The sequence below is a fragment of the Squalius cephalus genome, assembly GCF_949319135.1.
Source record: "Squalius cephalus genome assembly, chromosome: 23".
NCBI classification, from domain to species: Eukaryota; Metazoa; Chordata; class Actinopteri; order Cypriniformes; family Leuciscidae; genus Squalius; species Squalius cephalus.
This window is the reverse complement of record NC_137144.1, coordinates 17,374,059-17,446,147: the sequence shown is the minus strand read 5'-3', so window position 1 is coordinate 17,446,147 and position 72,089 is coordinate 17,374,059. Positions and strand designations below refer to the sequence as shown.

Here is a 72,089-nt window from a genome sequence, read left to right as displayed (position 1 = left end):
CATTTTTAAAGCAAAGTCAAAACCAGGAAACTATCAACAATATTAAAAAGCAAAATTAAAGCAGACAGCACAACTGTCATTATGATGGTTTTATTAGACATGATGAGAAGTAAGCCCACCCAAGCCTCAGCAATGGTGGATAAATGTACTTTATTCACATCTCATACATATATTTGCATATATTCATATAAAATACAGAATATAGTAGACTGTCACCCAGACAATGACTAGGCCACAATTCCTTGTTTACTTTTGGCACCCTGACTGGCTTCCTGACTAGCTGTGTTCTGCAGTCTTACAAATATGATGCAGGATCCAATTGCGGCAGTTGGGACGTGCCAAATCTGAAAAAAAAAAATGGTTCCCTTGTACGTTCCTCAGATCTCAGCATCACAAAACGGAGCAACAGTGTTTTCCGACACTTCGCCAACAGGGCAGTGGTGGGAATTTCACATATGGTTTATGGTTTGTGATTCAGGGGGTCTTAAGACTGGGCGGGATGCCATATGCACACAAAAAAATCATAAAACATGTAGGAATGTTCCCACTTTCGAAGTTGGTGCAGCATTTCTGTCACTATTACTTATCGACTCCTTATCAGGGCACCGACAAAGACGCCAAAGGAAGCGTCATCACCCTCTAGACAGACTGAGAACTCAAAGCATAAAAATGAATATTGCATGTTTATCATCTGTGACCTCACGCTGTAACATTACCAGCACTGCCCTGAACTACACTGAGACGATCTAAAGCAGTTTACAGAAAATCTCTGATGGAAAAAGTAAATCGTTTTCACTGACATGCCCCATCGAGAGCTTTAAAATGACTCAGATTGTCGGAATAACTGCATGAAAACTGTTAGAACACTACAATGAGAGACGTTTCCATCGCTGCCAATGTTAATACGAGTCTCTGTAAACATCCACCTTAACCGGTACAAGATATTATTTACCAAATGTCAACTTCACATTACATGCTTTATCTTAAAAACTGTCGTGCTCTAACTAAAAAAACAAAGACTGGGCAGACAACAGGTTATTCCCCACAACACAGGATATAGATCATTACAACCAGTTTGAGAAAGCAGGGTATAAAATCAAATCTGATCTCCACTGAGTTTCGTCTCAAAGTCATTAGCACTTGTCTATATGAGTTGTAGCTATCATAAATCAGTATGTACAGATTAAGCGCCAAGACGTCAGATGTCAACATGCATAAATTGATTTCGTACTCAGCAGAAGACCGAAGCCGGAACCGGATTGTGTTATGCTTTTCTTGGAAAGTCATCTGAAATGTCCTCAAGGATTTTTTTTTAATTATATATATATGACTAGTGCAATAACATTATTACATAATTTTTTTTCCGTAATAAATATATGGCTGGTTATCCAAAAATAATCTTTACAGGGAGAGCCATGCTATTAAAAGGCACAAAAATTTGAGTAGAAGCATACATGTACATTTTCTATTACGGTTACTTGTTTGTACTGTTAGCAAGATCTTCCGACAGCGTCAAAGGACCAATGAATTTCTGTATTCGAATAAGTTGTTTTTTTGGTGTTTGTGGTGTACCGTTTTGTTTGACGTAACGCTACTTGAGTTTGTTTTGATCTTAAGTCTGACTGATGCATTTTAATAAATTTGCTTCTGGAATGGCATAAAAATCTGATTTTTATTCTAAATCAAAATCTACAAGCTATAAAACTCTCATGACCATTGACAAAAGCGGAGTCGTCTATAAAATTAGCAGCCACCAGAATGACTTCAAAAACACTGCAACAGACTTTATAAAAAGCTGTAATGCGGAACTAAGTGCATTAATCGCGGGTGTACTGAAAAGACTTTAATATATGATATATAGCATTAAAAAGTCATTCACGTAACAGCATCTATCAGATGAGGAGCTATAATGGTACTTACAAGGTTGTAGCTAGTATGAACGTAGGGTTTACTGTACACAAGCGATTAAGGATTGCGAGATATTTTTTAAGGTAGAGATGATTGTGTATTGTTCATCTCATTGGATATTTGATGCCATGCAGATGTCATGTCATATTCAGAAAATAAATAAATTAAGTCCACACCACCAGTCTATAGTGATAATAAAAACAATTCACAAATTAGATGATACAATCTGAAAATGACTTTACTGATTCAAGCACTCAAAAAAACTGAAAAGGCGTCTATTTGGACGCCCAGACCAAAAGAAAGAGAGAGAACAAGGATTAAGAAAGAAAGAAGGAGATGGACCAGAGCAGCTGGAGGTAGTCGATTCTGCTTTAACTCCTTTTCGATAGCCATCTGCTCTCAAGCAATAATATGGCTGCCCTCCTTCTGAACTGCGGATCCTGCGCTCGAAAAAATGCGCTTGGCTATTTGACATCTCCGGGTGAATCCAATGCCGTGTTGCTTTCGTTCTGTTTTTCATCTAATTCCTCCTGCACAGTCTCCTTGCGGTCTCCGAGAGGAGAAGGAAGTGTTAAAGAGCATGAAGTGTGACTCTCAGAAGTTCTCAGAAGGAGCAACCGTATCTACCCCAATGGGTTCAGCAGTGGTTGATAAGAGGGCATCAGTTCTCAAAGAGCAGTTTCAGGCCTGTATGTGTCCTTCACAGCTAGAAGTTCAGTAAGAGAATCTTTCGGAGGTGGTGCTTGTTTGTTCCTGTGCCATCTGAAGCAGTGACTGTAAAATTTGATACATCAGTAACAGATTGTGTTAAAGTAGGTTAAGTTAATACTATTTTAAGAACTCATTAAATCATTATTCACCTGCGTTGTTTAAGATGGGGCTGGATTTACACTGCCATGATAATATTTAATCTGTTTCTGGAAAAAAAAAATCAGCACACAATTGAGTACAAAACTAAATTCCAAAAATGTTTGCCACTTAAGCCACACTTAAAGTGTATACGTGTAAGAATGTTTATATAAATGGATAAAACCACATATAGTGACATTTCATGTGATTTATATTTAGGCAGTGCCCAATCTGAAGTATAACTTAAGTATCCAAATATTTTAAGGGTCAATGAAAGAGTAAAAAACAGACTGTTGACTGTTGCAAACATTACTTTTCAGATATCTCCACATCTAATGGGGGTACACTGGCTTCCTCTCCTGAGAAAAGGGCAGGACCTTCTTCTGGACTCCGTTCAGTTTGGGGGGCGTTTCTTCTAGATTTAATCTGCATCACAAACGGACAAAAAACAATCCCAATCAGAACATGAAGTGAAAATGCTGTTATCTTGAAGGCTCAGCAGGGCAAGCCACCGCACGTACCTTCCACACCAACAAAACCACCACTGCGATGAATGGGATGGCGAGGAGCGACATGAGACTGCTCTCCACAACTTTCGAAAGGAATGCCCCTAGAGACAAATTAGACTGGTTTTATAATGGTTTACAAATATGCACTTCTTTAGACAGTGACAGATAGCAAGATGACCTTTGATCCTTACAGAGTACATCTGTCTGTTATTACTAATTGACCTGACCTACATAGCTGGACAATTTTCTTCAAATAAATGTTAAAGGAATGGATCAACCAAAATCAAATCAAAACTAAAATAAAGAATAAACAATAAAATAGAAATTCTGTCATGATTTACTCAACATCATCTTATTTGTGTCCTCGATAGATAAATGTCATTCCTTGTTTCCTCAATAGATAGTGTCTTCTTTAAACAAATGTTAAAGAAATAGATTACCTCAAATAAAATGAAAAATTAACTCAAATGTTTTAATGGTACACTATGGACTTTTTTTGTTAAAAATGAACAAAATTTAAATAATCTATAGTCTATACATCATTAATCCTTCTACCAAAACGTGTTTTTTACTATGCTAAGCCTATTATAAGTGTTTATACTTTAGACCTGGCTTCATGCAGAGCCGAACCAAAACAATGTTTTTCCGCAAAATGCATGCAGTTTTGGTTTTTTAACCGCTATAGAGAGCCAAAAGTTGCAAAGTGCACCTTTAATTTTTTTTATAAAATTTCTGTCATCATTTACTCAACTCCATGTTGTTCCTGGATTCCCCCACAAAACATAAAAACGGCCTTATTCCCTATTCAATTTTATCATTTGGAAAATAGACGTATGTCTTCTTGTGTCCCAGGGAAGACAGAAAGTCATGTAGGTTTGGAACAACACGAGGATAAGTAAATGTTTTTTTTCTTCATTTCTGGATCAACTATCCCTTGGAAGCGTACAATAGTGATGACTGAAGACATTTATGTGATATCTCACCTTTTTCGGGGTCATCAGGCAAACCGTTACGTTTCTCTAGAGAAAGCCAGAAACAGAGAAGCATTAAAAGTCTCAGATAGAAACCGTTCATTGTTAGATGCTTAAAAAGTCGGACACAATCTCCTTTTCTCTCCGCCCCATGAAAGATCTGATCTGTCCGCTTTTAGAAAGAAAGAGCTTGCGCTTGGGAAGATCTGAAGATTGCTCTGTAATCAACATGGTGACAATTGGACTTCGATTCTGTTCTCCCTTTCATGCCGTTCACTAGGGAGCATCTCTTGGTTTTGAAACTCAGCTGAGACTCTGTCATAATAGGGCTGACAAAAACATGTTGCCTTCTCTTGTTTTGTCCAGCGGCTTCGTTTGAAAAGGCATGGAACACACACACACATACACCCACGCACACACGCAACATGCACAAAATTGCAACCAAAGCTGCCACAAGAGATATGATTTAAAAGCGGGTGTTAACATCTAAAACCTCAGTTGCAAATGGGCGGTCTTCCACAAACAACATTCTGCAGTTTCTCAATAGCTTCATTAAAAAGTGACACAGACAACAATTATACAAAGGCCTTAAAGACTGGTTATAACATGCGCCTCACCATTTGTACTATGTTGCACTGACGTTGTCGACACCGTTGTAGTTGTCGTTACTGTTGTTTTTGTGGAAGTGGGACATGGCGGGGGCTCGCAATCCTCGGCCTCTCTCGACGAATTGGCAGTGTTGAAAAAGTCCTCCACATATTCAAAATACTTTGCCGTAAGCCACATCTCCTCTACATAATGACACTCGAATTCTAGCATTGAATCCTCCTAAAAGTACAGAAAAAAATAGTTGAAAAATTTTGTCGTTTTACTTCCAAAAAATAAATTAAAAAATTGGTTTTAAAGATAGTTTTAAATAGAAATAAAAAAAAATATTCACAAAATTATTCATTGGTTACCAAAATTTTTTAATTTTTGGTTGCATTTTATTTTACAGTACAAGTACTTGTACTGGGTAATATAACTACATGGATTATACACCTAATTAAGGTTAGGTTTAGGGGTTGGTTCAGGGTTAGTACCAAGTTATTGCCCAGTTATTTTAATTACTATAATAAGCACATAGTATGTACATGGGGAACAGAACTGTAAAATAAAGTGCTACCATTTTTTTTTTAGAAACTATTGCTGAAAAGACAAATATATCAAAATAATAAAACATACAAGAAATTTCACCGGTATACAAAATTGCTGAATGAAAAACAGTTGTTTATTGGTATCACTTGGTTAAGGTAACTTACCAAGCCATGTCCAATGTGATACCGCATCTCTTGCAGTATTTGGACAAAAGTGCCTATATTATCTTTATTGGAGGATATGTTCCCAAACTTCTGCGCCAGGCCTTTTAAGCTCACCTCCAAGTGAAATACATTTAGCTTCACCCAGCACATACCACTCTTGAAGAAAAAAATGAAAGACATTACTTCATTATCACCCTGCTCGCTTTTATTGCTGTGAATGATTCAATGAAGATTGAATAACAACAACTCACCACTTCTTTAGGTATATAACGTACTGTAATCTTGTAGTCTTTTGGAATATTCTGTTTCTAATGGGAGAGAAATAAATCATAAAAAGCCAATTCTAAGAGCCAAAGACAACACTGCACATGGTCATTTGATCATCAATAAAGATGCAAAACGGAAAATTTACTATTAAGTAACCACAATATAAACAAGGAATTACTGTAATTTGCTTTATAACCTTGGCTTAAGTATAGAAATGAAAACCACCAACATATGTCACATATTTACTTTAAAAGATCTACATTTTAATCTCTGGTCATCAACCTTTCAGCAAATGGCACGCCAGTGATTTGGCATCATAAATATTTTGCTAAAGGAAAGTGAATACCATTAAACAACTCACAAGTTGTAACATAGCGATAAACTCAATAATACTTTCAACAGGCCAATGATTTTTGATGTTTCTAAAGAGGCTGTCTGCAGAAAAGCATTTTTTTTTATGTATACGACTCCATTATCATACTTTGAACCATATGTCTGCAGCTTTCATTCCAACACACATGAAATAAATTTCAGCTCTTTTCCCTTGAGCATCGATAAATCAGCCTTTGCTGTTGTCTTTCAAAAAATAAGCTAAAAAAAAAAAAGAGAAGAAAAATAGGAAAAACACGGCACTGGAGAGATAAGAATGTCCAAGCTCTTACCAACAAAGAAATTTTCCTGATGTCATCTGTAATGGGATTTCCTATTTCACTGGAATAGGCAGCAACTGTAATGTACAGCAATAAATGGACACAGGTGCATATCCAAATCTGAAAAAACAAGAATTAAAAGATCAGTCTGAGACTAATAGATCATATCTGAAATCTTTTAATAATACAGATCTGTGTCCTAATTTATAATCTCATTGTTTAGAGGAGTGTTAGGCAAAACGGAAAATGTTTTCACTGCTATTTTAAGAATATCCGGGTCAGGTTCACTAGAATAAATGAGTGTTTTTGTCTAGCAAACTCTCCTTCCCTTCCGCCGCTATAAAGCTGGTTGTCCCATGGTGGCTTAGAGCTTAAAGCTTTTGCTCTACTCTTTCCAGACCATGCGATTTGAGCTTGTTGCATAACAAGAGGCAGATTTGCTCTTAAACCTGATTACAAGGGTGATCCCAGACAAACAATGCATGAGCCTTGTCAGGAGAAACGGGCCAGTAAAATAAAGAGTTTCAGCTTTGCTCTGAGAGGGAGCAGACAGTGGTGAAGAGCAGAATCATTCGAGGACAGGCTGTTCAGCTGCAAGATGCTTTGTAATGTATGTAATTGCACAATTACAAAATTGATGCTCTGCAATTACGTATTTTCGAAAATTAGTTTGGTTTTGGGATCACGTGACCTGAACAAATGCATTTCTCAGGAGGCATTTACATTTTAAAAAAGTTCAAAAACAGCTAGAGCACAATGCAGGGGTCTTGTGTAAAGTGGATGAATCAAAAATGACCTTATTTACTTTCTTAATTCATGTTTCTTGTCGTATTGTGAATGATTCATGCAATTCCAAAGTTAATTTTTACATTAACATGCAATAATTTTCCTCTGTAACAAAAACTTTCCTTTTTTACTGACATCACTAAGGCTGTGCAGGCTATTGAATAATGTTAACCAATTTAGCCAAATTAACATTCTATTAAGCTGTTGTTTTAGCGAAAAAACATTGTATTAGTCTTTTATTTAAGCAAGCAGTGTTTTTTTTTAGCAAACTATCATTCAATTTAGCTGTTGTTTTTAGAAAAGTAGCATTCTGTTTAGCCGTTGTTTTAACAAACTAGCTTCTATTTGTCTTTTCTTTTCTTTTTTAGCAAACTAGCATTCTATTTAGCCTTTGGTTTATCAAACTAACATTGTATTTAGCCATTGTTTTAGCAAACATTCGATTTGACTTTTTTTTTGTAGCAAACTAGCATTCCATTTAGCCATTGTTTTAACAAACTAGCATCCAATTTAGCCATTTTGTTTTAGCAAACTAGCAATTAGTCTTTTTTACTTTGCAAACTAGCATTCTATTTAGCCATTGTTTTAGCAAACTAACATTGTATTTAGCCATTGTTAACTTTAGACAAAGATTCTATTTGTCTTTTGTTAGCAAACTAGGATTCCATTTAGCTATTGTTTTAACAAACTAGCATTCTATTGGTCTTTTTATAGCAAAAAACTAGCATTCTATTTAATAGTTGTTTTTATCAAACTAACAATCTATTTAGCCATTGTTTTATCAAATGAACATTTCATTGTTTTCATTTTTTTAACAAACTAGCATTCCATTTAGCTTGTTTAATCAAGCTAACATTCTATTTAGCCTTTTTTAAGAAAACTAGCATTTTATTTAGTAATAGTTTTAGCAAACTAACATTTTAATTAGCTGTTGTTTTACGTAAACGTACGTAATGTATACTTTTCATTGTTCAAAATAAAATAAAATAAAATCCACCTCTACACTTTTTCTCATTAGATATCCTGATTCCTTCCTGATTGCGAATTAAAGTATATTAAATATAAGAAAATTTAGATAAACTAGTCTACCTCACTAACACTAGATAACAAGTTTAAACTATCTCCAATTCCATGCTACCAGTTTTTTCTTGAAGAGCATGTTTGGAAGGTCTCAGCTGTTGACATGAAAAGTAAATAAGTCCTACCTACAGCAATAAGGAAGAACCTTGTTTCATCACCGATTACATCATGGCATCAATGATTTCACATTAAATTGACATGCATTGATACTGTTAGGCAGGTCATAGACTTTTTAAGCAAATCTACAAATTTATAAGATGAAAATGATGCAATAATCGTAAGTTTCTATTCAAAGACAAAAATATATCTCCTTTCCAACTCTCCTTATACCTGGTTAAATAGAGCATGTTTATTTGCATCGAACTATAAATAAGACTAACCATATGTAAATGCTTAGGTCTTGCTTTGAATTATTGGACTGCAAACCAAGTAAACAAAGCTAGTACACAGCATCTGGAATTTAGTACGCACTCAAACAAGCAGTTTATCTGTAGCAAGTCTTTCAGACAGCATCATCGCAGACTGTAAAGGGCTCTTGCGTGTCGTGAACCAGATGAGGAGGATTTGTTGAAATTTGGTGACTGAAGCAACATATGGAAGCCCAGATGTTTTATTGGTTAAATCATCCAATATTTGACTTCCTCCAAGATTTTAAAGAGCCTTCATTGAAAGAACTACGATTTGAGCAAGTACTTTGGACACAACAACAAATCCTCGTCTGTCTCCCATTTAAATGCGAACCATTCAAACTCACTTGTGCTCAAATTCAACGCTGACTGTCATAAATCAATATAGTGTAAGCAAAGTGAACCACTGACAGGATCAACTGAACAACATGTCAAATATAACAGATAAAAATGATTCCAAGATTAAAAAAAATTAATTACAAAGAGCTCTGTGTATGAATTTTTTTTTTTTTTTAATCCAAAATAGGGGTATTCTACTCTATAAGTAGCTTATAGACAAAATAAAAAGTATTAGGCCTATTTCTCACAATGTGACTCTATTTATCCCAGTTGCAAATTCTCATAATTGTAATATTATATCTCACAATGTGACTTTGGATTGTGACTCTATATACTGCAATTGCAACTTTCCCCTTTATATCCAGCAACGTGACTTTATATCTCACAAATTAATTGCGACTTTGTTTCTTGTAATTGTGACTTTATTTCACAATGTGACTCTTTTGCAGCTTTTTTCTTTATAATTGCAAAAGTATACAACATGACTTTATATCTCAATTTAATATTTGTTTTTCATAATTGTAAAGTTACAATTGCAAGATGTAGTCACATTGTAAAATCGGACACTATATTGTAATTGCATTTTCCACCTCATAATAGATGCGTCATATCCTGCAATGTGACTGCAATGTGACTCACAAGTGCGCATTTCTTTTAAACTCTTGGTCTAAATCAACAGGCTTTTGATAGGATACAGTACAGACCCCTGAATGATAAACAAAGAAATCTTGAAAGTGTTAGCTACAACACATTAAATGAAAGAGGTGACTTTCACTTAGCTGGACAAAGGAGAACAATATCTCATTATGGCTGACCATGAGCTGATAGAAACACCAGGGCAGTGACAAAAAAGAGAGCAACAACTCAACCCTTCCTTTTGAACATCATGTTATAGTAACTCTTTCGGCTAGAGAATAAGATAATCACCAGAGTCATGCTGACCAGACACTTTGATCGCAAGGGTTTATTAACTTTGCAAGCTCCCCAGACGTACAAGCTCATTCTGAACAATGTACCATTCACTACATAATCTTATTAGTGAGAACAGAGCCCAGTGTAACACATGGTGCCCAGAAAAATGTCTAGTCACCATCTATCTTCCTTCTTTTCATCTTTTCACAGTCATTACTTATATATCTCATGGTGTACATCAGTCTAACACTTCAAATAAAAGCAGAATCCCAATGACTGATATCAGCTAGCTGCGTATTAGCAATGCCACAAATGCTAACAATTCATTCTACAAGGAAAAAGATGAAAGATTCTGAACATACAGTCTCTTAATTTTGATTAAAAAAGTGACCAGATGTGAGTCCGGAAGACAGATTTGTAAAACCATGTGATCAACTTACGCAGGCCAGAATAGCAAGAGGACAAACATCAGTGGCCGGAAAACTAGCATAATCGTTTCAGCCTCTGTTGAATAGTCAGCGACCAGTATCCACTCAAAAACTACTCAAATCAAATTTGCTTCAACAAATTGCACTCAGACTGCCTGTGTCCATTCAGGTGCACTTTACAAACCTCTGGCTAACCGAATAAACACTAGCTAAAGATGCTATCACATGTCCCAAAGAATATATGTGCTTTCTCATGTTGCCAAGACAGAAGAATGTCAAATTCTTCCTCACCACCCATGACTCTACACTTCTGTGCTTCGTATTATTATTTTTTCAATGGGGTTAGTCAGTTAAGTCAAAGTCAGTGGGTGCTGCTAAACATCTTAAACCAAATGAAACAATTGGAAAAGACATAGCGGATTTACACTAGCTGGGGCAGCATCAATTGCACTGTCCCCTTATGAGTGTTTAAATAGAGGGCTGCAGGCCACAGGAGTCCAATGAAATGTGATCTGCCTATTTGATAGCTAATTTAGAGGGACTCTATGACTGGGTGGGAGCAAAAATAACAATAGCCTGGGCAATAGCCTGTCCTGGAGGGAGGAGGCCTTGTTCAGGAACTAACCAAGAAAAGTAGTTATGCTAATGGAACCCACCCAAAGCTTCGAGGAGAACACTGAGAAAATCAGTTCTAAGAGAAAAGAAATGCAACGATATTAACGCGAAATTACTTTTGATTTGAGCCATGAAATGACGCTAATTGAGCCATGGCATTGAAAAGCTGCTTGGGGTATACCAATTTCTGCTGTAAAACAACAGACAAATGGAACACATAATACAGAAATAATAAAAAATAATGAGGATCATATCATATGCTCGGAGTTTAATTTTCTTGCCATTCAGTTTACAAAGTGTGCCAATGAAAGCAAGAGATTTATTTGCCGGTTCAGTGATTTCATTTCTATCATTGGGTTCAATTCACTTTAAAGAGTCCATTATACAATTAAGCTCTTTCCAAACACGGATGAAGTTTCACCCTTTATTGTAAATGGCCATCCGCTATTGAAAACCTTTTTATTTGGACTAGGCTTAGCCAGTGTCAAAGCCAGGTAAATATAAGGACTAAAAGGATATGGAAACAAAGTAAATAGGTGAACAGCCTTCATGAATGGCTGCAATGATGTTGGCGATAATGCTCCATTAAATTTTGGTTCAACCCACAACACAAATGGTAATTTCTGATACATTATCTTCTTATTTCAAACCACATATTTATGTATTAACTTATTAATGTGCCATTTTCTTTTTGTCTGAACACTGACTCTGTGTGTTTGGGTTAGTGGTTAATTTAGTGCCTATGGACTTCTGCTTCTTACTTTACACAATATAAAAACCTTCCCTTCATCAGTGATGTTTACAGTCGAATCATCTGATATGACAAAATCAGATTTACAGTCCATAAACTTTCTTAAACGTAGACACAACAACACAGTATCGTTCATCTACAGCACAAGCAAAATTACTTAACTGCATCACAAAAACATTTCTAGCAAAATCCAGAAAATCTGTTGTTACCAAGATCCTTCCACCATATACCCCAAAATGCCCATCAATAATAACTCTTTATTAAACATTGTCTTCACATGTTATAGTGCTATTGCTGCAGTTTAAAAAAAAAAAAAAAAAAATTTTTATGCTATATACGTTACAGTGATTTTAGGGAGGAAAATGGCTTATTGCTTTAGTAGACTACATGAAGTAGGAGAGAGGCAGCACTATGCATATACTTTTATTTGCACAGACACGTTTGTGCAAATAAAAATAAAAGTATATATATGCATGGTGTGGCCTCTCTCCTACTTCACGTATTTTAATTATCCAGGCCAGCACTCTTAAAGTTTATAAATATATGCATTGAGTGAAGCCTGCTCCTATCCTCACTTATTTAGTAGACTACAACAATCATTTAAAATAATGATTCAATAAATGGTTATCTACAACATTTGATTTGAAGTAAAAGTATTTAAATTATGGGAAAAGACAACGATATATGATAGCCAATTTATGAGAGAATTGATGGACAACACATCCCATAAAGCACTGCAAATAATGCAGGCCATCTGTGTGTTTTTAAATATATTTTCAGAACACATTACCTATGTATTTATTGCAGTAATGCTGCAACATCCCATATTAACTAACATATGGTAGACTTATTACTTATAACATATTACTAAGACTTTTGCACAGTAACAGGACCTTCCATGGATTTGCTAACTAAATGTGCTTTTATAAATAAATTGAAATTACTAAATTAAAAAAAGTACTTATGACTTATACTCAAGCATACGCCATTGCTAAAAAAAATCTAGCTTTTCGTGCAAGCCGTGTCTTAAAAGATTTGTTGTCATTAAAACCAGTTTTAAAGATTATGAATGGAATTACTGCTATGGTATGCTATGCTATACAACATAAGTTACAGCAACAATACTGAATAGCTCATTTCATTTGCAATGAGGTGCTAATATACCTTTTTCCTTGTCTAATTTCAGAGGTTAAACACACAAATCACATTTGTACATATAATACAGTCCATATACTCAAGAATGTCAACAGTCAAAATACCTGCACATTTCACAATTTTTCTACAATGGAGTCTTCCAGGAAGAAGCACTGGTGTAGTGTGTGCTTCATGTGGACATGTGAAGAACATACCAGACAGAAATCTGGTATTAGTTACTCAAGAGAAGGAAATTCAATAATGCAAAATCCCCAATCTTCACCTCCTTCAAGATTGCTAGTTTTCGCTGCATAGCATATTTCCTCATAGTCACATTGCAAACTGTCACTTACTTTTGCCTTTGGGCTTGGCACATGATCGAAGGTGTTTGCTTTCATGCTAGATGTTGCTTTCATGCTAGATGTTGCACATAATTGTGCATAAGTTTTGGCAAAGGGGCCGTTGTATGTCAAGGGTGATGGAAAAAAAAATGAGTTCAACGATTATTCACATACTAGGTTAGGTTTTTTAACTGCAGCCACAGAATACTGTACACTGAAACGGAACTGCACACACTTTCCTCATACACCGAATTCTTTCTAATAGAATAACCACAAGATTAAATGTCTCAATCCTGATCAAAAATCAAAACTGTCACGCAGGCTCGGACTGGCCATCGGGAGCACCGGGAGAATTCCCGGTGGCCTGGCGACTAATTTGGCCTGCTGCCAGCCAGCGTTTTTTTTTTTTTTTTGATTTTATTATTATTATTATTATTATTATTATTTTATACTACTACCTTTACCATTGATCATTTTCGAATTCGTCATTCAATGAAATTATTATTATAAAATAAAATCATGAATCTGTTAGTCTTGACTGGCAAGGCTACGATTCGACTTTAAGCCTCAGCCAAACGGTTAAACAGAAAATGCGAGCATCACCCGATGATGGAGAGAAAACGGCCAGGTGGAGCAGAGAGGGAAAGGACAACGAAAAAGAAAGCACTCAGAGAACAAGCATCAAAATTATGCAAAATGAATGACCTGTTCAGGGCTTCAAGTGCAGGTCAGTTTCATCTGTTTATACTGTAGGCTACTTTTTTCTTAGTTAACTTAGTATTGAAATGCTAGCAAATGTAAGCGGTATAGCGCCCCTATTATCGTCACTCAAAATACTGTATGCTAAAGGAGATTAATATTATTTAGTGTAAAGTTACATTAGTGTAATTTAGCAGGCAAATATTAACATTTATGTACTGGGAGCAGGGAGACAGGAGTGATGCAGACATTAACAAAAAATAATGCAATAACATTTTATTAGACAATTTAGAAAATTATGTCTGCCCATTTGTGAGGTTTAAAACGTTTTTCCTTTCCTTTCCTTTCCTTTTTTTTTTTTATCAAATGAAGGTGGAGACAGACAGTCAACCTAGCACTAGCTGTGGTGCAATGATCACACATTCAGCCAGGGAGTGAGATGTAGAAGCAAAATAAGTTTTTTTAGTTTTTTTTAGTTTTTTTTTTTTACATATTGTATGAAATATAGGCTAGTGTTGCTAAATGTTGGATATTTAAGTAATTTTAAGATAAAAACAACAACATTTTGTCATAAATATAATACTTTGATTTTTTACTCAAATAAATGTAGATTCTGGGCAAACAAATTACAATAAGATGGTTGTTTTACACCAAGGTGGAGACAGTTCTGTTTGTAACATGAGGCCAGAACAAGTGACAGGTGACGAAGAGACAGATACAAGAAAAATATGCACACTTTATACATACATACATACATATATACATATATATATATATATATATATATATATATATATATATAACACTAGTACTCCACTTTACTTAGTGTATGAGGCTGATGATACTGGTGGAAGGGAGAGACAGAGAGATATTAGGGAAAATGAAGAGAAGGAAAAGGGAAGTGAGGATACCGTTCAAGAGAAAGCCTTTAATTATTTTACATGGCCCCAGCCTAAGGATTTAGACGAATAAATGTAATTTAGGAAAAAATAGTGTTGTCCGTGTTTCTAAATTTTATTTGGGTGCATAGAATGGGCCTGGATGGGTGTAGGATTTCCCAGCCTGAAATTGTGTCCCAGTCCGGCCCTGCTGTCACGTGTACAGTATGAGAGAAGCTTCCCTGTGATTATGTTTGCCAATGATTAACTTTATTTTGTGTAATAATGTTACAAGTGATAATGGCAACAAGAAAGCAATGATATTCAAATATAGTGGCACACTCTTAAAAATAAAGTTTCTAAAGGGGGGTTTCGCAGAGATGCCAAAGAACCAACATTTTGGTTTACCTTGAAGGTTCTTGAAAGAACCTTTTTTGAAGAAGAAGAAGAAGATTTTAATAATCTAAACCTTTTTCCACTATAATAAAAACATTTTGTGAAATGGAAAGGATCCATGGATGCTAACCGTTCTTCAATTTAAAAAAAAGAACCTTTATTTTTACGAGTGCAGATGAAAACTGCTGAAGTTGAAATGAATTATGTATGGTAGGCTACTCAAAAAGTGTTTTATTGAAGCAAGTGAATGTTCCAACATTTCATGCCAATGTATCATCTTAAAACTGCCTTACTCCCAGAAAGAGGTAATGCAAATTCAAAGCATGGCAAATGTGCAAGGAGAATGACTTCTGTCTGCTCTTCATACATCACTATAGATTAAGCCGCCTTGATGTGAGAGTAAAAATATCCTTACAGCATGGCAAATGTTTTTCAGGTGAATGCTCATAATGTAGGCTACAGTAGGCTAAATAAAAGACAAGCGCAAAGCTTGACATAGTTCACTTCAAAGAAAGGAGGGAAAGCGTTGATGCTGGTAGACATGCATGATGCATTTCGACTAAATATCCCCCACAGTCAATGAAAACCATTTCCACTGGCTTAGTTCCCGTTGTACAACATGTCTAAGACAGCGAGTAACGTATCAGGAAAATCTAGTTTTCACAAAATATGTTAATGTATAGCACCTGTGTAGGCCTATGTCTAAAGGTCGTTCAGTTTTATCATAGTTATTTTGCTCTTATCTCAGTTTTCGAGGACTTTATATCTATCGCTCATTTTGTCATGTTTTAATTGTCATATTATTCAGATAAGCTATATCATCAAGAGGACTCCACATATAGTCGAGGACATAATATAGCCAACTGAACGTCAATAAAAAGCTGATTTTTTTTTTCAGGGCGAACGTTTGATAAGATCGCACCATTGTAAAACAGTTTATCCCAATGAAATCGAAAACTTAAGCTTATTTCCTGCCTTAAATGTTTCAAACAATTTGAAGGTGATCATTTAATTGCACTTTCGACCATTTGACCAAACTCTGAAAATTCATAGGCTATTGAGAGGAAATGACAAAATAGATTGTGTCAATTAAATGCGGACTTAAAATTCGATGCAAGAAAGTCTGACAAGACGAAGACTATCGCTTTAATGTGTTGTAATATAAACATGCTATTGTGTTCATTTACATTTCCTCCAGTTATCTTCTGCATACAGCGCAGTTTTGCACGCGCAACGGAGCGAAAAACAAATGCAAATCACATGTGATTCACGCCAAATTACTCGCGTTAAAGCAAAAGCCGTTCACTTACGTTTGACTTCTTCATATGGAACGAGAGGAGTAACTCCAATGTCAGCGAAACCCTATTTTATCTTACTTCGGCGGGCAGGGAAAGGGTTTTCTTCATCCCAAAGGTACATATCCAAAATCATCATAAAGTAGAATCCAAGTCGGGAGGGAAAGAAAGTCACCTAAATCTGCGTAATGATGGTAAGTATCCAGGTAGACGCTTCATACCGCACGATGGAGAACGGAAGGCTGCGGAAAGAATCAAGAGTTTTTTTCCCAAGAGCAAAGCCTTTTTATCGTGTGACTTCTGCGCACTCCCGCCCACCCCAGTTTCTCTCGGTCGTCTACTGCCCTGGGTCTCACTCAATCGATTTCACAATCACCATAGCCTACAAACGTCCAGTTGAGATTTATTTAAACGGAGATGTTTTCCTGCTAATTTTCACAGGATGGGGTCACTTGTTTATGGCTCGTCGTGACAGCAATTAGTTTGTAAGATGTTTTGTAGCTAGTCTCTGGCGCTGGAGTGATTTAGCCCTGAGGCGTAATAGAAATGTGGTTTTTGGTATCTTTCTGGAAAACGTTCCATCCCGGGAGCGTTTTTACGGCATCTTATTATTCCTGTGCTTGCGATATATCAAAACGTCTTAACCTAGACGACGAAGAGCAAAACAAACGGCTGAATTAGATTTTGTAATGGAAAATGTAAAAAATGTATTCAAAGTTTGAATAAAAAAGACCATTCAAAGTTTCGCCAACGGGAAATTGAGTGTAAACTAGCAGCTAAGTGATTTTGTTGGTTTCATACTGCACTATTTGAAGTTTTTGTGCAAATCTCATGTGATCAAATCACACGTGTTTCACTTGTCTGTGTTATAGACGTGTGACAGACGTGTGCTAACACTGAGGTAAACAGTGACATCTACAGCAGTAGTGCAGTATTCTGGCTAACGGTTTTTTTTATTTATTTTTTTAAACTAACCCCATTCCAAAGTCTTTTTTTTTATTATAGTTATTTTAAAGAAAGTTATTTGAAGGCTAAAAGTTCCTGTAATTAGAGGCAAAGCTTGCTATATTAGTTGAACTTGATAAATACATTTAAAATATAAGGGTCATTCTACAGAAACGTCCACTTTTGGTATGGCAAGATGTCTTAAAATTGATTTCTTTTTCATTTAAACTTAGACCACATTATTAGATTACCCTTTGACTTTATGATTGAATACACATAAATGCCAGCTTAATGATTTTTATCATAACCCATAATTATTATAATATACTTCATCACAAAATGAATTCTACCTGCAGTGTAGCAAATACTCTTTGAAATAAATAAAAAACTTGTCACTTTTTTGTCATGTGAATCTCAGCTCAGGGTTCTAGATAGATAGACAGACGAGGAGGTGATAGCTTATCCACTGACCCATCTTACCCCATCCTGCCCTATACCACACAATGAGAGCACCCCGAATGCTTTATTTGAATTGTATTCTCTAAACTTAAAATAATAAAACTTAATAGCTGAACATTCAAGATGACATACATACAGTGGGCAACATTTAAATATACTGTTAATACACTTTACTAGAATGATATACTGTAGCAAAACACTGGCTTCGCTTGATATCTGGTGTACAGTCTACTGTAAAGTTTCAATGTGGATTGAAACTTATAATTCTTGATTTTTCTCTTTAAACTCACTTACAACGAACATTTTCTACTTTTCCTCACCTCATAGCTACAACGCGGACTGTTGAGCAGACGCGTCTCAAGCCTATTAGTGATCCAACATTGGATACTCTTATAGGTTACTCCTGTGGATCACGGCTGAACGCGTCTTCTCCACACTCACTTACAAACAAACATTTTTTCGCCCATCGTGCGTCTACTCTACACCCGTACCACTAAAAAGACGGATTATATCCAAGACTTCAGTCATAAATTAGTATTAATATTGATAGCATCACTGGTAGCGTCGCTGCAAACTTACTGTCCATCTGTTAAAATGGCGAATATATCAGATGTAAGTAGTCTACCTTTTGGTGCAGGTGAGGACACATTCGAGCTGCACGCACTGCAGTCTGAGCTGGAAGCTGTTGAGAAACAGATCCACAACCTTTTAGTGAGACAAGCTGAGCTGAGAGACCGGCGTTTAGCTCTTGAAACATCACGTGCCGATGCACACAAATCAGTGATTAACGTTACTAACCCGCTGACTCCGACCTCGTCTACTCCGTGCGTTTCTCAGCATCGGTCCCGAGCGCCGAGGTCGCGATCAGCCATGGTCTCGTTCACTCCGGCTCCAACACGCCACCACGAAGCCTGGATGATTCCGCAGCGGAAGACGCGAGTCAGGTCTAGACCAAGACTCTCTCCGACCCTCCCGGTTTTCGAGATATCCACCCAAAATCGTTTCTCCCCTCTTCGCGAAACAGAACGCGATGCTGTCGTCACTGGCGATTCCATCGTTCGGCACGTCCACGCTACGTCAGGTAAAAGTAAGGTGCACAGTCACTGCTTTCCTGGTGCTCGTGTTTCTGAAATCGCTGCTCGCGTTCCCGAGATTCTGAACGGTGACGAGCGCGTCGGAACTGTGGTCCTACACGCGGGAGTGAACGACATCAGGCTGCGCCAGACGGAGGTTCTGAAGAAAGACTTCAGGACTCTGATCGATACGGTACGCAGCACATCGCCTGAAACAACGATCATTGTGTCAGGACTGCTTCCCACGTACCGACTAGGACATGAAAAGTTTAGTAGATTATTCGCGCTAAATGAATGGTTAATGTCATGGTGCAATGAGCAGAAACTGCTCTTTGTAAATAATTGGAATCTGTTTTGGGAGCGTCCTAGGCTTTTCCGTGCTGATGGCTTACACCCAAGCACATTCGGAGCGGATTTTCTGTCGGATAACATCTCCAAAATGTTAAATACCTTTTGACTATTAACCAAAAGTCCAAATCACAGTCTCTGCTGCACCAATTTAACTGATATAAATACTAGTGTAGAACATTGCATAGAAACTGTGTCTATTCCTCGTTTAGTGAGATCAAATAATAAATCTACTGCAGGATCTAGGAAAAATTTAATTGTTATTAAAACAGAAAATGTTGCTATTAGTAAACAAAAACAATTTCTAAAGCTAGGTCTTCTAAACATTAGATCACTCACACCTAAGGCAGTTATTGTAAATGAAATAGTCACAGATAATAGCTTCGATGTACTTTGCCTTACTGAAACCTGGCTTAAACCAAATGATTATTTCGGTCTAAATGAGTCTACTCCATCAGGATACTCCTATAAGCATGAGCCCCGTCTGATTGGTCGTGGCGGCGGTGTTGCAACAATCTATAGAGATATTCTCAATGTTACTCAGAAAACGGGTTATAAGGTTATTTCGTTTGAAGTACTTGTACTAAATGTTACGCTCTTAGATGTTAGAAAAACATCCCTATTATCTCTAGCCTTGGCTACCGTATATAGACCGCCTGGGCCTTAGGCTGATTTCCTAAAAGAGTTTGCAGATTTTCTCTCAGACCTATTAGTCAATGTCGATAAAGCATTAATTGTTGGAGATTTTAACATACACGTAGATAATCCAAATGATGCGTTAGGGGCTGCGTTTACAGATTTATTAAACTCCTTTGGGGTCAAGCAAAATGTTACCGGACCAACTCATCGTTTTATTCATACACTCGATTTAATTATATCACATGGAACCGATCCAACCGATATAGACATCATTCCACAAAGTGATGATGTCACTGACCATTACATGGTAACTTGCATATTACGTACTCCTGTAATATGTCATGCTGCGCCGCGTTATTGATCAGGCAGAACAATCCTTCCATCCACCATAGATCATTTTTCAAATAGCTTATTTGATCTGTCTCAGCTGCTCAGTGAACTCAAACAAATAGATGAACTAGAGGAATTAACTAGCACTATGAGCACCATTCTCTCTGGAAAATTGGATATTGTTGCACCCATTAGATTAAAAAAGGTCAGAGAGAAAAGTAAAGCACCCTGGTACAACAATACTACGCATGTTCTAAAGAGAGAAACCCGTAATTTAGAGCGTAAATGGAAACAAACTAATTTAGAGGTCTTTAGAATCGCATGGAAAGACAGTATGTCACGTTATAAAAAGGCCCTAAAATCCAGTAGCACCTCAATGCAGTACACAAGATCCGAGGGGAGGAGTCGGATCTTATATAAGGGGTGGAGTTTGGTAGGTTTAGGGGTGGAGATGGGTAGGTTTAGGGGTGGGTTTAGGAATCAGGGGGTGGAGATTGGTAGGTTTAGGTATGTAAGGTGGGAGGAGTTGGATTTTATCCGACTCCTCCCCCCGGATTTTATGCTCTGCATTGAGGACCATCTCCTAAAATCGGCCAGGGCTGAGCACCTCTGCAAACTAATAGAAAACAGCCAAAACAATCCTAGGTTTTTATTTAACACCGTGGCTAGACTAACAAATAAACAGATGTCACCTGAACAAAATATTCCATTACAGTTTAGTAGCAATGATTTCATGAAGTTCTTCACTGAGAAAATAGAAAACATCAGAACCACAATTGTAAACGTTCAGTCCTCAATCGCGCCTTATAATTCAGCCTCAACTATCACCCCGCAAGAACAATTACAGTGCTTTACAACTATAGAACAAAAAGAGTTAAATAAACTTATCACTTCATCTAAAACAACAACATGTTTATTAGATCCTATACCCACTAAACTACTGAAAGAAGTGTTACCTGTAGTGGAAGAGCCTCTCCTCAATATTATTAACTCATCTTTATCTTTAGGTCATGTTCCAAGAACATTTAAATTGGCAGTTATAAAACCACTCATTAAGAAACCACAATTAGATCATAATAACCTAGCAAATTATAGACCCATTTCAAATCTTCCTTTTATGTCTAAAATACTAGAAAAAGTTGTATCCGCCCAACTGGGCTCTTTCTTGCAAGAAAATGACATCTATGAAAAGTTTCAGTCTGGATTCAGACCGCATCATAGCACTGAAACTGCGCTCGTTAAAATCACAAATGATTTACTATTAGCTTCTGACCAAGGCTGTATCTCAATATTAGTTTTACTTGATCTTAGTGCTGCGTTCAATACTATAGATCACACAATACTCTTAGATCGACTACAAAATTATACTGGTGTTCAAGGACAAGCATTAAGCTGGTTCAGATCATACTTATCTGACCGCTACCATTTTGTCTATTTAAATGGAGAAAAATCGATCATAACTCCAGTAAACTATGGAGTGCCGCAGGGATCTGTGTTAGGCCCTCTGTTATTCTCAATATATATGCTGCCACTTGGAAATATTATAAGGAAACATGGAATTAGTTTCCATTGTTATGCTGATGACACTCAAATCTATATTTCATCACGGCCAGATGAAAACGCTAAATTATCCAAATTGACAGAGTGTGTTAAAGATATAAAAGATTGGATGACGCGCAATTTTCTTTTATTAAATCCAGACAAGACAGAGGTACTAATCATCGGTTCAAAAAACCGCCCACAAAACCTCTCACACTACAACTTTAACATAGTAGGATGTCCTGTTACTTTATCCTCTACAGTAAAAGACCTGGGTGTTATACTAGACTGCAACCTGTCTTTTGAAAATCATAATGTTACAAGAACAGCCTTTTTCCACCTTAGAAACATTGCTAAGCTACGTAACATGCTATCAGTTTCTGATGCAGAAAAGTTAGTTCATGCATTCATGACATCGAGACTAGATTACTGTAATGCTTTATTAGCCGGTTGTCCTGCATCCTAAGAAACAAGCTACAGTTAGTCCAAAATGCCGCTGCTAGAGTTCTTACTAGATCAAGAAAATATGATCATATAACACCAATTTTATCATCACTACATTGGTTACCTATAAAGTTCCGTATTAATTACAAGGCATTGCTACTGACTTATAAAGCCCTAAACGGCTTAGCTCCAGTCTATTTAACGGACCTTCTATCGCCCTATAATCCATCGCGCTCTTTAAGATCACTAAATTCGAGGCTTTTGGTCATACCTAGGATATCTAGGTCCACCAAAGGAGGGAGAGCATTTTCACATTTAGCTCCAAAACTCTGGAATAGTCTTCCAGATACTGTTCGTTGCTCAGACTCGCTCTCCCAGTTTAAAACTAGATTAAAGACGCATCTCTTCAGCCAGGCATTCATATAATACTTTTAATCTTACAGTTAAATCCGACCTCTAGTTCATAGATGCCAGAGGAGAACTGGCCCCTGACTGAGCCTGGGTTCTCCCAAGGTTTTTTTTTTTTCTCCATCAGGTCACCTGATGGAGTTTTTTCGGTTCCTTGCCACTGTTGCCTTTGGCTTGCTCAGTTGGGGATATTTAATTTAATTAATCAATCAAAAATACTATTGATCAGCATTACCAAACGTGGACGTTTTCCAATAGAAACAAATATTGATGTATTATTTTAATTTAATACTGTGAAGCTGCTTTGATACAATCTGTATTGTGAAAAGCGCTATATAAATAAACTTGACTTGACTTGACTTGATTGGAAGTTCAGAATGTAACACCTTCAATTCATAATTCATAAATGATTTGTCAATATAGATATGAAAGTGCCCCATAAATAACTTCACCTAAGACATTTGTATTATTATTATTATGTCTCACTTGTTTCATGGATGTGTTAGTGGAAGAACCACCTCTTGTATAAGTATAACAATGCACAATTGTATGTTGCTATATATTTAAAAAGGTCCATATCTTGTCAACCATAACCATAAACCATATCTTTATCATTATTTGTGTTTAGTATTAGTGCAGAAATCTCCACAATATCATATTTACAGTATTATTTGCACATAAGAATAATATTCAATCAGTTTTTTTTTCGAGCACATTTTAAGAGGACATTTACTCAAAACTTCTTTGTTTACAAAAATCTCCATTTCCGTTTTCATTCCAGTGGGATATTCTTCAAAGCTTGTCTGATGATAAATATTCATTTTAGAAAAAAAGTTATTTCAGTTGAGCAAAACAAAACTGGCACATCTTACCCCACTCTCCTCTACTACAGGGCAACATTTCTCTGCGTTTATTTGTTGCGTTTCTTACAGAACAGTGTTCAGTGTCGACCTTTAACTAATCTCTTGCACTCTTTCTCCAACGAGTGTTGTTTTATGGGTATGTCCGCTCTATGAACTAATGCACTGTCATTCCTCTGATAATGATTTCATCTATTATTACAGCTTTTTCCTCTTTCTCCTGCTCTCACCAGGTTGTCACAAGTTTCACTTCTTTTCCCCTTGTGCGTCTGTGCATGAGTGATAACTTAATGGTCTTTTATTTTCTGTTGCCTGTTTTTCTTGATATTGATGTGTAACTTAAGATCAGACAGAGGGCTAATTTTTCACTTCCATGACAGACACTAATTTAATCAAGCCGCTGAAATCTTTCAATTTAATTTCCCTCAACACTCAAAATGCATCACTTCATCAATTGTCCCTGTAGAGCTCACGCATTACCAAGAAAACACAGGGGCTTTCAGACTCTTCAGAGACTTATTTTAACCCGCCAGGCTTATGATAACTGTCTATTCAAAAATCTATGTTTCCCATCAGCCCTTGCTGAGCCCCTAGAACACGTGAAGGGAATTTTTCAGAGATTAAGAGGACATGTTTGTTGTAGGGTCAGAAAAATTGCAGAAAACATTTACAGTCTGTTTGTTACAGAAAACTAGGCCTATATTCTGTAACAAATGTTTTATATATATTATATATATATAAATTATATATATATAAATATATATATTTATAAAATAAATAAAATATATTTTATATATGTAGATATTTTAATAATTAAAGATAAATATTATGAATAGTAGATAAATATATAAAATATATTACAATTATTTATATATATATATATATATATATATATATATATATATATATATATATATATAAAAAATATGTATATAAAGTGTATATACTGTAAATAAAAAAAATATATATATATATATTTGCATACACAGGAATATTAACATGCCTAAGACCTTTGCACAGTACTGTATATATATATATATATATATATATATATATATATATATATATATATATATATATATATATATATATATATATACACACACTGCCGTTTGGGATCGGTAAGATGTTTAATGTTTTTAAAAGAAGTCTCGTATGCTCACCAAGGCTGCATTTATTTGATTAAAAATACAAACAAAAACAGTAATATTGTGAAATAATATTACAATTTAAAATAACTGTTTTCTATTTGAATATATTTTAAAATATAATTTCATTCATGTGACCCTGAAGACTGGAGTAATGATGCTGAAAATTCAGCTTTGCATACACAGGAATAAAATACATTTTAAAAAATTTTCAAATAGACAACAGTTATTATAAATAGTCATAATAATTGTCAAAACATATAATATAATAAAAAAAAACATTTTTAATTTATTTTGAAGATATGTATCACAAATATTTAACCAAGTATTTTTGGAGATAAATGCTGCTACTATTTTTGAGACCAAAGCCTCTCTTAAGCTACTGCATGTTCCCAGTAATACATCAGATTGTACTGCTATAAGCAATACCACATGTTGGGGGGCTTGAGCAGGGTGTTCCCAAAGAGGAGGAGAGCGCAGAAAGACAAGAGTTGCACATAGCTATCAGAACACAAGTGTAATTTGAACAAGGTCTAAATGTGCTCCCCGTCAATAAGAGAGATTTCATTAAAAATGATTTACTGGAGCCCACCCAAATAACTATCCATCTTCAATAGTCTGCTCCCAGGGCATTTGTCATTTGGTGCACTGTTTCAGCTTAAACTATTGGGTCAAGAACTGAAATTCTTATATGCGAGGCATAACAAACGTCAGAACAACATTCCTCATTCAACTCAAGAAATACAAGAGAAAAATCCAGACAACGGCAACATTGTCACCTCCTAGAATATTTCCCCTCATCTTTCCTTGAAAAAGAGGTCACACTGATTGAGAAAACCAGCCACTTTCACTCATTTATGAGAAAAGCAGAGAAAAGCAACCTCCCCAACATCACCAAAACAACCGTTTTTCTTGGTTCGTTCTAGCGTATTGCCTTACCTTAATTTGTTAAACTGTTTATTTTGTTGTTCTCAATTTAAAACACATTGGACAGTGGCGAGGCTGATAAGCCTTGGTTCACATGATCCAAAAAACAAACAAACAAAAAAAAAACATCACAAATGCTGAACTTGATTTGTGTGAAGACTTCCCCATCCAGATAATGCGTGGCACCAGCATAAACCACTGATCATAAACTACTTTAATGGCTCTGTCCCAAGAGAAAAAGACTGTCAGATAGCACATTTGGGATGGTTTAGTCACAAGTAAGTAGGCTACTAGAAACTTGCTGGTTGCTGTCAAGGCAATAAAACACACTAGTACAGTTTTTATACAGCATATTGTCACAACGAACATTTTTGCCATTTTTCAACATAATTGCCATTATGTAGGCTAATTATGTAATTGCCAAATTATTTTTTAAATCATTATGAAATAAAAATGGCAAATTCTTGTTTTTTATGGAATAATATTTCAATAATATTAAACTTTTTATTTTTATTAACCTTGTAATCTTTAACCAAAGTAACTTCCCTCCCCTCCTTCTTTCAGTGACATCTCTTCTCTTCTCCGATGGCGTGTTTACTAGCGTGACGGCGGGACAAGCTGTCACTCACATGAGATCGACCAATGGAAAACCACAACCATTCAACCAATTCCCAATGGACAAAATTAAGTCCCGCCCAACATTTTTTCTTGTGCAAGAAGCCGATTCACTCAGATATACATCGCAATAGTGGAAGAAAAGACTATCGCAACTACTGTTTCATGTCGACTTTAAATTATTAGTATTTTTAAAGATGTCTGCAAAGGTAAATGTAAAAATAGCACTAAGAATTTACTCTAGAACTCCTTAGCGTGCTTTGCATGGCAGGCACCGCTCTTGTTTTCTTCAGAGAATGTAAAAATCTAGTTTTAAAGGGGTGGTATGCCCTTTTCACAAGATGTAAAATAAGTCTCTGTTGTCCCCAGAGTGTGTATGTGAAGTTTTAGCTCAAAATACCCCACAGATATTTTTATATAGCATGTTAAAATTGTCACTTTTTGAGGGTGAGCAAAAACGCACCGTTTTGTGTCTGTTCCTTTAAATGCAAATGAGCTGATGCTCCCGGCACAGGTGGTGGAGCTTCAATAGCTCACGTGTTCGCAGCTCTGATTACCTCACACGGACATGCACTGAAAATTGCAAAGTGATCTTCTAGTCATTGATTAGCATATTCTGTCTTGATAATATATAAATCGTGTTCAGGGGGCAGGGTTTATGTAAATTATTGACATCACTAACCCTGGATGAATGTCGTGTAGTCCCTACCAGCCGTTTGTTAGTCTTTAAAAAGCAATTTCTTTAAAAGAAAATATCTCCCTTTGCTTTGAACTTTGAGCGTCGTAACTTTGCAGATGATGTTTATGCTCAAACAGCAACATTACACACTAGCTAAAGTTAAAAAAGTGAAATCATAATCAACCACCCCTTTAATTCAAATCATGTGACTCTAGAATTACAGTCATGTCTAAACATTACATCTCATAAAAAGTGAGGGATTTATTTTCCAACTTAATTATGCTTGACTATCCTGCCAGAACCCAAAGCCACACACTTAAGGATTAACTTATCAAATGTCATTTAATTGAGAAATTTAGAACACACACGTGTTTCCCTCATCAAATAACAGTGAACATCTTTAGAACAGAAGCTACAGTTGTTGTAGGTGTGCACTGGATAACAAAACATGACATAAGATTAAGACCGCATAAGAGTAATTAACTTCCTGGTAAGGCAAAAAAAAAAAAAAAAATTTTTTTTAAATTGACATCCCTGATAAAATTGCTGATTCAAAACAGGATCACTTTTAAGAACAAAAGAGCATGTGACGAAAGTGAGTACACCCCTCACATTTCAGCAAACATTTTAGTATATCTATAGAAATAAAACTTGGATATATTTTAGAGTAGTCAATATGCTGCTTGTATAGCAGTATATATTTTCTGTCCTCTGAAAATAACTCATCACACAGCCATTATTGTCAAAATAGCTGGCAACAAAAGTGAACATGTCAGAACTGTGTCCAAAGTGTCAATATTTTGTGTGAGCACCAGTTTCTGAAGGGAGCGCATCATGTTCTGCTTCAGAAAGTCACAGTACATATTGGAACCCATGTTTCCCTCAATGAAGCTCAGCTCCCCAGTACCAGCAGCACTCATGCAGCCCCAGATCATGATGCTACCACCACCATGCTTGACTGTACAGTATATCACTTATAGTCTATATAAGCATGCTATTTATTTTCATTTTACTTAAGAATTCAAATGAATGTGTCAAGTGTTAATAACAATAAATTAATAAATAATAACTCAATTATCTTTAGATTTTCTTATTATACAATAACAATACAATAACAAAATAACATTATTTGAATATGCTAAAAAATGAAAAAATAATAGGGCAGTCAAAAGACAAAACAAAAACAAATAAATTGTAATTTCTGTCCAGCAGGTTTACCAACTCAAAATATTTCCATGTATCACCTGGCTCTTGCTTATATTGCCATGGTTGGGAATCACTGCATAGGTGTTAACATCTTGGAGCACTACTAGAGTGGGCCAGCTGTAGTGTTCCACCCTAATTGGATATCTTTACTGACGAAATGACAGTTAAATGCACTGCCCCATTTCAGGGCACAAGTACCAGCTGGTGGCCATTTGGTCTGCTGGTGATAATTCAATATGTTGTACCTTTGGGTAAAGCTGGATCAAGGGACTTACTGGAACAGGTACAGAGCAAAAGTCACAACAATGTAGCTCAGTGTTTTCTGCTCTAGGACTGGGACGATAGCTTCAAAAATCACATATATGAACCCTTATAAGGAAAAGAGCAGGTCACAAACCCTTCAGGCGCATGTGTCAGACAAGACATCATACTCATTAATTTAATTAAAGTGGTTTGGATACTGATGTTTCTCAGGTGTAAGACATTAGACAGTTTATAAGTCTGGCACGGTTTGAACAACATGATGCACTATTACACAATTGGCTGAGTAAGCGGCATAAAAAGGGAAATTAGTGAACAAATTGTTCTTTTGAGTGGAATCTTTTTTTGTTGTTGATGCAGTTCACAATGATTGAGGGATTGGTTCAACTCAGTGATCAGTGCAAAAAGACTATCAGCGAATGAGACGTTGTTTCTGTCTGTTTCTCACGTAAAGCAATCGTTTGGCTTCAGAAGACTTGGAATATTTATGGTGTTTTGTGTCTTTTCTGGAGCTTAATAGCTCTAGTCCCCATTCGTATTAACAGCATGGAAAAAAGCAACCAGGACATTCTTCACAATTTCTCCTTTAATTTTTCTACTTGTCCCACTTGAGGATAAGTAAATAGTGGCAGTTTTCAGTTTGGGGGAACTATTCCTCAATGAGTCATATTTGCTCCAGTGAAGAAGAGAAATGGCGTCAACCGCACCTGGATTGGACCTATAAATCTCTTGGCAGGTGGGGACAGACTTTCACTAATACACAATGTTCAAGGCCTACCAGAAGATTTGTTGCTTAGTCAGCCTATACATCTGTTAATGTAATCCAATCCTAGCAATCCAACTCAGACTAGGAGGTCGAGTTGTAATGCTGCTAGATTTACGCCAGTACTTCTGAGAGTGAAGTTACCACACTGGCTTCACTGTAAGTGTGAACACAACAGTTACCTAATAATTACAGTAGTTAAACTGCTTCCAAGAATTGTTGCATTACAACTAGGGCCGTCATTTGAATAAAACATTTTAACATTACGCGGAGATTAATGAAGTCAAGAGTAGCTGAACTTTGAAAAATGCATCTCAAAAGCCCTGTCTTTAGAACGATATTTAGAGAGAGAGAGAGAGAGAATGTTTTACATCTCGATCAAACCTCATTCATGACAGGGTTCGTTGTCTACAAATTTGGGCAGGTTTTATTAATAGAAAAGCATTCCATTGCTAATATAATATTTTAATTTAAGCATTTTCTCTGCATCTATTCCAAAATGTCCCATATCTTGATCAAGCCCACGATTGAATAATGCCAAAGATGTCGCCAGTACGTCCAATTGATATCAGCTGACTGAGCTGAGAAGCCACATGAGTGATTGAAATGAAAGAGCAGAAACCAGATGTTTAGTAAAGTCCCATATCATCTGTTTTTATAGGTTGTATGCTTTATTTGTCTGAAGGCGATTCCTCAGAACTTCACTGGATTATGTGTTTACGTGCATGAAAAGGGAAGTTGAATGGCACGCCACACACACACACACGTCGATTAGTCGTTGGCTCCGCATGTGATCTGCCTGGCATGTATGGATATTTCAGCGTCTAGAAGGAGTTTCTTGAAAATATTTTTGGTGAAAGTTATTTCCTCATGACATAATGCCTGTGAAATGAAAGGTTATTCAAAATTGTGTAATAAAGAAACATCAAAAGTGCCGCATAAAACTGAACTCGTTCCATGGAATTCTACAGATGCAAATAAGAGATTTGTGATTGATTGAGGGTGACTTTGAAAATTGGTTACTTGTGTTTTACTCGTTTAGTCAAGCGTGGCCTCAGACAGGACTGCACTCATCACAGGGATTCCCATAGGCATTAAAAACAAATGTTGTTGCATGAATTTCTCTGAAAGGGAATGAGAACTGGCAGAGCTGTAATTTCATTTGGCACAACTGAAATGTCATGGCAAAGTTGGTCTTTCTATTTACTGATACTTTGACGCAACTGTCCTACGTCAAAGAAAAAAAGAAGGCTCTTAGGTAAGTGAGCTAAATATTGTGGTGCCAAGGAGTCCACATCCTCTAGTGACCAGTGTCTAAACTCTTTTAGGTCACAGTTTGTTTTCAACGTTTTTCCCTACTAGTTCTCATTTCTAGACTTTTCTCCATGCTTAGTGTCTAAAAGGAATAATTCACCCAATTATTTTAAAATTCTATTATTATTTACTCACCCTCATGTCATAAGAAACCTGTGACTTATAGAAGAACTTAAAAGAAGATACTTATGAAGAACTCTGGGGCCCAAACAATATTAGACCTCAGTCACTTTTAATGTATGCAACAACAACAAAAAAACAAGCAATGAAAAGTAATACAGGTTTGGAACAATATGATGCTGAGTAAATAATGACATAATTACCCATGTTGTATTTATTTTTTATTATATATATATATATATATATAAATACACACTGTTAAAATTATATGATCAATAAGTTATGACAACATATGTTTATATATATATATAATCATTTCGCTTTGTATAAGGCCGTGTTGAAGCAAATTAGAAAATGTTTCATATTTTCTCAGTGTCTTAGTTTCCAACATAAATACATTTAAACAAATAAAAAATAAAATAAAATGAATAGGAATACAAGTCAACAAGATATTTATTTTCAAGGAAGACGAACACAAATTAGTGTATTTATTCACAGACCTACTTGTCTTTGATCTAAAGATTCGGCTTGAAAGGACTTATTGCTTTTGTCTATTTTTTGGCACGCAGGCATTAACATGCACAAGTGTGCAAAACACAGTACTGAAGATAGCATTTGCATTTGAGGGCAGCATAATAGTCCTTTTAAAGAATATTTAATTTTCTGTAGAGGTAGCATAAAAGAATCTTGCTTAAATTATATTGTCACATGATATTCAGACATGAAAATACACTGTGTATATAGGATATATATATATATTAGGTTTATTGCCAACTTTGCCAACAAATTGCTTATTGCCAACAAAGCTGGCATGCGATGACAAATGTGTTATACCATGAAAGAAGTGCAATTATTGTCATGACAACGGCAGCGTTTATGGCAACGGTGCCTGTGAGCTCCAGGCTACAGCAAATCCACCACAGGCATGAGGTTAAGTTATTTTATCCACTACAAACAGCGAGTGCAACCAGATTCCACTGACGCAAATGGGTTTTATTTGATTCATTATGAGTATTATGAACTTTTTGAAACCTAAATCTTCACGTCACAGAAAAGTGATGAACAGCCATCATGCTCACAAGCTCAAGAACTCGAAACCGAAGGGTTTTCAATTGTAAATGTGAGTTACTTATTTGAAAAAGTAACTTCTATATGATTTAAAGGGATAGTTCACTAAAAAATGAAAATTGTGTCATCACTTACTCAACCTCATGTTGTTCTAAACCTGTATGGGTTTCTCTGTTCTGTTGAACACAAAAGAAGATATTTTGAAGAATGTCAGTAACCAGTCAGTTGATGGACCCCATTGACTTCCATGGTATTTTTTTTTCCCACTATGGAAGTCAATGGGGTCCATCAACTGTTTGGTTACCGACATTCTTCAAAATATCTTCTTTTGTGTTCAGCAGAAGAAAGAAACTCACACAGGTTTAGAACAACACGAGGTTGAGTAAGTGATGACACAATTTTCATTTTTGAGTGAACTATCCCTTTAAATGGTACCAATGTGTTATTATATATAAATGTACGTATATCGTTGCTGTCAGGCAGAAACCATTTGAATTTTTTTCTTATTAATCATTACTATTGGTTAACCTTTACTCTACATCTGTCTGTGGGATTTGCAAATATTTATCCAATGAAAAGTATTAAAAAGAACTTAAACTTGAAACCTGCCTCAATGTTGAATGAAGTGGCGCTCACATTTTGAACCATCTCTGCTTGTTTGGAATGTAAGGGTAAATAAAGAACTGTTTTTTTTTTTCTTTACTCAAGAAATACCATATATATATATATATATTTAAGGAACTTTTGAGGAACTTTCATATAATTTAAAAATCCAAAAATAGCTGAAAATGTCCAAGGTTGTATGAGTCCCATGAAAAATGGGAGCAATTCTGTGGTTAGGGTGAACTCTTATTCTAATGAGCTTAACGCTGGAGCCGGGCTTGAATGTTGCTCACCTCTTGCCTGGAATGTGCCATTCATAAACCAACCCTCACCACAGAAAGCTATGGTGCCTACAGATGCGTTCCCAGTTCCTGTGACTCAAGTGATGGGAGAAATGGGAGGTAGTGGAGAAATTTGAACCTCTGAATAAAGTTTGTGCAGAAAGGCAGGTTGTAACAGGAATGATCAGTCATGTGTATTTTAGATCCTACATCAACCTTCCTCCAGCTCTTTATTCCTCTTTCTTCGTCTGTTCCTAAGGAAAAAGACATGATTTTTATTAATTATATTAACAATACTTTGACACAACTAGAAGAAAAAGCAGATATTTAAATCTTTTCATAATGCAAACATTCATTTAGATTTCAGTCATGTTATATGCCAATTAGATCTGGACTCTTTTTTCTATTGGCATCTGGTTCCATGAAGAACCTTTAAAGGCCTGTTCACACCAAGGACGATAACTATAAGGTTAACAATACAGATATAGTTTTAAAAATCATTCTAATGTAAAATAATAGCAGAGTCCACACCACAACTATAACGACAATGTCACAGAGGAACAATATTGCTGGATACACTTTCATAATAATTTTTTTCCATTAACAGCCGAGCTTGAGCATTTAAAGTGTGCTAAAGAATGCTATTGGTGTGGATGCTAATATAGTTATCGTTCTTGGTGTGAACGGGCCTTAACATCCAGTTCTTTATTGTGGAAAAAGATTCTGTAGATTACTAAAATGTTCTTTACACTAAAAAAAAATGGTTCTTTTAAGAACTGCGGGGAACCAAAAATGGTTCTTCCATGACATCACTGCAAAAATGACCTTTTGGAGTATTCCTTAGCATTTCCTGTTATGTTCACAGATGTCATTTTTATTGAATAGTGACTTTCATATGGCTTCCGAAGAGTTGAAACAAGCCCGTACAAAGGCGTAACAGGCACGCTAGCTAAACCTTTTGACCACAGCGTTCCCCTGCAGATTTACATGCCCAACAGTCATGCTTTTTTTACGACTTACCTGGTATTGTGTTGTCCAATACAAATCCGAAGAATCCACCAATGAACATGTGGGTGGTGAAGAGAATCATAATGAGCTGATCCAACTCTTTTATGCCTGTTGACAGATACAAACCATTCAAGTCACAAAGAGCTGGGCGGACAGTGACAGATGCCCACTGCATGTATATATATGCAAGTCAACAGGTAGGCGTAAAAACTCTTGGTATAAGATATCTTGTTATTATGTCTTAATTGGGTAAATATTCTAGGACCAATTAACATCCATCTGACGAGACCAACACAGCAAGCGTTGGTCAGGAGTTCAATGTGTCAGCTTAGATCACTAATTCCTGAAAGCCTATCATTAAACTGCTTAAAAGAGGTCCTGATGAAGCACTATGAGACTTATGTTGAGGCCCCCCCCCCCCCTCCCATTCCCTCCCCACCCCAAATTTTAAGCAGTGTTAACCCAACACGAAGATTAGGACAAAGTTCATTGAAAGGGTGCACTGGCCCGAATGTCGAAGGGGGAACGCTGGTTTTCATGTGAAAGGTTTGCGCTGAAGAGAAGGGAGGAGATTACAGTAGAGTCAAACGGAGACTTGTAAAGAGGATTGGCAGATAAGTCGCCCTAACCTCAGGAGTCCAGACAATGCTTCTCACCACTGCGGATAAGCTTGGGATGTGCCACTTGCACCGAGTGACCCGCCACATAGCTGTAGTTATGACACTCAAATGAGATCTCAAAGAAATGAAAGCTTTAGCGCAAGTTCTGCCAGGAAGACTCAATCGTTACGTCACTTATTACCTTCACATCTAACCAATCATGTTCTAATACTTGCAGTGTAAAAGATTGGTACTTACTAAGGGTGTAACGGTTCACAAAATTCACGGTTCGGTTCGGTTCGGTACGTTTTTGATACAGCAAAAAGAAAGAAATGCCAGAGAAATTTCCTTGATTTATTTATTTTTATTCTTTTTTTTTTTTTATTAAAACAAACATCATAAAGTATATTTTTTTTACTTTTAGCAATTCTGGAGCTATAATTGACTCTTCTTAGAGCATATAAAACAAAACAGCTCCTTGGAAAAAATTAAATGTAATATTGTAGTACGTTATAAACAAAGGTTTATTGTAGTTCAGATTAACATTTGAGGGCATAATGTCAAAATAAAACCGACGTAATGTTACTTGAAGGCATTATAGCCTACAATTCCTGCCAAACTTCCATGGTTGCAGTTAGTGTTACTACAGTAAATCCATGGTAAATGTTGCAGATCTGTGGACACTGGATAGTTCATTCATGGCACAATGTTTCTTCCTGGTTTCCACGTCAGCGCTGTTTGATCCGTTAATAACGGAGAAATGTGAATTTTTCTCACTAGATCTCGCAGCGATGTTTTTACTTCTGTGGCGAATTCAAATGCTTTCTTTACCGGATCTCTTAGCGCTGTGTAGTAACAGTCACTGTCGCATGATCACGATCGGCTCGCGCTGCACTGGTCCAAACTGATTCAACGGTCCTTCAACCACACAATAACGAGCAGTTTCGTTCCGCTTGCATTACGTTTGACATTTGATGTTGGGCAATGTTGTGGTCGCGCGGGCGTCTCTTACATTATGAGCGCGCCTACATTTGAAATAACGAAATTTTGGTCGGCAGGAAAAATGGTCCAACGAACCGTTCGGTTTGAAAATGCGTAGCCTACCGAAAACCGAACCGAAAGCCTCGTACCGAACGGTTCAATACGAATACGCGTATCGTTACAGCCCTAGTACTTACACATGTCTGAGTTTGCAGATGCTGACGCAAACAATTACCTCCATCCTCCCCGCCACCACCAGGATGGTCCCTTCCCATAGCCTACCTCCCGGGGGATCGGCTCGCCCCTGCCTTCATCTTCAGACGAGAAATGCAGATTCTGCTACCCTCGGATTGCGCGCTACGGACGGGGTCTACGCCAAATAACTTTATAAATATTTGCTTGCAGGGCTGTTAATAAATATATGCTTTTGTTACATCATTTTATCTCCCGAGTCTTTCTGGTAGAACTACTGTTTCTTGCCCTGTTCAGTTGCTGAAGCAATATTTGAGTCTAATGCGCAGCAAAGGAGTTCAGACTGGAATTGTTCTTTTAATGTATTCGTTATTTTTTTAATTAGTTTTATTAACTTTTTACTGAACAAGTATGGCTTATTTGGAAGGGTTGGCCTCTTCTCTCTAAAAAAAACATGGCAGCATGGCTTAAGTTTGCAAAGTTGCGAACAAACCTCAAGACTTCTGGAACAATGTCGGTATGAGGTGTTTGTGCTGATATGCTGTGTTTGGCTTTTGCCAAATGTGGCGCCGCCACATTAGGCAAAAACCAAACACAGCATATCAGCACAAACACCTCATACCAACTGTCAACCACAGTGGTGGAGGGGTGATGTTTGGGCTTGTTTTGCAGCCACAGGACCTGGGCACCTTGCAGTCATTGAGTCGACCATAAACTCATTTTTGCTTTATTTTGTTAAATAAATAATGACATTGATTTGACAAATGATTTTTTGTTATGCCCTGACGCGGGCCATATAATCCAAAAGGCTGTACTTTCTTTTTCACATGACTGAATGCATACATAAACACATACATCCATTATATATAAACACACATACATGCTGTAACAGTCATGTTCTTTTAGTTTTGTTTTCATGGAATTTTAGATTGTACTTAGTTCCTGTTTTCCCATGTCTGAGTTTCCCACCGTCAATTACCATGGACACCCATCTCACCAGCTGTCATTCATCATGTTCGTTAGCTCTGTGTATTTAGTTCCTCATTGTTCTCTGTTTCCTGTCGGTTCTCGTTAACGCACTAGCTAAGTTTGGTTATGTATGCATTCTGATATTAAAGCCACGCTGAGCCAGATCGTGACACATGCATTATATATATATATATATACATATATATATATATATACAATTTACAATTAAGTTTATATTTTGGCAAAATGCAGTAGGTATGGCTCAACTATACTCAGTTTCAGAGAAAACTTATTGAACATTTATATCAAAGCCATCAAGATTAAACAAAACAAAATTAAACTTAATTTTGTGTGAATGCTTATTGAAACCATAACAGAAGTCATCAGGTTATGTGATTACGCTCAAAACGGCAGCGTTTTCTTTCAGCCTGAGCTCACTGAGTTTTAATGAAGAATCCTTTTATGTGTAAACATGGTGTAAATAAGTGATTTATTGAGCTTCTTTGATTATAATGGGAGTTTTCGCAAGAGTGCAGAACTGAGGCTGAAGTTATTGACAGCTTCATTGATTAAAGAGAGCGCACTTTGCAAGCTTTTTGTATTGGCTATATCCCATTCGCTATTTCAATAAATGTTGTGTTTTTCAAGCTACCGACACACTACACAGAGTACAGTTTCAGGAGTGACAACCCAAGGGTGAATCTGCTAAATTATTGTTTTGTTAAGTCACCCGGAAGTTTTAATGATTGACAGAGATAATTATAGCAATAGACGGATGGAAAAAATGATGATATGTAATGTGTTTTTTTAACTGAATTTTCACTTGGTCTTTTTAAAGGAATGATGGCTTAATTGAAAATAATTGAAGGGTACATTATAATGTTTTAATGCAAATAAATACAATTTAAAATAAAAGCTGTGAATCATAGTGAAAATGAAGCAGTACTGGGTTTTTGTTGTGGTGAGAGGCCTGAACCTTTGGTTCTGTGACGGGGCCCAATAATTGGTGCTATGCCCCTGAGTAGAAGTATTATACTCCTGTCCTGTAAAATATGTTTGCTGATGGGTTAAATGCTGCATACGTTAGGTGATGCTGATGTTATTTTGTTTATATTCACCTGTGTTGATCATGCCTGGATTCGAATGAAACCAGGTTGGGAGCACAAGACCACTGAAGGTCGAGAAGCCAAGAATTAGGAGATTCCTGGAGGAGTTCAAGTCCACATACTGCAAGAAAAGAAATGAAATACAAAAGAAGCAAACTCTTAGTATGTATTTTATTAGATGAAGTCGCCCTGACATACAATTTTATAACAATGAAATGAAAATGTATGAGAACTCTATCAAGTATACCTGCAGATTGGAAATACCGACTGCTGCTACCATGCCAAACATGATGAGGAACATTCCACCAATGACCGGGTCTGGAATAGTTATAAAGACTGCACTGAATTTACCAAAGAGTCCCAAGATGATCATAAGAAGCCCAGCGGTTTGAAGTACCAATCTGCTGCCGACCTGGCACACAATGTATCAGCCATCAAAAATATAAATCATCCAAAATACTGTCATGAAACCCAAACCAAACAAACCAAAAAACATTTATGTACATGCAGGAATGCAATAGTTGTCATTCCCATGAAACGGAGATACATTATAAACAAAAATGGCCTGATAACATTTAAACACCACTTGGCAAAAATCGAAATAAAATCTTCAAAATAAGACCTTTTTATATAACACTGCCCTGAAGAAGCTGCACAGCAGATGTTTAAGCATTCCTCCAAAAATGACATTAATCTCATGTCATGTGTTGCCTCCTCGAGCATCAATGATGACTTGCAGGTGTTGGTGATAGATGTGGATGAGACCCTCAATTGCCCTGAGAGGAGAAGACCTTAAATGTACAGAGGATGCTCAAAAAACAAAATGATTTACAGGAAGTGCAGGATGTTTGAGAACAGTGGGCACCTTTATTACTCAGAACTCATGCACAGGAACGATCATAAAAGGTCACAAATTGTCATTGATGCTCGGGAAGTCAACACTAAATATTAAGCCCCAAAACAACCTGAAATTCTAATCAGGATCATTTCTGATTTTGTATGGTTGGGGATTATATGTATATCTGTGTACAAAATAATTAAATTTATTTATTTACTGCTCTAACTTCTCTTTAAAAAGTTAAACATTATTATTTTAGTTATTTTATGTTCTGGAATATGTGTAAATATCAGTAATGACAAGTTTTGAAAAGCTTAATCACCAAAAAAAAAAAAAATGCACGTGCAGATTGTCCAAGATGTATGTAAACTTATGAGCAGAAATGTATGTAAATATTTGTTACGAGAAAAAACATGCAGCATGGCCACATACAGTATTTCTGGTGATATTTTTATTAAGAACATATACAAATGGCAATGTTAATATTAAGAAGATATCAAACTTCATCTGAAATTAGTTTAATTTGGAAATAGGCCTACATAAAGTTTTATGTTATAGCATGTCATTCTCACATTTTTTATTCTCAAATATATTGTACTTTACTATATGTATATCCAACTTACACAGCATACCCACGTAAAGCAATATTTACTATACAGCTAGTCTCAACTGCATGGTTGTTTATAGCTGTGCGATAATAGTTTACATTTTGATATGATATAAAGTTTGATCCAAATTTATTCTCATACATACAGTACACTCGCATAAACATACCGTATAGCAAATCTGCTTGATTGTTTATATTTTCACAAAATGTTTATTATAAGTTCACCCAGCTCTAATCAGTTAAATTTGTATATAAAGCATGAAGATATTAAAATCGTATAAACAATAACATAATGATTTACTGTAAAGCTGCTTCGAGGTAATGTGTATTGTGAAAAGCGCTATATAAAATAAAATCGAATATGGATTACTAATGTGTGACTTCAGGAAGTCTAGTCAATGTTTTAGTTGAATAGTAATATAAAAGTGTTGAAATATAATGAAGAAATTGCTTTGGTGTTGGTTGCCACAACAATGAAGATAGTTATAGTTATTATTATTATTGTTGTTGTTGTCAATAAACAGAGAAATCCTACCCTTGTAATTCCCAGAGCGGCGATATTCTGACTGTAGGAGGTGGTTCCATTACCACTACCCCACAGGGCAGCCAAGATGCAGCCCACGCCTTCCACCGCAATGCCGCGGTTAATAGCATGTGTGGGAGGTGGAGGCGCACCAGAGAGGCGAGCGCACGCATAATAGTCTCCAATGGACTCCATTGTTGAGGCCAGCACTCCAGCCATCATGCCCAGTACAGACGACACGCTCACAGTGGGTAAACCCCACTGTCCTGTAAAAGAATTAATAGATAAGGAAATGCTCGTTACGGACAGTAAGTTCCTTATGATGCAAAAAAAAACATAGTATGGTTGGAAGCATGATGAGGTTACTAGGAACACCATTTCTTCTAACCGGTTAAGGTGGAGAAGCTTAACAAAAAGAAACCTTTGGGTTGTTGTTTTTTCATTTTGTCTATTGACACAAGGAAGCAAAGTTTGACTAGTTTGTTATGGTGTCATGAAGGTATGTTTGCTTTGACTCCCATTCAAATTTGTGTCAGATTTTCAGCCAAAAAAATACTCAAAATACCAGATTTTAATCAGACTTTCTGAGTAATACTTAAGCATAGTTTTCTCAATTACTCAACTCAATGCATTTAGGCATGCAGACATGGTCTAGACGATCTGCTGAAGTTCAGCCTCAAAATGGGGAGGAAAGGTGATTTAAGTGACTATGAACGTGGCATGGTTGTTGGTGAGATGCGCTGGTCTGAGTATTTCTGAAACTGCTGATCTACTGGGATTTTGACACACAACCATCTCTAGGGTTTACAGAGAATGGCCTGAGGTCAGAGGAGAATGGCCAGACTGGTTTGAACAGATAGAAAGGCAACAGTAACTCAAATAACCCAACCGAGGTGTGCAAACAAACATTTTTTAAGCGCACAACACGTTGAACTTTGAAGCAGATGGGCTACAGCAGCAGAAGACACACCGGGTGACACTCCTGACAGTTAAGTACAGGAAACTGAGTTAACAATTTGCACAGGCTCACCAAAATTGGATGATAATAAAAATTGGAAAAACTGATGAGTCTCGATTTCTGCTGTTACATTCAGATGGTAGGGTCAGAATTTGGTGTAAACACACTTTGGGCCCCTTAGTACCTGAGTATTGTTACTGACCATGTCCATCCCTTTATGACTGCAGTGTACCCATCTTCTGATGGCTACTTCCAGCAGGATAATGTCCCATATCACAAAGCTCTCTCTCTCTATGTATCTATATCTATATATATACATACAGCTATATATAAAGCAAAAAGGATAATACACACAGTAGTAGAATATACACAGAAGAAACACATTATGGTAAAAAATACACACAGTAATATGAGACCCATGTTCAGTTATTCTTGTATATCAGCCCGGAGCACATACATGTCTCAAGGGATTTAAGTGGGTCAAGCGAAAATGACTTATTGTACTCACTAACATTCAGACACTGATGCAGTCAAACCTGTATAACTATTTGATGTTTAAAATACCACATTCCCGAACATGTAAGCCCCTGGGTGATACAACTAATAGGCTTTATCTAAAGAAGTCAAATGGGACGCAGTGAAAAGTACGATGGAAACCTTAAAGCTGTTTCAAATACATACGTGCAAGCTGATTCCTAGCAGAGGACCGATTGGTGTTGAATGCTTTTCTTAATACAACAGAATGACTGAAAAGACCTGAGTGGGTAGCACGCTGAAACGGGTGAGGGCTCAAAAGCCTGACTGTCATTGTCATAGACAATAATACACCACACCTTTATGAGTGAGAATTGGCCCTAGCAAAGACAACTATGGTTCCCGGTGACTGACAGTTCCCAAATGTTCTTCAGGATGAATTAGAGAAGCCCTATTCATGTCACTTTTCACATGTCACATATGCATCTCTCATCTCTGGAATCCGAAAGAAACACTACCATTCAAGATAGCTCTTTCTTTTTTGACAGACATGTCTTAAAAACAGCTTGCAAACAGCATTTGGGAACCAGCTTTGACAGTACTGTTGAAATAGCTAACGTTCATGTTCATTGACTATGAAAATCAACTTTCATGTATTATTCAGAACCGTCAGATGGTTGACAAAATGTTTGCTTAATGAGTTCCATGGAAACCATGTATCTTTGCATCAAACCATTCATTGACTTTTTGCTATCATGAATTGGTATTTTAATTCATGACAAGATTAATTAATTATTTCTTCTGGAATTTTCACAGTTAAGCAAGAGATAACAAATGTGGGTGTTTTTTCAACTATGGGTAACCTATTTTTGGCCCTGTGCACTTTTAGGAAATAAATCCTATTAAAACACAACCTTTTCTGAAATGTAATTTCCACCACATTTCAAATTATGTTTTTGTCTGCAGCATTCTGTGATGGAAATGGCATTCTAAACATTTTTGGAAAATTGTACTTGTCCTTAGTCATCTAAAGCATGTTTTTCATTGGCATGAAGAAATTATAAAATTATATTGTGAAACAAATAATATAAAAAATTGTTTACATGATCAAACTTATTTCTTTTAAATGTATAAATATTTTATATATTAGGGGTGTAATGATACATGTATTCGCCCCGAACTGTCACGGTCAGATGATGAATACAGTGTCACAGGCGATCCACACTCCAATCCAGTAATGCAACACTGTTTGCTGACCACCACAACACGAAAAAGAGCAGAAGACGAGGTGGCGATCTATGCACCAACCCAAAACAAGGGCTGTGTTCGAAATTGCCCCAATACACTCATTCACTATTCCCTACATTACTCCACTAATATAGTCCACTTAAAGGAGTGAATGAAAATGAGTGCATTCGGTCACTGAGTGAATTCAGACACTTTTTACTGAGTAAAAAGGAATTTATACCTGTATGATATTACGCTTTACCCACATTGGACCAGCAGTTTGGAAAATTGAATGGATAGATCAGACGCCGGTATTCATTCGGCGTGACCGTCAAAATGAGTTATGGGTATTCTCTAGCTCAGTGTTTCCCTACCCTATTCCTGGAGGCACACCAACACTACACATTTTCCAACTCTTCCTAATCAATCACACCTAAATCAACTCAAATTGTTGGTAGAGACTCCAAGACCAGAAATATATGGGTCAGATAAGGAAGACATCCACAATGTGCACTATTGGAGTGCCTCCAGCAGCAGGGTTAGGAAACACTGCTCTAGCTGTTCAGCGTACACTGGTTGTACACTCGTTATTGCGGTGCATTCTGGGATTCGTCCACTATGGTTTCGGACACCAGTAAAAATGTCTGTCCCCTTAACTAGTGCCCTATTTAAGGAAATAGGGGGCAATTTCAGACACAGCCAAGAGCATTTCTCAATAACAAGTATGCAAAAGTTCGGACTTGCCAAGTTCGACTCAGGAGTACAAACTCCCGAGGAAGGGAGGATGCAGATTCAGTTATTCTGCAAATGGTACAGCAGCGTTCTTGATATCGTCACTCAACTCGCCTTGGCTACTCTGGTTATCTGTATGTATATTTACAATAAAACATACACGTACACCACCCTGCCTCTTTTCATTTTCATTTAAAAATCTTAAACGTATTAATAGCCACACTTCATTGAATGTATAACCAAACGAAATATAAAACAACCCTGCCTTTTGTTGTTTTCATTTTTAAAATATGAAACATTAATATGTTCAGGCAATATGTACATATGTACTCTGATTCTCTTCACTGTATGTACATGTATGATAAAATTAAACTCTTTTTGTTAAATGTCAGTTTTAATGATCAAAATCCCTTATAAAAGTTTTAGTATGAAGTATAAGAAGCTATACAATAAGAAATAAAGACAAGCAAACAATTCGGTCTAACTACATCAGGGGGACTAAATGTCACTACTGGAACAAACTGTAATTTGCACTACTGTCTGTTTAAAATAAAATAAAATAAATCAGCATTGTGGATTTGTAGCCTTTTCCTGTTGTACTGAACTCGTATCGAACCGTGACCCAAAAACCGAGGTACGTATCGAACCGTGACTCGTGATTTCTGTGTACCATTACCGTTCTGTGTACTTTTTTACAAAAGCATCTATTTCAGATAAATGTTGTTCTTGTAAAACTTTCTTTTCATCAAAGAATCCTGAAAGAAATGTACACAACTGTACTCAACATTGATAATAATAATAAATGTTTCTTAAGCACCAAATCAGCTAATTAGAAAGATTTCTAAAGGATCATGTGACACTGAAGACTGGTGTAATGATGCTGAAAATTTACCTTTACCATCACAGGAATAAATAAGGCAAGGCAAGCCTTGGTGAGCATAAGAGACTTCTTTTAAAAACGTAAAAAAAATCATACCAATCCCAAACTTTTGAATGATAAAGTTTGGGATCTGTAAGATTTTTTAATAAATAAATAAATTATATATATATAATTTATAATTTATAGTGAAAAAACTTGTGAAAGTCTGGGTCTCTCAAATCTAAATCTTTAAATAAAATGTGTAAAAAATGATGACGACATAATAGCAAAAAAAAAAAAAATTTCAACTGCATTGTTACAAATAAAATTCCATGTTATTTGCTGTACAGCTGTTTGATGGTGGCTCACCTGGATAAGGCACATAAAACCATGCAGCACTTTTTACTGCATTGAGATTGATGTCAGTTCTGGCCATGTATCCGTACTCATTCGGGGATGAGGGCAGGGCATTGAAATATGTCAGCAGGAAGCACACCAGCCAGGCTCCACACATCCCAAATAAAGCCTGCACATTAAATACAACACACATAAACATGGCTTTCTACGTCTCCTTGTCATGGACTTCACAATGTACACTTTCTTGTTTTTGAACCTTTAAAGGCTGGATTTATTAGCTCACTTAGGCTAAGTCAATTAATGTCAGGCTAGTAATGCTAGGAATCTTTTTGTAATCTGTAACGTTATCTGTAGCATGTAAAATGTGACAAGGGTATTAGCCCTGGGGTATTTCTCTATTTTTGCCAAGAGTAAAGCTTGAAACTATTACTTTTTATTTTAACTCTTCCCACAACTCTTTTCGACAAGATTGTCACCGACTGAGTGGTATTTAAGACGTAGTTACTTCAAAACCACCATATGACAGATTACATCTAATATCTGATCTGTTATCAGTAGTGGCTTTCACAATGGAGGAACCTTTTCATAATTCCTAGAACTATTGGCGGAAGAAGTACTCGGATTTAGTCGTGTTCTAGGAACGATTTTAGTTCTAGCAATTCCTTTAGAGGAACTAAGACGTTAGTGTAAGCTGATTGGCTAAACGCACGCGAAACACCAACACGTTATGGAACATGTAAAACAGTGACAGATGGGCCTATTAACCTACGCTAAGGTTGAAAATACAACGCAACTTTGAGGGGACCAAGCGAAATATGTGTACCAAGCGAAATTATGTGTTTCTGCTCAGCTAGCAACACTGGACATCAACCACATGGCATACACAAATACCTTTTCATATACTCTACTTTCTATTGTATAATAGTTATATCTAATAACGTATTAGACAGATCGTAAACTAATGAACATGGAGGCTCTGGTTGGCGTTCTCAGCACCGTCAAAATAAAGGTCTGTCGCGCCGTCAAAATAAAAGTCACAAAAACAAGCGCGGCTTCGTCGCTTCAGAGTTCCAACTGGCGGTGTGAATGCAACCAGGAAAATGGTTGCACTGAAAATCTGCACTATTTCTAGGTCACTAGTTTAATTGAAGGATTCAAAAACGTGGTTCACCAGGCACAAACTTGTGGAGTTCATTCCAGTTTGTCACTAAAGCAAAATGAGGACATAGCCTACATACCCAATATTAAGAAATGTAATTTTTCACTCAAATTGTTGTGCTATTATACAGTTGTAATGACAATTAAAACAGCAATGCAGAAGCATTTTCTCTAGTGGCTCCAGAACTTCGGATCCCATGGTAGATATACCTACGTAATAATATTATACAGACATAATTATAATTATATAAAATACACTCACAGAAAAGAGTTTGAAGAGAGGGTACTGGAAGACTTTCCACTTCTTGTCCTTATAAGCAATGAGAGGAAGGTTAACTTTGCTCAAATACTGGGAGAAGAGAAAGATCAGGCAAACAGTTCTGTAGAAAGATGACAAGATATCATCGTTAGAAAGATAGTAGCTCATATGCACAGATCTATACGGTTTACAAATATTAAACATCTTTATCTTTGTTTCCGTATGAAATAACATCTTATAATTATTCTAAAAGTATTCTAGTTGTTTAAATCCATTACTTTTATCTGTTTTGTAGGTCCAGCAAAGCAAACTCAAATTCTTTCCAAGTATCTGCCACGTGTAAACCCTGATTGGACTGCTTTAAACGTAATCTTCTCTTCAAGGACAAAATGTCAATAATCCATTGTTTTCAACTAAACCATAATTTTAATGTGCATACGATTCAGGTTTTTTACTCTAATTCAATTGGGTCACTTTAACAACAAAGGTTGCCATATTGTATGGTGTAGGTAAGGTTTAAGATTAAGACTAGTGAGGATCAGATTAAGGACTGGACGAGAATGAAGAAGAGGATTATGAATAAGGATTGGATTTAATTTGATACTGAATTAAATATCCTCATAAATAGCATCTGCTTTGATTTTTTTTATTTTTTTTAAGTAGCTGACAACAACAACCTTCAAATAAAAGTATATCAGCAAAAACATCAACACGTTATTTGTTCAAACAAACAGGCATCTTTTGTCTTGTACAAAAATTAATGCTGCCACAACCTGAATCTTATTTACAGGGCTTAAGATGAGATCTTTACTATGTGACCTATGGGTCACACACACATATGTGCCTTAAACCTTTGTTTACTCTGAGGCACCTGGACAGGGAGGGTCTGAGGGGCGAGTCGCTCAAACCGATGGCAGGATTAATGTATTCTCTTAGGGATGCTTGAGGATGAGTAATGAACAGCGTTTTTTTTCATCAAAGGATCTGAGCGATGTTTTATCATTTAAATGAAAACACTGAAGAGGGTTGATCTGTACAGATAAACACTGAACCCTGAGGGTGTTTTGTTTTTAAAGGGGCCTTGCATTGTGAGAGCCACACGACAGCCATACGCAATTAGAAATACAGATTAGTGACTCGGCTCTCGAAGTTACACATAATTCTGCAGTAACTCACAGAGCAGCAATTCCCCAGTGAGCTCCTGACTTCTGCCCAGCCTGGATGAAGAGCGACAGTCCGATGAGGTTGATGGTGGGAGCAATGGCCAGCGGCCCGATGAACCTCAGCACAAGCCCCACGAGACCCGACAGGCCCAGGACAAGCTGAAGCATTGAGGCCACTAGAATAGCACCCTGGATCTACGGAATGTGAAAAAATGGTCAGAATGTTCTGAGAAAATATATGAAAATTGTAGATATTTATTCATGAAACAAGGTACGTTCATTGAGTTTAGGTTTTCCCTGTCTGACTGCCTGTCTGTGTTCCTAGTTAGTTTCTTTGGTTGTTAATTAGCTGTGCACATGTACTGTTTTACCTTGATTTCTCTGTCTTTAAGTATTTAATTCCTTAGTTGCCTGAGTTCTGTGTTTCGCGTCATTAACGTTTTGTTGAGAGTTATTCCCTTATTATCTCCTGCACATTCCATTTATTCTATTCAATTTTCTGTTTTGCAATTCAAGAAATTCTTGCATACATCACAAACTGGTTTCTCTTCCCCTCACAATAAACATGAATGAGCGAGTCTTGAGTGACCTGTACGACATCTCATATTTACAACCTGGTCGTTTCTGTTTTCAAAATAATAACAATAATTAACTCCTTGATTTAGTACTGGGCTCATATGCATTCATTCCATTCCATTCTCCATTTATTGTAAATGTACAGATTTTACAGATCACCCTAAACAACTGAATAACTTTAAAGCCTCCCGATAATTTACAAAGAATATCAATACATTTTTGCAATATTTAAGACTGACCTTAAAGCTTAAAAATGCCTTTGAAAAAATATCTGGTCATTCAGATGTTAAGTATTATAGTTTTTCCTTTTGTAACCTCCTTAAGACAAAAGCTGCTCTTCACATCTGAGACTTTACAAGGTAAAATTATTACAGTGACAATTTTTTTTCTAATTTTACAGCCAACACTCATTTTAAATAGCAGACAATAGTTCAACATGATCTCATTAGTATTCATAAGTACAGGTATAAGAGCATTCTTACATTTTTGTACATTACTGATAATTACAATTTCCATGACAGCTTTTAAATCAAACCCTTTTTACATTTGAAAATCTTTAGAGGCGTGCAAATGTTTAGCAATACTTTTTATGAATTGAATTGCATTTAATATAAATGAAATCAAACTGGTTTAATGATATTTAACTTAACGTATATACAACGGTTTTACTCTACTGCGTATGCATCAACAATGTTTTCTTATATTTCATTCTTGTGGAGCTTTTGACATTTAAAATGTCTTTAAAAGTTCAATGAGAGTATCACTACGAGGATTGAATTCGCTCACAAAGCTTCCAACGGTTTCAGTTTGGATGAGGTTTCGTAAAGATTTGCGAGTCTCCAAAACTCACTAAAATGTATTATTTGCTCTTGCCACACATTTCCTTTTGACACATGACTCGAGGCTAAGAACAGACTCACTTGTTTCAAATGATGCAATTAGGTTCAGGTTTTGAAATAATATTTCCTACAGTACCTCGCGGATGCGGACCTTCCACACCTCGTCACCATCCACGAGGAGGGCTGCAGAATCTGTGGTGTTTGGTTGAGCGGTGGCACTCATGTCTGGGCATCTCCACTTGGGGAGGGCGAGGATAGCCAAGGTCGGGGTGATGAAGGTGAACGTCCCCCCTTGGAGGATCGGCAACCTGCAAAGTCATAAAGAATGTTTATTTTGCTCTGAGGCTATTTTATTCATTATGTCAGTTAAATCATAAAAACATTGGCAGTAGTCATGCAAAAAAACCATCAATATATTCCTTTCACTGAATTATGGAGTACATAAAAACCATTGAATGCAAAGGTCTCGGCTGAAAAGACGAGAGCCAGACTGATTTTAATGTACTTCTGTAAATAATGTAAATTCTGTCATTATTTACTCACTCTCAAGTCATTCCAAACTTCTTTCTTCTATGGAACATAACTGCAGATGTTTTTGTCAGTCAGTGTTCAATGTTGTTGATTTGCATTGTATGGACAAAACCAATACTCTTATGTTTTGTACTATTACGACTCTAAACTCTTTACTCTTTCCCTGCCATTGACAGAATTTTCTGGCAATCCATGTTTTCACTGTTATGCATTAGGAGGCCCTATTACACATCTTTTGATATAGTACAGTATGTCTAGATCAATACACAGGAGAAGAAGCAGAAACAACAAGCGATTGAAGCATTGCTTATGCACATGTAAAATTACGCGGTGTTGATGAATGAGATCTACTGGATCTATGTTTTGATCATCGTTCTGAATCTAATTCGGATGTAGTCTTTGACAAAAACATGATTTTCTCAGCTTTTTGTTCAAAATGTCACTTTTTTAAAATTAAACTTACCCACATTCAATTGTTGATAAAAAAAGAATGCATGAAGCTAGAATAAAATGATTTATTCCCCAAGGAATCTTTCAGTGAACATGCTTAAAAGAACCATTATTTTCTTAGTGCAAAGAAGAATGTAATAACTAAAGAAACTTTTTCCACTATAAAGAACCTTTTTGTGCATTTCAAAGATTCCATGGATGTTAAAGGGATTGTTAACCTACAAATTAAAATTTTATTGATGACATCTGAGAGCTTTCTGTTCCTCTATTGGCAGCTGCGCAACTACCACTTTGATGCTTCAAAAAGTTCATAAAGAGATCGTAAAACTAATCCATAAAAATTGAGCAGTTTTGTCCAAATTTTCTGAAGAGACACGATCGCTTTATATTGTGGAACAGATTGAATTTAGGCTTTCATTCACATATAAACATTGATCAGCAAACATAAACAGAAGTTCAAACGAACTTGCTTGACGAGCGAGAACAAACCTCTTGCTGAAGCTCAAACGTCCTGCGTAACACGAGACTGAACCTCATTGGTTCTTGAGGACCTCAAACGTGATGCGGAACACATGAGAATGAACCTCATTGGTTCTTGCGGAGCTCAAACGTGATGCGTAACACACGAGAATGAACCTCATTGGTTCTTGCGGAGCTCAAACGTGATGCGTAACACACGAGAATGAAACTCATTGGTTGTTGCGGACCTCAAACGTGATGCGTAACACATGAGAATGAACCTCATTGGTTCTTGCGGAGCTCAAACGTGATGCGTAACACACAAGAATGAACCTCATTGGTTCTTGCGGACCTCAAACGTGATGCGTAACACATGAGAATGAACCTCATTGGTTGTTGCGGACCTCAAACGTGATGTATAACACACGAGAATGAACCTCATTGGTTCTTGCGGACCTCAAACGTGATGCGTAACACATGAGAATGAACCTCATTGGTTCTTGCGGTCCTCAAACGTGATGCGTAACACACGAGAATGAACCTCATTGGTTCTTGCGGAGCTCAAACGTGATGCGTAACACACGAGAATGAACCTCATTGGTTCTTGCGGAGCTCAAACGTGATGCGTAACACACGAGAATGAAACTCATTGGTTGTTGCGGACCTCAAACGTGATGCGTAACACATGAGAATGAACCTCATTGGTTCTTGCGGACCTCAAACGTGATGCGTAACACACGAGAATGAACCTCATTGGTTCTTGCGGACCTCAAACGTGATGCGTAACACACAAGAATGAACCTCATTGGTTCTTGCGGACCTCAAACGTGATGCGTAACACATGAGAATGAACCTCATTGGTTCTTGCGGTCCTCAAACGTGATGCGTAACACACGAGAATGAACCTCATTGGTTGTTGCGGACCTCAAACGTGATGCGTAACACACGAGAATGAACCTCATTGGTTCTTGCGGACCTCAAACGTGATGCGTAACACATGAGAATGAACCTCATTGGTTCTTGCGGACCTCAAACGTGATGCGTAACACACGAGAATGAACCTCATTGGTTCTTGAGGACCTCAAACGTGATGCGTAACATATGAGAATGAACCTCATTGGTTCTTGAGGAAGCTCAAACGTGCTGCGTAACACACGAGAATGAACCTCATTTCTTTATGGAACCTTTAACATCCATGACATTTTTAAGAGTGAAGGCATTTTTTTCAGGCAGTGTATATAACTTCAGATATCACACATTGAGGAATGTCAATCCACGTACCTTGTTCCGAAGGTGGTCTGTAGCAAGGTGCAAAGGCCCGAGACGAAGAAGATGGTAGAGATGAGTTGACTTTTGGCAGCGTTGTTCTCTTTGATGCACAACGGCTCAGCCAGGATGAGAGGAATTGCCAGTATGCCACCAAATGCCAGTATGTAATGCTGTGTGACACAAGAAATGGGTATGAAGAGCTACCATGGATGACACCGGGCTTAGGTTCATCGCAAACAGCTTGTTATGCGGGACGAGACCCAATCTAAGACAGATGATCACAAAAAATGTAGCAAATCTTAAATCCGGCCTGACTAAGCCAGGGAGACGTGCGAGAAATGGAAGACAGATGTTGGCCTATCTGTTGTGAATATATAGCACCTCTTTACTCTCACCAGTAAGCTTCATAAATTTGTCAGGCTCAGAAAAAGTTAAACTTGCCTGAATGCTCAGCAGCTTTGATGGGAGATTACGGTGCGGATATGGAGATGGTGCACGGGAGACTATTTATACAGCAGGAGAGGTATGGAAATAAATGTGTACAGTTTGATGCTTTATGTTATCCACACTTAAATTCCTGTTGTTTTATTGGTTTTCGGCTGTTATAGTTTATGCTTTCACAGCTGCCTTCCCCCAGAAGTCAAGTAGAGCTGAGCGGGTAAAACAGTTTTGAATTGAATTTACAATTTCATAACCCTATAGGGACGTGCATTAGCATAAAAACACTGGTAATGAAAGCAGAAACGGCTGGGGGCTCTAAGGGAGTCTGTGCTGACATGAAATACCAGGTCTCTCCCTGCCTTTTCCTCCCCTCCATGACACCAGAGAGATGAAAGAGAGCATGCTGGAGGAGTGAGATTTCTTCTTTGTACTCCTCTTTACACTCAGCACATCATCTTACCTCACATGTCAATGCGAGTCCCCTGTGTACCTTGCTGACCTTTCTCTCCCCCCACCCAGTTGCCTTTGATCTCCATGTGTCATCAGGACGAGTAAGTGGAATGCTTTGGCTCATATTCCCCTCACCTTAAACATCAGATGCATATAATAAGGAATAACAGGGTCAAGAGTGGCAGTGAATCCTTAAGGCGCTTAGGCTGACGATGAGGATTAGTGGTGTCAAAGCAACCAGAAGTCATTCGTTTTTAATGAGAATTGGTGGTCTGAAATGAAAGAGACCATTTACAAAACGGAAACTGCTGTGAACTCCTGTTCACACCAAGAATGATAACCACAAAAAAAATGTTTTAAACTGTTGCTGTTCGGCAAAATTTCGCTGGCAAAATCTAGGTATTTTAGGAATCCGCATAGTCTGGATTTTTGTGTGACGGTGAAAAAGTTCCCCTCGCAGATTTTGCTTGTTGTTAAGTTGGTTGCACAAATTCGCTGCTTTGATCAACAAAAGCTGCTTGGTTTTAAACTCAGTTCTGTGTGACCTACACTATTGACAATAGATAATGGATAATGTTTTGCTAATGTGACCGTACCTTAAAGGGATAGTTCAGGATTTTAGACATGAATCTCTATAGCTTCCCCATAAGCAGTGTGGTGCATTGACCATGACTTACCCCCGACAGCGTCCTGTGAGCCGAGCTCCGGTCCAGTTTTGGTCAAGATGAAATTAGTCCGGCAAGTTTGCTGGGGTCACGGCAATAAAGCTTTTTTCTTCTCAAATCAATATGTGTTCAAAAGAGTGATATATTTGCAGCACAAAACCGCTGTCTATGGAGAGGTCAGACCTCGTAATGGCTTGGCACTATTTTCTTCCCCGTCATATCACTGCGCGCTGCCGCTACCTACAGCCAGCTGGGAGCCGCGCACGTGTCACTTTGTTTACAGCTCGTAAAGAGAACGATAACATGTCTGACTACAGCAGCGACGATGACAACATTGACTTCGACACACAGCCAAAAGGATATCTTTACGAACCTGAATACACAGATGACGAGTTACGCCAGATGGAGTTAGAAAGGACAGAAAGAGAGAGGATGGACAGAGAAGTTGAACAAGTTGAAGCTGGAGCTTGTACAAACTGATCGCTCTTGGTGAGTAGCTATGTTAGCTCGTTCGTGTAGCTGTTCTGAGCACGTAAACACTGCTGTAAACACTGCCGAACAACTGAAAAAGTGGTGTGCGCCTGCGCAGCTCGCAGCTGGCTGTAGGTAGCGGCAGCGCGCAGTGATATGACAGGGGAGAAAATAGTGCCAAGCCATTACGAGGTCTGACCTCTCCATAGACAACGTTTTAGTGACGCAAATATATCACTCTTTTGAACACATATTGATTTGAGAAGAAAAAAGCTTTATTGCCGTGACCCCAGCAAACTTGCCGGACTAATTTCATCTTGACCAAAACTGGACCGGAGCTCGGCTCACAGGACGCTGTCGGGGGCAAGTCATGGTCAATGCACCACACTGCTTATGGGGAAGCTATAGAGATTCATGTCTAAAATCCTGAACTATCCCTTTAAGAAATTAGCGGAGACCATGCCAACAATATGTATAACGGCAGAGAGGAAAAATATCATTTGAATCACTTTCAGACCGATTTTTTTTTCAGTTAATGAACTAAAGCTATAGACACTATTGTAGTTAGCATTATGGTTGTTGTAATAGTTTTTGTTCTTGGCTGGGATGAACCTTAAAGCGATAGTTCACACAAAAATTTTAATTCATCATCTGTCATCATTTTCTCATCTCATGTCATTCCAAACCTGTATGACTTTCATCTGCAGAACACAAAAGAAGGTATTTTGAAAATGTTGGTAAACGAACAGTTTTGAATACCATTGACATTTGAATAGCTATGTAAGCAAAATGCAAAAGGTAACTGAAATATACCCCAAAAGATTCATATTAAAATCAAATCAAATTAATCGAATTAAGAGCTTGTGAACTGCAAAATTGGATCATAAAATATATATCTATCCAGACTGGTACCATCCGTATACTATCCGTCATAAATAGTACTCGAAATTAAAATTAGTATGACCCAAATCATAGCATGTTACAGTGAGTATTTGTCACGTTCTGGGTTTTGTTTCTCGTCTTGTCATGTGATTCCCTGTTTGTCATGTGATCCTGCCATGTGTCTTGTCATTGGTTAATCGTCTGATTATTATTCACAGGTGTCCCTTGTCTTGTCGTTAGTCTTGTGTATTTAAGCCCTCATCTTTGCCCTGTGTCTTTTATGTCACGTTCTGGGTTTTGTTTCTTGTTCCTGGTTCTCGTCTTGTCATGCAATACTAGACAAAGACACAGGGCGAACATGAGGGCTTAAATACACAAGACTAACGACAAGACAAGGGACACCTGTGAATAATAATCAGACGATTAATGTCACTTGTCACATGACTAGACGAGAACCAGGAACAAGAAACAAAACCCAGAACGTGACAGTATTCCAGAGATACCCGGATGGTCAACTATTTTCGGTTAGAATACCGGTTAGTGAAGATCCATGCATTGCACACTCAATAGCCAATATAGCCCACAACCCATTGGGTGTTAGACGAGGATTCGATTAGAACTACAAACTCACAATAAAAAATGCCAGATATGAGCAACCGACGATTAAGTAGAGAGGTTTAGATAAAGGGGTTTGAATGATTAGAAATCAGTATCTAACCTGACAAAAAAAAAAAGTTTATTCAATGTTATCCACATTATATTTCATCTGCAAAAACATGATACCTAAAAAAAGCGGATCTGTGAAATATCAGATTCGACCAAGCTTCAGTGCAACATTCCTGTGTATTAAGGAGTTAACCTTATCTTTAGTCACTCTGCTCATGCCCTTCAAGGCAACTCTACCAACCAGATGTTTACTCACCTTTTTCTTGGCATGCAATGAGGAGAACTCTATCCTCCAGCTCAGTTTAACCAAGAAACCAATTAAAGGTCAGTTGTTTAAATCAGGAAAGACCTGTTCGCTTGAGAAGAGATGTGTGCAGAGATGTCTTTATGTGTGGTTGGTGTTAAGCTGCCTTTCTCGAAAGGCTAACTAGAGATTTGTTTCATGTTGTGTCTCACCTGGAAACCCAGAAGAATGCAGAGGTACCAGGGTGGGCGATCATTGATGGAGTAGAGAAGGTTGCCATCGGGCCTTGGGTCCAGGCCCTCTTCCAAACTGTCAGCACGGGGTTCAGTGATAACGTTCTTCTCAGGGTCATTGCTGCCATCTGAAATCTGAAGGTAGTGGGGATTATTCCAGCATCTAAGGAGAGTCAGCATTGAGGTTTATTAAGAGAGCAAAGGGATAACCACTGAATCCTTCCGAGAAGCAAGATATGGAGACCTTTAATGTTCCGAGAAAAGCTCTGTTCCAGAACATAGGCAGCTGCTTTATTCTCTGCAGCATCTTAACAGTTATGGAACCTCATAAGTGACCATTTTGGCAAACTATAATGCAGCATTTCAGTATAGTTGACATGAGGGAAATGACACACTGAACCCTGGATATATACATGGATTTAGCCAAATATGTATATTTTTCTCAAGAGAAACCACGCCGGATAATGGGATAATGGGATGGCAGCCGTATTGCGCCATCAGCCCATTTCGTGACACGGAGGATATGTAAAAGCTGACAAAAGTCCTAGATATTATAAAAGGCCCTAACAAAAGCCACATTTTTAGCAAATATTATCTCTAATAATTCATGTGCATCCATGTTGTAATTTTCTTCATAGAAGATGGCAGTGACGCACAATGGAAATGTGAATAGTTGAGAATTTGAGAATAGTATGAGAATAGTTTCTTGTGCGCTCTTGAAAGACTGTATATTTTTTATTTTTGCAAAGGTCCCTTACTATTGAAGCAAATGGATAAGACTGGCCATCTTTATTTTCTTATTTAATTCTAATTTATGTAATTGAATCAAATTAAATTCCTAAAATATTTTCAGTATTGAAAGAGAAAATATCTTGCTCTGCCCAGCATCACAGTGTTGCCAAGTCTGCGGTTTTCCTGCGGAATTGGGCTACTTTCACAATGTTCACAAAGGCTGATTTGCCAAGTGGATGTGAACATGATAGGTCAACATTACATTATAATCAGCCAATGACAGTGACGAGGAGGCACTGCCTCCTCTCATGTGACCTTTCACTATTTTTTTTTTTTTTTTTTTGCAATAACCCCCTCAACTGAGGCAAAAGAGATACTACATCCCTCTGAAACTTTATCCACTACTTTTATTTTAGAAAATTCTTCTTCTTCTTAAATTATGTCATGCTAATTCTTTTCAGGAGGCTCTGTCTTCTGTGCCTCCTAGAAGAAAACACACTACCAGACATTAATGCATTCCTGTCTCATCTTCATAACTCTCCTTCTAAATACTAACTTTCTCGAGTGACTCATTCAAGTCAATGAGTTTCCCAATCACCCCTTTTCCTTTCGCTTCATGCTCATTGAGAAGTCCATTCAGATGAGCATGCATGCAGCCAAATAATGGGCCTTTTAAACAGTGTTTGTTCTGTGGTTGATCTGCAGTTAAGAAAAATAGGCCATGAGCATCTCACAGGGGATAGGCTATACGATACCGCAAACAAGAGACTTGATTTAACGCGATTCGGTCCAGCGCATATGCATGTATGAATGATTTTAAGGAGTTTGCTCTTTTCTTTTCATAAGCTACATATCCTCAGGTCAATTTCAATACATAGCATCTCTTTAAAATTATGATTCATCCGTGCGTGAACGAAAAAGTCATTATAAGGTAGTGAGATTGATGATGTCTTAAAGGAAGAGTTCACCAAAAATGAAACTTCTGTCATCATTTACTTAGCTCATATCGTTCCAAACCTGTCCAGGAACACAAAAGAACATTTTTAGCAGACTGACAGTGTCAGTCACCATCTCTGTTACTGAATGGGGAAATAAAGATGCAACAACAGTAAATGGTGACTGATGATGTCTAAATAACAGTCTTTTTGTGTTTTCCATGGAAGAAATATGGATTTAAAACAACAAAAGATGACAGATTAATTTTCAGCTTTGAGTGAACTAACAGACAGATGACAGACAGACAGATGATATAGACAGACAGACAGACAGATAGATAGATAGATAGATAGATAGATAGATAGACAGATGGGGGGGGGGGGGGGGGGGGCGTCTCTCTATAGACAAGGGCGTGGTTAGCTGGTACCACAACTTCCAATAGGAAATTCAACTGCAGTAGCCACCGTTCAACCTGAAGAGGGCAGCACTCAGACGTTTTTACACCATATATTGTAGAATTAAAACACTTTAAACCCAAATGTCAAAAAAATACTTGAATCAACGAACAGCATTAACAAAGCCTCAGTCTTACAGATCATTAACTAAAAAAAAGTTGTTTTTAGGGTTTAGTTACCCTTTAATAGTTACTTTTTAATAGATTTTTTAATAGCTAACTGAATGTCATATGCATGTCAGAATGATTTTACAGGAATCAGTCCCTCCAGGATTTCACGATTTTTTTGTGTGATTTTTGCGATCAAAATGACTGATTTTGTGGTGGTAATTTCCAGAAATTTGTGAAAAAATTTGCGATTTTTATATTTTATAATTAGGACATCACATTTACCATAAAAGTAGGCAATTATGTCAGATGCACAATAGTCATACATGACACAAATCACAAACAAAATGCATAAAGCTTGTTTATTTTGGTCTAATCAAATTCTCATCAAATTAACTTTTAAAACAACCTATGGGCACAACCAGGAACATCCAAGAAATGATTTAAATAATCAAGTAAACACTCAGTAATGAAATAAGAACAAAGGAACAAATAACAAAAAGAAACAAAACAGGACAAATAAATACAAGGATACAGTTACAAACAGTGGATAATTTACGTTTTTTAAAAAATTGTGCTGTAGCTATTGTTGTTGCTTGATTAACATTAACAACACTGACAACAGCAGGTAAATTAGGTTACTGTCACTTTAAGACCTACTACAGTAATGACAAACGTCCCAATCAGTTATTACTGATAGTTTTACGTAAATACTCGCCAAGATTAATATTTTGAAGTTATTGTTGCTATGTGTGTATTTGTTCAAGCGCTATAAAGAGAATTTACGCTGACAGGCGGTGACACGCAGTCAGTCACACACACGCACACGCACGCACACACACACACACACACACACACACACTGCAGTCAGGCAGTCACTCGGTCAAAACAAAACAATTTACCCCCACTCTCGTGCAATATATCAGAATATTGCTTAGCCCGCTCCTTGGCGCTTATGTGAGAGGGCAGGTGAGACTAATTTTCTTTCGCCATGTTTCTGACAGACCGCTCACAGACATAACGTTGCGTGCGCAGCGCAACATCTGTAGGCCTATCCACGTAAAATGCATTGAAACTTTAATCAAACTAGAGATATTTCAATTGGGTGATTATAATTTAATGTTTTGTGAGGTCTTTTTCATTTTTGTGATTATTTTGCGGTTAAATTAGGAATTATGCAGGATCGCAAAAAAATGCGACAATTTGTTGATTTTGCGTTGTATTCAGCGATCGCGGAATCGCGAAAAACTGGAGGGACTGAGGAATGTATCAGCATGTAATTTATGCAAACATTCTATACATGTAACAACAGTTCTTGGAAAGCAGAGCTGCCAATTCTCGCGCAATTGGTCCTTTTCACGCGCTCTTACGTTTTCTCATGCAGAGAAAAATTGCGAACCAAAGTGGACACCGACAGACAAGACAGAGCAGATTACTTTTGATATGAGATAAATTCTCAGGTCTCAGATTCTGTCAATTTTATTACGAAATTCAAACAATATATGCTACCGTTTTGGCGCTTTTAAATTTGACAGATCGCTGTAGCGCCTCAGTTCAAGCGGCACGTGAACCGATCATCTCTCTTTACTAGCCTACTAGTTGATAGTAAATAAACACGAATTATCAATAGGTATGTTGAGAGATACAGTACAACTTACCGAAATGTATATGCCTCATACATAATATCAAGCAATCAGTGTTTTTCAACAGTGGAAAGAGGTCAATAAAATAGCTGGAGTAGGCTACATCACATTTACATTTACAGCACTTCAGTTGGCTTGACAATTTTGTATTTGATAATAGCCTATATTTAGTATTAATGAGTATTTGTATTATGTGCACTAGCCTATATTGCATATTTATTATATTTTTTTACTTATATCATTCAAATATTAGTTGTTGTTGTAATAAAAACCACATTAGGCCTTTATTTAATTTGAGTTGTTATTTTTAACCTTTAATTATACCAGCTGACAGGGCTCTATAGCCTATATGTTTACAGCATTAGGTGAGATTTTCTTTCTTGAGAAAAATTAACACTACTGTACCTAATACGAATCCAAATTGAATCAAGGTCGGAATAAAACCACAAGAATTAAATTGAAATTGTAAAATTTGTATCAAGCAATAATAAAAGCAGTAGCCGCCCTAAACCAAGGTATTTCTGAATGGAATGTAATAGGCTATAATACCTTCTGGTTCATATCGACACCGTGGGTGTTGAAAACAAATCACTAATAAAACCCTCAGTCTGCTTTCCCAACAAGATTATCATTTTTGCGTAGGCTAGCCTACTGTATGTGTGGCATTTAAATCCACTCAGCTCTTGTTTCGTACGCAGCATGCTTCTGTTTCAAGCTCTGATTGTACCAGCATCCAGTCACGTCTAACACACCAAATCCGCCATTAAGGATATGAATGCAAATGAAAAACCTATGCATTCACGCTTCGCTGCCGCCTCGCAGTGGTAGTTGGTGGGAATTTCATTCACATTATTAGGCCTCGGGTCTAGCACCGCTGTCTCCGTCAAGTACACACATTATGCCTTCACGTGCTATCGGAAACTTCCTACTTCCCACTTCTGAAGTCGTGATTACGAGTTCATTGCATTCAATTTTGAGTTGAGACGGCGTTCATGTCTAATTTTTTAAAACTAGGCGTTTTTAACGATAATTCTAATATCACGTGAAGGCGACAAATTGTAAGTTATATTTTTTATTAATTATATAGGCTACTAATTTAAGTATAAGTCACAGAATTCACAGTACCTCTCAACCAGGCTGTGTTGTTATGCACTGTTTTTGCTTTGTTTAGGTTTGCAGTTATGATTGTTGAATATGTAAATGTTTAATCAGTGATGTAGTTGCTCATGACATGAAATTCCACATGGTGACTGATCCTTCATAAAACCCAGTTGGCCTGTATCTGCAAAATATTAAAAGCTGGTTGAGGGAGGAGTGTTGGTTATTGTTGGACTATGGTGTCTATTTTTTGCACTTAAGGAAGTCAGTAGTGTGTTTATCTAACAACAAGATGGTGTCCCACTGTTTCCCCCAAAGCCATTTGACCTTTCTAAATCTGTTTTCAGTCCGTAATTAAATTACTCTGGTCTTTATCAGCCTTTCCCTCCACAACATATGAAACAAATTGACAAGAGCTAAACTTATTCATATCTGTTATGCTATATTTTATAATAATGCTTTCTTTTATGGACAAAGCCCCCCCAAAAGTAGGCTATTACATATGTTTTAACCCATAGCCTATATATCTGTAATGAATGAATAATAAACTTAATTATTAAAGACGCATTATCAGAGAATGATTAAATAAATAAATGATATATGTTTATGCTTTACAATGTGATTTTATTTCAATAACTGTAGGATATTCTGCAATATAAATGCAGTGTCGTAAATAATTTTTCTAGTGTGTTCATTAATTATACTTGCAAATATATTTCTTACATCATATTGGAATCAGACTTAATTATTTAAAACTGAACTTCATATGCAGTTTCATTGCATATGACATTTTTCTAATTTTGCGGTTATGTGTGTTACTGGCCCTGTAAAGCATATTAATAATACATAATGTGGTGGCAACAAGAATTTCTCTAAACCATTGGCTTAATATTACCTCAACAAGCCCAGCATTCATGGTCTCTCAAGACCACAAATTATTTGTTATTAACTTCTCAGATTACTCATGTTAGTGCTGCAGAATTCCACTATGACAAGATGGTTATGATGATTTGAAAATGATCCTAAGAAATTTGGAATCCAGTTTGAACAGTTGCATTCAGTCACATGTCACAGCTACCTCTGTTAACCCATAATCCACCACATGGCTCCAGAAAACAATATACACTAGTATTGTTTCACATTCGTTAACATTAACAAAGATTAATAAATGCAGTAAGAAGTGCAGTTCATTATTAGTAAATGTTAATTTCATACATTATTAAAATCAAAAGTTGTATTTGTTAACAATGCACTGTGAACAAATAATGAACAGCTGTATGTTTATTAACTAGAGCTATCATAGATTAATAAATAATGTAACAAATGTATTGCTCATTAATGAGTAAATAGTTCAAGTTAAGTTAGATAATACATTAACTAATGTTAACAAATGAAAACTTACTGTAAAGTGATACCCATGTACTGACTTGCTCGTAACTCAAACTGACAAAACAAGGCTTTCTATGAGATCACATGTGATGAAGAGAAACAAGCAGCAATTGATAAAACTTGTTTTCCTCAGAATTGAGCGGTTTTTATTTAGAGCATTTTTTGGCACTTACTTCAAAAGTTGAGTCTGTGGCTCCCTGGTTTCTTAACACATTGTCAAGCTTTTGGTCCTGTTGAGTGAGATGCATAGCTGACCTGTAGGTTTTGTAGAGAGACGGCGGCCACACTTCTGATAGGTTCAGAGAGAGAGAGAGAGAGAGAGAGAGACACTGGCCTTTGCGGTCTGCTGGTCGTCAAGGAAACCAGAGCTGTGTTTTACATGCGCCTTGAACTTTTGAAGCATTTATGTAATCGGCAGCTTGACCAAGGGTTTTGGAGTCATGTGCCAGCCTGAGGACCGCTATACGGCCACTGATAGGGACCAAGACCACACGAGTGTTCCCAGTGTTTGTGTTGATTTTAGGCAGATCAAACCAACCCTGACTGAGCACGAGGAGGACCAGGGGGTGTTCTTTTGCGTCGAGTGGAACAGGAGACACGCTGACTGGAGTGGTGCAAATCAAAATCTATATGCTCCAGTCTGGGAAAGACACTTTGTAAAGCAGAAACAGAAGGAATCAACCCAGTGTTTATCAAGAACCGAACAGATATCTCCTTATGATGTTAAAGTGTCAACTTACTTGAACTTCTTTAATCTGTTTTGTAGTAAAATAGAACACAGGATGAATTAAAGTGAATCAAAATAGACTGTAAAATTACATTTAGGCCCGGTTTCACAGACAGGGTTTAAGCCAGGATTAGGCCTTAGTTCAATTAGGACATTCAAGTAGCTTTTATAAATGTGCCTTAGAAAAAACATTACTGATGTACATCTTGAGACAATGGCACTGAGATATTTTAAGATATGTCAGTGCAAGTTGCTTTCAGTTAAAACAGCTCAAACATGCATTTTAGTCTCGGACTACCTTAAGCCTTATCTGTGAAACCGGGGGTACGTGTTTGTTTTATATATTTAATGTTTGACCATATCAGGTAAAGAAACAGCAGTTTTTATATGCTTTCTCATTCTCTCATCAAAATTATTTTAAATACAATTAATAATAATAAAATATGTCTTTAATTTTTTAGTAACATTATAGTACATTGACAGTAAAAAAAACAGTCACATGGGTAAATTTTTTGAAATTGAGATTTATACATCACCTAAAAGCTGAATAAATAAACTTTCCATTGATGTATGGTATGTTAGGACAATATTTGGCCAGAGATACAACTATACAACTATGAAAATCTGGAAAGTTTCAAGTTGTCCATTTATGTTCGCGATTGTGCTGCATTCACTCACAAAAATAAATGTTTTATATATTTACGATAGGAAATTTACAAAATATCTTCCATGGAACATGATCTTTACTTAATATCCTAATAATTTTTGGCATAAAAGGAAAATTCGATATGTTTGACCCATACAATGTATTGTTGGCTTTTGCCACAAATATACCAGTGCGACTTGTGACTGGTTTTGTGATCCACGGTCACATATATGGTAAGGAAACACGGTTAATACATTTTTTTACTGAGACATTTTCAAATTATTTTCCTATCAAATTATTATATTTAGACCAGCATATCTAGTCAATCGCATTTATGAGGCATGGAGTGCTGGTGTATGTTTGTAGCCATCATGCTTTTTGATTAACTTAACCAGCAAAACTTCATGGGTTAAAGGAATAGTTCACTAAACAATTCTGGCATGAATGTCTTTCTTCTGCTGAACACAAAGGAAGATATTAATATTTTGAAGAATGTCAGTTGATGGACCCCATTGACTTCCATATAGATACAAAAATACTATGGAAGTCAATGGGGTCCATCAACTGACATTCTTCAAAATACATATTTTTTGTGTTCAGCAGAAGCAAGAAATCCATACAGGTTTGAAACAACTAATAATTTTTAAGTGAACTATTCCCATCAAGATTTGCTCGTGAGGAACATGGCAGTGCTGGTCAAACCAGCATGAATCAGCCTAGACCAGCATGGAAATTGATGGCAGTTCTGTGGAATCATCATTACATGAACTGCCATTTTGATGAAGTCAGCTCTGACCCTATTTGCTCTAAATGCCTTCTCACTGTCACAATTATAATTGATTAGTAGTGTGTCAGAGCAGCTCCCTTTTAAACGGTCTTGTCATTATGGCTTTGCATTCATCTGTTGGACTGATAAATAAAAGAATCAATTGATCTCTGTGACCTCTTTTCATCCTGCCCCCCTCATCAGCCAACAACCAAATAAAATACTTTCAATCAATAGATATTCAAAGAGCCCTTATAAACTCATCACAATCTGGGTGAAAGGTGACAGCTTGGCTGACAGGGTCAGAATCATATAATAGATGCTGAGATGTGACTTGCGTAACTTTTCACCTGGAATTTTTCTGTTTGTGTCTTTTGCTTTTTCAAACATGGTCACCAACCCCCATGTCGAACAGCTGGACAAACGTCTAAATATACAGGAGTTTTTTTTTTTTTTTTTTTTTTTTTTTTTGAGGCCTTATAAGTTCTTAAAAGTGGTGACTCTCAAGCCTTTGTTAATTATTGCAAATGCTTTCTTTTTTTCTTTCCCTTGTCCAGATTTCCCTAATTATATTAGGCCTATATTATATTATATTATATTATATTATATTATATTATATTATATTATATTATATTATATTATATTATATTATATTATATTATATTATATTATACTTTATTTTAAGATTTTTTATGTTTTCGAAACAAGGCTGCATTTATTTGATTAAAAATACAGTAAAAAAGGTAATATTTTGAAATATTATTACAATTTAAAATTTAATTATTTGCTGCTCAATAAATTATATATATAATATATATATATATATATATATTATATATTATAAATTATAAATTATGCAGATGCATTTTGTTCAGGATTCTTTGATGATTTGAAATAGAAATGTAACATTTTATATGTCTTTACTGTCACTTTTGATCAATTTAATAATACATCCTTGCTGAATAAAAGTACTCATTTAAATCAGCTTAAATTCAAACACAGTCTTGGGACATAGTGTAAAAAAAATACAAAAATAAAAACTGCCCAACATAACCTTCTGTAATCTGATATGGTCTCGTGAGGGGATCGTTTGAGCAAAACAAAGTAGGCTTATGGAATATTGAGTAGACCACATGCATGAGTCCAGACCCTGAAAGAGGGAGTTGAATCAATTTACTCAGATGTGGCAGAAACACAGCCTATACCACACAAACACTCTTTCATTTAAGAATGTCATCTGTAATCCTGCCTTATTGATGCACTGTTCATGCACAGAAAATGCGAATTAGATGTAGATTGACTCACATGAACCTCACATGGTTTTACTGACTGACTATAGATATGTCAATGCTATATATATAGGTAATGTGACTATATATAGGTAATGTGAATTTATATATATAAATGAATGAATGAATGAAATGCTAAAAAAATGGTTGTGTAACTGGTATATTTGATATGATATAATATAATGCTATATATAACTGGGATGATTTGGGATACATAGTCAATAGCTGGGATATTTTGGGGATATTTTGGCATTCTATAATACTAAATAACTGGGCTGTTTTGGGATATAACTACTCTATAATTGGGATATTTGGGGGATAAATAATAAACTACACTGAAAAAAGTGAAATTGCAATTCATTCAAAATATATATTTAAATTGGTCCAATGGAAAATTGTGATTTTCAGTTTATACCTTCTGTTTTCACTTTGCCTCAAAGTAAGTGTTACGCCCCCACTGAAAAAAATGATACTTTGGATTAACTTAAAACAATTGATGTAATTTGTTACAGCTAATTTTTTTAGATTTTCTCAAATTGTATTTATGATTTAGTTAAAACCATAAATGTTGATTTAATGTCGAACCAAAATTTTATTTTTTCCAACTCAACGTTTTACCTTAACCCAAATTACACAGCAAAAACTCCAGTGTTAAATTAACACTCAAGAGTGTTAAAGTTAATGAGATAATTAAGTGATTAATTGAGTGATGATTGACTATTATTGAAGACACCTGATGTTAACAAGCAGAATCACTGAAGGAGAAAATCACAAATTGTAAGCCACCATTATGGTGATCATTGTTTACTTTAGTTGGGCTCTTGACCCTTATATGTTTACTTTAGATTTTGTTTGGCTGTTGTATCTGAGTTATAACTAACAGTTAAAAGTGCAGCTAAAGCAAACACTGATCACCATAATGGTGGCTTACAATTTGTGCTTTTTCTCCTTCAGTGATTCTGCTAGTTAACATCAGGTGTCTTCAATAATGCTCAATCATCACTACATTAATCACTTAATTATCTAATTAACTTTAACACTCATATTTTAACACTTTACACTCTTGAGTGTGGACTCATATACACTCCCAGGAATGTTAATTTAACACTGGAGTTTTTGCTGCGTACTTTGGGTTAAGGTAAAACGTTGAGTTTTGGTTTGACATTAAATCAAAATTTATGGTTTTAACTAAATCATGAATACAATTTGAGAAAATCTAAAAAAATTAGCTGTAACAAATTACATCAATTTTTTTAAGTTAATCCAAAGTATCATTTTTTTCAGTGTATAACTGGGATATTTTGGGGATATATAATATTAGATGGGATATTGTGGGGATATATGGTACGTATATGGATATATGGTGGCTGTTGAGAATTCCTATGGATCACATGACGTAGCCAGTCATGGGAGGAGCTAAGTCTCCTCAGGTGCACTTAATGATTGATAAATCACTATTGTTTGGTGTGTTGGTGTGTGCCATATGCAATGGAAGCAGACTGTCCTTTCTTTCTCTCCTAATGAGAGCCTTTGTAGAGTTGATGTGCTCTTTTGATTTGTTTCTTAATGGTAATTCTTGAGATTCTGTTTGGGTCTAATTCTGAAATGGTCTATGTGATTATGTTTCAGTGTTCTATTTTGATGTTGAATTGTTTAGGATTGGATTATGTGATTTATTAGTTGAAGTTCTATGGTGTTAATTATATTTAAGATTCTGTTTGTTGTTTATTTGTTTATAGAAACCATACAACTCTACATCTGATTCCCATTCTACTCTATGGCCAATCTGTTACAATAAATGACTGAGTACTGGACCCCTGTGTTTTAATGGACACACCATCCTGGTAGCACATTTCCTGAACCAAACATTCCCAAACTTTACAAGGATATTTGGGGATATAAAATACTCTAGATCAGGGTTTCTCAAACCCAGTCCTGGAGGGCCACTGTCCTGCACAGTTTAGCTCCAACCCTGATCAAACACAGCTGTGAGTTTCTAGTGATCCTGAAGACATTGATTAGCAGGTGTGTTTGATCAGGGTTGGAACTAAACTGTGCAGGACAGTGGCCCTCCAGGACCGAGTTTGAGAAACCCTGTTTTATCAGTTCACAGAGGAAATTCCTCAAAGAAACACAGTGGAGATAAATGTGATTTAAGAAGAACTTTAACATCAAATAAGACCAAACATAATTCTCCTGTTTCATTTCCCCTTAAACCAGGGTTTCTCAAACTCGGTCCTGGAGGGCCACTGTCCTGCACAGTTTAGTTCCAACCCTGATCAAACACACCTAGTGAAAATGGAATTATTGATATCAAAAATGAACATTGTTTACTAGTAGCAATTCAATTGTTGATATCAAGAATAGACATTTCAACTAGTGACAGTTTAATTCTTGATATCAAAAATAAAGATTTTTACTATAAGAATTGTATTTGTGATATGTGAAACTGGAATTTTAACTAGTAAGAAATCAATTCTTGATTTCAACAATTGATTTTGAATGGCAGCCTATGGTGACATTTCACTAGTGAAAATACAATTACAGATATCAAGAATTTTAGTTTTTACTAGTTGAAATTCAATTGTTGATATCAAGAATTATCATTTTAACTAGTGAAAATGTAAATGCTGATATCAAGAATTAGCATTGTTACTAGTGGAAATGTAATTCCTGATATCAAAAATTACCATTGTTACTAGTAGAAATCTAATTCCTGATATCAATAACTATCGTTTTAACTAGTGAAAATTGAATTGTTGATATCAAGAATTCATATCCTGGAAATGAATAAAAGTTAAAACGGCTTGCCATAGTTTCCATATGGACAAGCTGTGATGTTATTTAGAGGCCCCCAAGCAAAAGGGGGTTTTGGGGGATTTCTATGAAGAAAAGGAAATGAGAGAATGCTGCTAATGCTAACCCCACCACAAACATAATATGATTTGCAGTTGATTTATGTCCTGTTTGCGGTGGAGTTGTTTGCATGTGGTGACATGGATATGCAGGCCACAGTATCCTAACTTTTGTACAGTTCCATAGAACATCAATTTTGAGCATTCTTTGCATGCTCATATTGCAACAGGACAGGGATTACATGATTACATTGCATGATGCTTCTCAGTTAACATAGTGGTTAAATTCAGAATTAACATAATCCAGCAATACAATACAGAATAATACAGTATAATATTTTATGAACATCTGGGCTGCTATTTTAGCTTTGAGCATGATTTAGAGAAAAACAAGACTTGAGTACAGTGACTTTTTGTAATGCCCCTCACATTCCCTTTTAAACTAAAATAACTTTTTATGCACCCATGCATTTTCTTAACTTGTTTAGTAGATGCCTTTTTCCAAAATGACAAAAAAATTATGAAACACAAAAACACATTTTGGTCAAGGCCTCTAATGATCTACATGATCAAAACTTTGCTTAAAAACCTGTTATGCTACTTACATGCCTTTTGTCGTCTGATTGATAGTTTATACTTTTTTAGCAAGTAAAAGGCTTCTAAAAACGTCCACCTTCAGGTCGTTGTTCGCGTGTCTGTTTGTTATGAAATCTTTAATGATTTTTATAAAGTAAACTTATTGTTAGTAATATTTTAAGATGGATGCTTACTGGACTGAATCAACTTAAGTTTACTTGATTATCCACTCATAATTTATTAGAAAATGTTGATCAGACTTTTGAGGAACGTGTATTATTTGTACATTTCTCAATCATTATTGTATTGCATTGCATTAAACGTTTTGCACCCACAGTACAGAGCTTTTATAATAAAACTAAGCATTTAATAAAACTAATGTAAGGGACATATAGAGTGACAGCTGATATTTCTATGCATTTTTGTTTAAGTCTGTTATACTAAAGATTATTTACATTTCAAGCTATCCGATTTTAATCTTACTTTTTGTAAATAAATAACAGCATACAACAAATTGCATATAGCGCTACATATTCTCACTATATCATCTGTATAAGCCATAAAGGCCTGACGTATCAAATATGATACTTTTTTTTAGAAATATTTGTCTAAATGTTTGTCTATTTGTCAATATGTTCCATTTAAATAATAATAACAATAATAATTGTTTTCTGTCTATATTCCATATGCCAGGCTTTACAGGGTTAACTTTTATTCTTTTTCATTTTTTACTGTTTTCACAGTTTTACATGCTGTTTTTAATGGCTTTTAAAAGTGATACTGTTTTGAGTGAGCAAATTTACCCCTCAAATTCTCACATTTGAAGTCACAAACATATAAATTAATTCTTAAATTAAAGCATTTAATTCTAAAAATGGGTAAAACAATATATAGCAATAGCTGACACTGAACTGTATCACGGTGAATTGAATATGTTAAAGGTAGCCTACTGTAAGAAAAAGGTAATGTAAAATTACATTAGCATTTTTTAGAAACTTGGATTTAAAGGATGAAATTATTTAAATACATTTTAAATAATAATTTAGATAAAATCAATCAAATGTAATGCTACAAGTTTGCTTATAGCCCCTTTAAAGAAACACTTTAAAGAAACACTTTTCATCCTTCCTCTTCTTACTCTTCAGTTGTTGTATAACTGATCTCAATGTTCTCCAACTGTTAAAGAGGTGGTATAATATCCTTTTCACAAGATGTAAAATAAGTCTCTGATGTCCCCAGAGTGTGTATGTGAAGTTTTAGCTCAAAATACCCCACAGATATTTTTATATAGCATGTTTAAGTTGTCACTTTTTGAGGGTGAACAAAAACGCACCGTTTTTGTGTCTGTTCCTTTAAATGCAAATGAGCTGCTGCTCCCAGCACAGGGGGCGGAGCTACAACAACTCGTGTCCTTTTACCTCACACGGACATGCGCTGGAAATTTAAAAAACTTTTAGCCTTTTTTGTTCAAACCAGAGTCAGAAAGATGGAGAGACTCAAGAAGAAGTGACAACATGTGGACAACATTTCTGAATGGTTAGTTGATGAATTTAGGTAGCTTATGTATAGTTATCTTCTAGTCATTGATTAGCATATTCTGTCTTGATAATCTATAAATCGTGTTTCGGGGGCGGAGTTTATGTAAATTATAGGGTTAGTGATGTCACTAAGCCGGGAGGAATGTCGTGTAGTCCCTACCAGCCGTTTGTTGTAGTCCTTAAAAAGCAATTTCTTTAAAGAAAATATCTCCCTTTGCTTTGAACTTTGAGCGTCGTAACTTTGCAGATGTTGTTTATGCTCAAACAGCAACATTACACACTAACTCAAGTTAGAAAAGTGCAATCATCTTCAATCACCCCTTTAAATGACCCTTTTCTGAATCCTATACTGCTGTCTGTCCAGCAGATGGCAGCATGTATCATCTTATGCACCACAGCAAGCAAACTCCTGACATCATCAACCTTGGGGCAGAAATATCCATGGTAACCCATGAATGAATTCTCACAGCTTACTGTAATGAATAAAATGAACCCAAAGAAGCAATACGGCTCCCGTCACATGAGCGCTTAAACATTAGGATTTGCACTTGATCACACCTGGTGAATATTTAACATCATGTTTAGGGCTCAAGATTTGGCTGGTTCATGGTCCAGTTTAGCCTCTGATGGAAAGTGCTGAAACTACACCATTCTGTCTTTCTCCAGGTCACCACAATGGCATCTGTTCTTAATCTCTAGAACAGTTACATGTCCAACAGGAAGGGACTGATAACATGTCTGTTCAACCGAATCAGGCCAGTTAGCTTCCTGTGAACACAGAGTGGACAGTCAATAGTGACACGGAAGGGTCACTAGCCACTGGCTTTTAATGACATGCTGAGAGGATGCAGGATTAGCGAGGGATGATGTCATCCCTGCCACCAGCAACTGTGCCCTAAATGACATTTCTATTACTCTGTGTCGTCTTATAAAGGAACTCATGCCATTTTAATGTCAAAAGAGGCACAGAGAAAGAAGGTTTGTGGGTGACAAAAAACGAGGTGTACCGATATCCTTTCCTCTGATTTATTTATTTGCTTGTTATGAATCATAGCCTACAGTGCATGGCTGAATTTATATTGCTTCATGCAGCAAGAATGCCTGATTTGTTCAAGTCTCAGTACGACTTCTCGAAGACACAATAGATTCCAGTACATCTGTGTTACATTACATCCAAGTTAGATCACTTTATGACTCGCCTTTTTTGGAAATCTGCTTACTTGGTGATGGGGGAATAGAGTCTTTTTTATATTTCTAGGTTTTTGTTGTTGTTGAGTGAACAGTCTCAGTTGTTTCTGTACAGCTAGAGTTTTTAACCTAGGTTTAGAGAACATATTTATGTATCAGAAGAGCAAGATCGCTGTTGTTTTGAATATCATATCATTCCGCCGTAGCCATGGCACAGTATTGACAGTTCGGGAGCATGTCTATGTTCCCACAGCCCTATGTTCCCACAGCCCTAACCCTAACATACCTAAACCTACCTCTCACAGGAGGGAGACTTGTCTGGGATGTTATTGGGCTATCCCTGTACCAGTACAAGCACTAAAACCTACCCTTCGTGGGGGAATTAGGCTTGATTGTTTGACATACCTAAAACCTACCCCTCACAGGTGGGAGACTTGTCTGGGATGTAATTGGGCTATCCCTGTACCAGCACAAGCACTAAAACCTACCCTTCATAGGGGACATAGTTAAATGAGAGAACATTGGACTGTGGGAACATAGGGCTGTGGGAACATATGATTGTGGGAACATAGGGCTGTGGGAACATAGGGCTGACCCCGACAGTTCAAGCCTGTTCACACCAAGGACGAAAACTAATGCGATAAAGCTTTAAAAATCGTTCTAGTTCTATGAGAACAGCGGAGTTCACCACCACAACTACAACGATAACATCACAGAGAAGCTTATGTACACTGTAAAAAGTGAATAGTTGGATCAACTTAAAAAAATTACTTCAATTGGTAACACCTAAAGAAATTACGTTTTCTCAACTTAAATTATCACGTTTTATTGTGAAAAATCTGATAATTTAAGTTGAGAAAACTTAATTTCTTTAGGTGTTACCAATTGAAGTAATTGTTTTAAGTTGATCCAACTGTTCACTTTTTACAGTGTAGTTGGAATCACGTTCAGAACGTTTTTGTCCAGCTAATGAACAATAAAATCATTAGCAGCCAATCAGAATGCTCAAGCATTTAAAGTGGCAGATGACAAAACTGCAGCGCACAATTAAAATAAACAGAACGGCTGCATGTTCTTTTGAGGTACTTATTTTGAATAAGTATATTGCGACCACTAAAAAAAGTATGTTCTATATTGTATGAATCTGTATAGTATTATTATATAATCCAGACATACTACATCAGCCATGTCGTTACTGTCACATGACCTACCAGAGTCAGTTGTGTCACTTCACTGCTATTCACAAATCCTCTCCTGGCCTCATGGGATATATTGCTTATTATTTTATGAGTACTGTGAATTTGGACATACTACTTTTGTCACATATTGTTTTGCACCTACTAGCCGATTAGTTAGTAGGGAAGTATACAGTTTCCAATGCAGCCAACGTTATCATCTGTTGGTGTGGACAC

General features: G+C 36.6%; 2 protein-coding genes across 2 annotated transcripts; both read right to left on the bottom strand.

The window, feature by feature from the left end:
* Nucleotides 1-579: 579 nt before the first annotated feature.
* On the bottom strand, nucleotides 580-17,320 carry kitlga (kit ligand a). The gene is made up of 10 exons (XM_079858846.1): nucleotides 16,532-17,320; nucleotides 6,468-6,575; nucleotides 5,790-5,846; nucleotides 5,539-5,694; nucleotides 4,855-5,065; nucleotides 4,250-4,285; nucleotides 3,279-3,367; nucleotides 3,071-3,183; nucleotides 2,769-2,825; nucleotides 580-2,682 (listed from the first exon to the last, which is right to left on the bottom strand). Exons 1-9 carry the CDS (start codon nucleotides 16,544-16,546, stop codon nucleotides 2,795-2,797), a joined length of 816 nt encoding a protein of 271 aa, XP_079714972.1. The 5' UTR covers nucleotides 16,547-17,320; the 3' UTR covers nucleotides 580-2,682; nucleotides 2,769-2,794.
* A 15,138-nt stretch (nucleotides 17,321-32,458) lies between these two features.
* On the bottom strand, nucleotides 32,459-61,564 carry LOC307151902 (solute carrier family 23 member 2). Its single transcript, XM_079860150.1, has 12 exons — nucleotides 61,266-61,564; nucleotides 54,712-54,867; nucleotides 50,693-50,850; nucleotides 48,108-48,279; nucleotides 46,570-46,751; nucleotides 45,397-45,514; nucleotides 43,989-44,145; nucleotides 39,382-39,635; nucleotides 37,649-37,813; nucleotides 37,414-37,522; nucleotides 33,567-33,662; nucleotides 32,459-32,800 (listed from the first exon to the last, which is right to left on the bottom strand). Exons 1-12 carry the CDS (start codon nucleotides 61,338-61,340, stop codon nucleotides 32,616-32,618), a joined length of 1,827 nt encoding a protein of 608 aa, XP_079716276.1. The 5' UTR covers nucleotides 61,341-61,564; the 3' UTR covers nucleotides 32,459-32,615.
* Between the last annotated feature and the right edge of the window lie 10,525 nt (nucleotides 61,565-72,089).

What these genes read in the sequence shown, in the direction of transcription:
- LOC307151902 (XM_079860150.1), bottom strand. Translation starts at nt 61,340, where the DNA reads ATGCATCTCACTCAACAGGACCAAAAGCTTGACAATGTGTTAAGAAAC. An exon ending in GTTTTATGTGCCTTATCCAG is followed by an intron (nt 39,636 to 43,988) that starts GTGAGCCACCAT and finishes ATTCTTTTACAG; the next exon opens with GACAGTGGGGTTTACCCACT. An exon ending in ATTGGACAACACAATACCAG is followed by an intron (nt 32,801 to 33,566) that starts GTAAGTCGTAAA and finishes CTTTTTCCTTAG; the next exon opens with GAACAGACGAAGAAAGAGGA.
- kitlga (XM_079858846.1), bottom strand. An exon ending in AGTGCAACATAGTACAAATG is followed by an intron (nt 4,286 to 4,854) that starts GTGAGGCGCATG and finishes GGCTTTCTCTAG; the next exon opens with AGAAACGTAACGGTTTGCCT. An exon ending in TGGTTTTGTTGGTGTGGAAG is followed by an intron (nt 3,184 to 3,278) that starts GTACGTGCGGTG and finishes TTTGTGATGCAG; the next exon opens with ATTAAATCTAGAAGAAACGC.